Source organism: Myripristis murdjan, chromosome 16 (assembly GCF_902150065.1).
Source record: "Myripristis murdjan chromosome 16, fMyrMur1.1, whole genome shotgun sequence".
Taxonomy (NCBI): domain Eukaryota; kingdom Metazoa; phylum Chordata; class Actinopteri; order Holocentriformes; family Holocentridae; genus Myripristis; species Myripristis murdjan.
Window position 1 is genome coordinate 23,189,008 of NC_043995.1, and position 62,659 is coordinate 23,251,666.

At 44.8% G+C, this 62,659-nt stretch overlaps 1 protein-coding gene across 1 annotated transcript; it reads right to left on the reverse strand.

Moving 5' to 3' along the window:
* Positions 1–26,945: 26,945 nt before the first annotated feature.
* LOC115374498 (forkhead box protein O6-like) lies at positions 26,946–58,771 on the reverse strand. Its single transcript, XM_030073455.1, has 2 exons — positions 57,423–58,771; positions 26,946–30,604 (listed from the first exon to the last, which is right to left on the reverse strand). Exons 1-2 carry the CDS (start codon positions 57,915–57,917, stop codon positions 28,856–28,858), a joined length of 2,244 nt encoding a protein of 747 aa, XP_029929315.1. The 5' UTR covers positions 57,918–58,771; the 3' UTR covers positions 26,946–28,855.
* Positions 58,772–62,659: the final 3,888 nt, after the last annotated feature.

Consider the following 62,659-nt stretch of genomic DNA (forward strand, 5'->3'; position numbering starts at 1 on the left):
TTCAGCCTTAATTTCCTAGCAGGGGTGCTGAATGTGTGGCCTGAGGGAAAGGCAGTAATCAATTAAAATGCTTTTAAGATTCAACAGACTCAGTCACTTTGCCTTTCAAGGTAACAATTGGTGGTTAGTTTTTTTTGCCTTTGGTGGTTATGATGAAAGTGGAGTGGATTTTTGTGGGGAAATGAAGGGTTAAGAGCCTGTAGTGACTGTAGGTGCTCCTGTACTGTTAGTGTAATGTTAAACTGTCCACACTAAGTTGGGTGAATTTGAAAATTCATCTTTTTGTCTCCATTTTAGTCTGTCATGTACACTCAGTCAGCATATTCCACATGTTAAAACAAGGCATTTTGAAAACATTTTCCCAAGTGTATAAATTTGAAAACGCTGGTCTGGCGTTGCAGTGTGGACGGGGAAAACGAGGCTCATTTAAAATGCTGATGGATTGCCATGTGATGTAGGCTGTAGTCCAGTATGTTGAGTACGTACACAGGCCATGCACATAGGCTTGTGTATGCTCAGCATTGCCAGATGTACAATAATTATCATATTTGTCCTCTGCCTTCTACAAAAATGCCAAAATGTGGCCACATGTAGCCATTTTGCCATTTCTTGGGAACAAATGTATAAATTAACTTTATTTCCTGGCTGCTGATTTAGGATCCGTTTTTCATTTTAATGTTCACAAACTGTGTTTGGGAAATCCAATCCTAGATCTGTGGTTAGAGGAAAACTAATTCAACAACATTTCTCTCATGTGTCCAGCCAATCATTTGTCCTGTTTATGATGTCTCGCAATGAATATGTTTTTGATATTTATCTGTTTTTGGACATTAGTCCAAAATTGTGCTGACACTGGGTGTGAATTTAAAATCCATTGATCAGGGATAGGTTGACTTTTTTACTTAAACCTCACATAATTATTCTCTGGATTCATTTAGTATCAAACAGACCACAACTTCACCGACCTGTTCAGCACCAAGGAAGATATCACTGTGCTAAATCTTCCCACTTGCTTGAATACAGTCCACTGGGACAATCATTTAAGCCTTCAAAAACCATGACATATATGAAACTTCCAAGCCATGCAGAGTGAAGTACTGGAACTAATGCAAAATCCTTGCTCAAAAGATAGATAGAAAAGTGTTTTGTGTGACATTTGTGGGCCTATGACATTTTTGGAGGATTAGATTTTCCCTCAGGTGGTGACAAAAAAAAATCCTCACCACAGATGACTTGGTGACTCAGCCGCCCGAGGCACATACCACATACGTTACAATATTGGAGTTGAATCTTGCAAATGATCTTTGTTGCCGCTCTCCTGTCCTCACCATGAATGTCTGCTTTTTAATTACAAGGCAAGTACAACATCTCTAAAATGATTTTATAAAGAAGTGGGGAAAAAAAACACTTTGTAGTGGTTGCAGAAGAGAACATGTTGTTTTAGCCCTATATGTGTACACATACATATGTATCACTGAATTCACAGCCAAGTAAAGGTGGTAGGCCAAGTACTGGTAAAAGCAGAGCACATTCTAGGTCAATTTCTGTGTGTAACAGTTACTGAATCTTGCAGCAAATATCTGTGTGGTTTTACAGTGAGTTAGTGGGGAGGAGTGGAGTCCATTGGGAGATGTGTGTGTGTATGTGTGTGTGTGTGTGTGCGCGCACACAGTGGATTTGGAGCGGCGCACAGAGCAGGGAGCCGGCTGATGGGCGAAGGCATGCTGCCTGCAGGTTCAATCTGCCCGCGAGCCAGGCATCAAACTTTCACATCCACACATCAATTATTCACCGCCCTGCGCTGTCAGAGAGTTAGCATGCCACAGTGGCAGACGACAAACCTGGGAGAGGAGGAAGGCAAGAATTGGAGGACAGGAGAGGTAGACAGGAAGGGAGAGAGGGAGGGAGGGGTGGGGGTGAGGAGAGAGACTGATGGTCTGAGAGGAGAACGGAGAGACTGCAGCTAATAAAAGAGGAAACGAGAGTGGTGGGACGAAGAAGAGGGGTCAAGAGACAGATCCCGGGATTAGAGAAAAAGTGAGTGAGGGGAGTTATTGGGGCCAAGAGAAATGAGAAACAGGGAGCAACACAAAGACAAAGACACACTTCAGCTGTGTTAAGGGGAAGCCAGATCATCGAGGGCTGCACCACGCATGTCCATGACCATACAAGAGCCGCACTGCTTGTCGTACATATGATAATTCAAACCTCATCTTTGGGCCTTGTTGGTAGAGAAAGGTAGGCAAAGACACAGACTATCATACCTTTGATTCTGGACGGTGGGGACCTGGGAAGATTTACAATCACATGAATGATCCGACCCTGAAAATCCGATTGAACACAGTGACCGATCAGTGCTGAGACCGACTTAACCATTTTTCTGCCACATTAGGCAGAAACATATGCCTGCTTTTGATGGTAGGATGTGTCAGATTAATCTTACTCCAGTAGTAGCCATTTTGTCACACAGGGCTAGTCTTGTCCTATTCTAACTTAGAACGCACGTCATACAAATGTTGGAAATAAGGCGAACAAGGAGAAATCCTCGGACCATCTCAATTAGGGAGAGTTAATTAGCTCGATGGTTTAGCCCCCAGTCCTCCAAAGACCACACCTCTGTAGACTGTGTCCTTCCAAGGAGGCAGCTCCTGAATAGGAACACAGCTCATGTTATGTCAATTCAAAATGGCAGCCATGGGAATAAGGTCAGTAGGACATTTCCCTGAACAAGACTCAATGTCAGTCGCCTTGTCTCCATGGGACGGACTGTAATTAGCATTGTGAAATATTTCTTGGGTATTGTGAAAGACCCAAGGAATAAGTCTCGCATAAGCGCGTGAGAAGGGTGTGAAAAGTTCAGGGGAAAGAAAGAAAAAGAAAGAAAGAAAGAAAGAAAGACATGATGAAGAGAGTGGGTTTGATGAAGAGAAACAATGGTGAAGAAAGGATATTTGCGAGACTGAGGGAAAGAGGAGGAGAGCACACAAGGGGGGAAGGGGTGTATCGGAGTATAAAGTTACAGTAACCTACTGTGCAGATGTGTACATAAACAAAGCACTCACACTGCAGCAATCACTGAGTGAAAAAGGAGGAGAGCAAGAGAGAGGACAGGTGAAAGGGAGAAAGCAGGAGAGGGAGAGGACAAAGAGGAGGAACTAACGCAATCAGTTAACACTAAAACACATTTACAGTACCCGGGTTTCCTGACACAAACTCTCTTTTGTTCTCGTTCTCCTTTGTCCTGTTTTTTTTTTTTGTTTTTTACTCTCTTCACCCTCTTTCTCTCATGCCCTGACTTTTTCTTCGCTGCTCACTCCACTGATTTTCTCATGCTCACCTGTAAAGAACAGTGCGGCTGATTTGCACTCTCACAGATTATAACGTGACATTTGGCGGGAAATGCATTGCAGATGCCGATAAGACAGATAATGAGATTTAAAGGGGTTTAACACCACTGGAGTGGACCAGAATGGTTTTCCAGCGCTCTGCAATTGACTGCATGGCTGACCCCGATGTCAGCGCGTGTCACTTATCATCTCGAAAAAAGGGCAAAACTGAACACACAAGTTTTCCACTGAAACTGAGATCGCTTCGATTCCACGACAGAGTGAGTTCCTTCTCGGAGCTACGCCCAAGTGCTGTTCCACATTTACTGTGTCAAAATGATGCTAGGTTTTTCAGCTGATGATGCACAAACACACATGTACTCCTACACATGAGTGTGCATGCGAGCAGACACACATGCACGCACGCACACACACACACACACACACACACACACACACACACACATGCACATGCACGCTTGCACACAGACATGATTTCCCACTCGTGTGTGAGCCAGCCATCGGAGAGACCGGGGAGACGACTGACAGCCAAGGCAAAGTGCTGATGGTAAGCAACATTCTCCTGGAATTCTCAAAAGCCAGGACAGGGGGAATGTGTCTCTGTGTGTGTGTGTGTGTGTGTGTGTGTGTGTGTGTGTGTGTGTGTGTGTGTGTGTGGCTGTGTGGGTGTGTGTGTAGATTTGTGCGTATATATGGGTCTGTCTGCACCTCTCTCTCTCTCTCTTTCTCTCTCTCTCTCTCTCTCTAGCAAACACACACACACACTCACACACACACACACATGCAAATTTGCACTATTATGTATTTGTTTTTTGTATGATGAATTCCCATTGTCTGAGATTCCTTTTCAATAGCATTCAGGCAAGATCCATGTCAACAAAAACAATTTGAACTAAACTGAATTGATTTGAATTGAACTGAATTGAATTGAACTGAATTAATAAAGTAGAGAGAAATGAAAGAGAATGAAGGGGTGTTGAGATAAGGACGACGTGTGGAGAGAGAGAGAGAGAGTGAGAGAGAGAGTTCAGATAAAAGGTGAGAATTCCCCAGTGAATATGATCATGGTGTTTTCGCACAAGAAGGGATCCCCTAAAAATAACCAACGGCAACGGGCCTCCTCTACCCTTGGCCTTTAAATGTCTCCTCTGCAACTGGGAGGGGGCGATAGTGACCTCCCGGCCCATTCACATCTCCTAAAACACGCTTGCACAAGCACACACACATGCACACACACATGTACAACCACCCCATAACCATCTCTTCAACCTTAGCCCATGCTATTCCTCCTTTATTCTTATTCAGCTTTATTATGTTATCTTATGTTATTCCATAGGTTGCTGTATTTATGCCACTTCAGCTTTCTGCTGCTGTGTGTATAATGTCCGCTGACCTTTATTTCCCCTTGTAAATTGCAATAAATATGCACAAACACAAATACATAGTCAATCATACGCATGCATGCACAACTGCAAGGATTGCAGACATGTAGATGAGAGCTGAAAAGTACCTTCTTAAGTTTTCTAGTTTAATTCAGTTTTGACAAACCGACCTCAGTGTTTCGGTTTTGTTAAACTTTGCAATTTTACTGCACCAAATTTCGGAGAGAAATACTGTACTTTTCAGTGCACTACATTTATCTGAATGCTGTGGTTACTAGTTACTTTGCAGAATAAGACTGCAAAATATGATGCATCGTCAAAGAGTAAATTAGTCAACGGGGTATGCAGCGGTTAGAGCTACAACATTAATTCTTCTTACAGGTTAACGCATCAATAATTTAACTCTCCGATAGGAACCATTCTTCACAATGACTACTTTCACTTTTCACACATAAGCACATTTTTCTGTTAAGCTTACATACCTTTATTTAAGTAACATTTTGAATGCAGGACTTTAACTGGAGTATTTTTCCATCGTGATATTGAAACTTTTACTTAAGTAAGGCTTCAAGTATTTTTACCACCAGAATCGTACGTGCAGAGACATTTACACACACACACACACGCATACTCATACAGATATATAGTTTGCTCTCTTTTTCACTCTTGCACGCTTTATTTGTCTTTCTCACACACATACACTTGCAATTTTACACGTTTACTTTTTGCTCCCTCAGCCGCTCTTCTCTCACTTGCTCTCTCTCTCTCTCTCTCTCTCTCTCTCTCTCTCTCATTCACACACGCACACACACACTGAGGGCTGACCGACCGTATCCATCTGACCATCCCTGATATATCCAGTGTGCAGCGGGGCATGCGCATGCCAACAAGGCGTCTGCATGCAATCTTGATCTCGAGTCACTCAAGCAGGCAGACAAAAGACGTGAGCTACACTGTAAAGGAGAGAGAGAAAGAGAGGGGGAGAGAGAAAGGGAGAGAGAGAAGGAGGGAGGTCACCACAGAGATCATTTATATTTCATAGACCTCTCAATTAGTGTCGGTGTTCATGGGAGGGAGGTTGGGGAGCAGTCCCTGTCTACTTGGTCTGGTCGTCTGCTCATGCTTGGCCTGAACCATCGACCCTCTCACCTTTCCCTTCCCCCTCTCCCCTTGTGGCCTCAGTACATAATAGGAGTGCTGATTTAGGTTCACTTTGGACCTTTTAGATCATAATGAACAAGATGCCATCGGGGATTTTGACCGCAATATGATTTAATTTCAGTTCATTAATTCGCCGACTTTAAAAAGGCCTTGATATGTGACTTTCTGGTCAGAAAGTTATACATTTATGTTGGTCTTCCTGTAGTGGAGATGACATGGTAGGTTAGGCAAGACACATTCACTAGTAGCAATAATGTGTAAAATTGCATTAAAAATAACGATCCTAGATTAGCCCCCCCGCCTCTTAAAAGTCCCTTGTAAGTTTGGAGATGGTTGATGTTTTCAAATCTCATTATCCGTTTCAAATCTTATTATCTCAAGACTCTAAGTTCGGGGTGCTGTGTAAATTCATAGTCATAGGCAGGAGAGGTTCAATATTAAAAAGAAAAACAAATGGTTATGGTTATTCATCTGTATGTTCTAATGATGAGTCCCAAGACCAACAAACACACAGTGCAGTACACATGTCCTTCTATTGCCAATGTCAACTTCCCACTTAAAAGACTCTAAGGTTAAGCTCCTTTCACATGATCAGTGGTGAAATTGCTTCACTGCAACTGGACCACAAATCATCTATGGACAGAGTGGTTTCACCCAACCTAGTGGCAGTGCAGTTTGTGACTGAAATTTCAACTTTAAACTTTTTTAAACTTTCAGCCCCAATTTGCTGCTGACCTTTCAGAGCTGCAACAAATAATAATAATAAAAAAGCTTACACACGTATAAATGGGGGATAAATGTATAGTCGCATAGTATACTACTATAGTACTATAGTAGTTTTATAATATAAAATTGAAATCATATCATGATCTGAGATGAAAAAGCATGCCGTCACAGCAGCAGCCAGATACAGCTACCGTGTTTGTGAAGCGATAGATAGTTCACAGTCTTGTTTCAAAAAATAGCTCCGTCTGTGCTAATCAATAACCAGCGAGACAAACTGGAAAATGCAAACAACACAACAAATTTAGTATCTTGATTTCTTATAAAAAGACCAAAAACGTGTTGTTATTTACCTGACATGCTTTGGCAGCTGAAACATGTCAGGTAAGTGACAACACAATATTTGTGTTGCATGTAAGAAATCAAGAAACTAATTAAAAAAAAAAATCTCAGCCGTCAGTCTCATGCATGTAAGTAGCTCTTGCTGGAGTTGGTAACTCTTTGCAATCCCAAATCCAGTTAAATGCACATATCTTGAAAATGATTTCAGTGCAAAATTGCTGAGGGATGACTGAAGTGAGGAATAGTTAGATTCAGCTGACAAAACACATGAAATAAGCACATAATCTGATGGCCCAAGTTGTCGTTATCCATAGTTTAATGCCCTTATTCCATGTTTCTGTGTGTGTAAATGATCCTCACTTTAGTTGACCTTCCTCAGTTTTGTATCGTGAACCTTTAACACAGTTGTATGAAGTTAATATCAAACTCAAACCTGGACAATTAAATGACAACCTAGTCCAACTTTTCCCAAACTTGTCAAGTCAAGTCGGGCTGGGCTCCATCAGGTTTGGACATCTCCCTTTTGCAGCTGAAAGCTCAAACTGCTGGCCTGAGGAAGGAGAGACATGAAGAGGGGGGAGGAAGGACAGTAAGGAAAGACACTTACAGGACATACGGGAAAAGGATTAGGGCTAATGGATGGAGGGAAAGACAGACTGATTGAGATAAAAAAAAAGAAAGAATGACTGGAAGACAAGGTGAAATTTAAATAAAGCACTGAAAGGAGGAGGAATATAGATTTACAAGAGCCTATTGCAGATGTGCACACAGTGAAAGCACAACTCCAGTTTGGGGATAAACACCAAGCTTTATCCCTGTAAGCCCTCCTAGTGCCATCTCCATGAGGAGGCGCTATGCTCTTTCTCTCCGTCTCACCCTCTCTCTCTCGCCTTCTCTCTCTCTCCTTCCTCCTTTCCCAGCTGGAGGCTCCAGCTGCTGGGCTACGGTCTGCCTGATGCTCCCCTGGGGCTCATTTAACCAGAGAAGGGAAGAGAAGAGGAGAGGAGAGGAGAAGAGGAGAGGAGAAGGGAAGTGAGGAGAGCAGAGGAGAGGAGAGGAAGAAGTGTAGGTGGTAGGGGAGAGTAAATAGGAGAACATGGATTGTGAAAAACAGAGAGAAAAGCTGAAGGTGGAGGAATGGGAGAAAAAGCAAAACCGAGACAGTGAGGGAGAGAGACGACGTGAAAAAGTGAAAGAGAGAGAGAGAGAGAGAGATGGCAGGTGGTCTCCAAAGAAAAAGAAAAACATTCTAAGCAGAAACGCTTCGAGAATGGGAGAAATAGAGAGAGTTGTGCTGGACTGGGTTCAGCTGTTTACTCTGTGGTCCAATTGGTGGCCGTGGGGGTCAAAAGTCAAACCTAAAGGCCAACAGTGATTGGTTCCCCTGAGGAAGATCACAATACACATATGGCCTTAAGCTCCTCCATGCACTCTCTCTCTCTCTCTCTCTTTCTCTCTCTCTCTCTCTCTCTCTACACACACACACTGCACAGTGACCTTGAGTGTGGCTGCTGGATTTCTTACTTTTTCTTTTTTTTTCACCCTGCCATCCTCTCTTTCTCTCTTGCTCACTGACCAATTACTGCTGTAAGAATCTCACGAATAAAGGAATCTCAATTATTGCTAAGGGAAGAGACCAGGCACTCTAGGGGAAATACAGTAGGTGAGTGTATAAATGTGTATGTGGGTGTGTGTGTGGTTGTGTGTGTGTGTGTGGGTGGCAGTAACCTCAGGTCAGGGCCTCTTGCTGTATTCCTGATGCACTAGGTAGCTTGCTGAAATAGTTTCAGTGAAGACTGCAGGGCAAGCTCGGGGCGAGGATTACCATAGGCTGGGAGTTAGGGAGGAAGAAAAAGGTCAGAGAGCTAAGTGTGTGTATCTGTGTTTGTGGATTCGTCTCAAACATCACCCCAGTTCAGCAGGTAGTGAACTGGCCAGGGAGTCAGCAGTTTTCAAGGGTGCCCCAGTGCCAAATTCATCCCAGTTCACTGGAGAGTAAGCTCCTTATAAAATTCTCGCAATGCCCCATAAATACCAATTAAATAGTGAACATCGAAACTCACAATACTCACTTACCAGGAATAACCACCATGAACACTGGCTACATTTTTTATTTAATGGATATTTGGGGTGGGGTAAAAATCGATACAGCATAGTATTGCAATATTTCGCATGGAAATATTGTATAGATACACAGATGCCAAGTATTGATATTGTACTGCCAAGTACTGATGCAATATTTATGACAGGTTTTTAGGACAGAGTTGGTCAGTCTGTTTGGTTGACAATCGAATTTGGCTGCAATAAAAATTACTGAAGTGCTCATGAAGTGGGATGAACAGACTTTATCTTATTAGATATAACAGATGCTGACAAAGTTTCCCTTTGGGGACATAATTTGCAGTTGAAATAAAGGTGAAGAATTGCAATATACTGCAATATGTTATCGCAGAGCCCAGCAGACTGTTTAAAATCACAACATGAAGTTTCATGATAATATCGTATGGTTAAGATTTTGTGATTCCCAACCCTAACAGATATTGAGGGCAACACTTTGCCAACAACACTGCCAAGCATTATTTATGTTTTTGTCAGAGGACAACAACATACATTTGTAGTGTTAATTATTATTAATATCATTATTAATATTATTTTGTGTGTGTTTTTTTGTTTTTTTGTTTTTTTGAAAACAGGATTTTCAAAACATTTTTTTAGACATATAAGTTTGAACCTTTTGTACCTGCATTTGCATTATAGCTCTCAAAAATTATGGGTGTGAAAATAGTGAATATTGGTAGTGCCCTAAAAACATATTGTTCCAGCCCTATTTAAAACCTCGAAACACTGTAGATATGTAACAGGTTAGTTATCTTTAAAAAGTAACAGATTATTGACATGTTATCCCATCCTAATGCTTCTGTTAATCATCATCGTCATGTGCACCACCACTGTGAGCCAGGATGTAGTCTGAGACACACGCAGCGTATCTGTTAAAGTGCCGGGCTCAGGCCAGATGTGCCTTTGGCCTTGTGAAGGTATACAGGACATCCACGACCATTTTGGGTGGTTTCGTTTTTGACAAGGTCAATTTAAGAGCCATTTTCTAAAAGTTTTCTTCTTTCTGTCAGTTTTGTTTATTTAGGTTTCTCCAAGATAGGCAAGGGTAGCTTGTAAAAGTCATGCCGTGGTTTGAGGTTATGAAGGAAAAAGAATTCCGATTTGAGCACAGGCCATTTGACTTTGCCCCACAGTGAAAAGGATGTCAGCTGACCCCGGTGAAGCCTAATGGACTGACAGAGCAAAAGGCCTAACCGTGACTTATAAAAGTGAAACTGATCTAAGTGCTGGGCGATATGGGCACTATACCTTATGGCAATGTCACAGTGTACCTTCAGACCTGATTTGAGGCCAGACGTACCACTGGCAGAGATGAACCTCGGTGGCTGTAAGGCGATGGGAGCACTGATCTGAAAACAGTCTCAGAGGCCAGCTGAGGAGAGCTGCAGCTCTGGGCTCCAGTGAGTAGTGAGAAATTAATTAAGAGTGAAACAGCAGCGGGAGGGAAGATGGAAAGGAGGGAGGGAGGCAGAGGGAGTGAAGGAGAGAAGGAGCCAGTGAGCGAGTGAGAGGGAGCCTCCGGGAGTGGGCCTCCTGGAGGATCAAGACTATTATTGCTATTATCGTTGTCTAATTTTCCCTCCTTCTCTCCCTCTCTCTCTCTTTCTCTCTCTCTTTCTGCCCTACCTCTCTTTCTCATTTTGTTTCCATCTCCCTCCTCCTTTCCTCTCCTGTGTTTCCCTCCAGTCTTTCCAATCCCTCTCTCCCACCTTTCCTCTCCACCGACCCCCCACCCCCTCCCTCTCTCTCTCTCTCTCTCTCCCGGCCCTCAGTAGAAGTGAGGACAGGCTGCTAGCCGGCGGGTGCTGTAGAGGAGAGAGAGCGAGCCTAATGAGATGTCTATCGCCTCCGTCTAGACTGGACCGCTCCTCTCAGCAAAGACACACCACTACACCACACTGCACTGTACTACACACTGTACCCTGTCTGCCTGCCTACTACTGCTGCTGTTGCTGCTGCTGAGGGAATAGCGAGAGGCAAGATACAGCAGTTTGTGTGTGTTTGCGTGTGTGGAGAGAGGAGAGTGTGTGTGCATGTCTGAGGGGTGTGTGTGGGAGAAGTGTGTGAACAGTGTGTACGTCTAGAGGGTTTCTCACTGTGCATGTATGTGTATGTATGTATGTGTGTGTGTGTGTTTGTATGTATGTGTTTGTGTCTTGGGGGTGTACTGGCGGAGAGGTGTTTGGGGGGGAAAAGTGTGTGTGTGCGCTTTTGCACTGTGTATGCGTATGGGGGTGGTGTTTTCTATGTGTGTGTGTGTGTGTGTGTGCGTGCATGTGTGTTTGTGTTTGCGCGGGCACTCTTGTTTGTCTATACTGTGCACAAAAATTTCTGAGTGACAGTGTATACTACCGTCGGCGCTATCTCTATAATTCGAGTGTGTGAGAAACTGCCCCTTGGGCAGACAATATTATGATGGATGCCCTCACACACACCCTCCTCCACTGTGATTGCCTGTTAGGGTCCCACTCTCCCAGGCTGACAGAAAAATCTGCCCTCCAAATCCCACCACCATACTCTCTGCTTTCAAAAGCCCCTCACCCTTTATTCCCTGACAGGCAGGCCCATGGCGGAGCTCCACCACAGAGACCTCTCCCGCACCAGGGGGACCTCTGCCGAGCCAGAGAGACCTCTCCACTGGCAAAGTCACCAGACAAACTCAGTTACATGTGTTTCCCAGCTCCCATCTCCTCTTCTCCCTCCCTCAGCCCATTAGTCCTGTCTGAACATTGTTCCATAAACAGAAAACATACTGTCTCAAAGCCACTCGAAGAACCACCGTGTGCTACCTACAGATATTCTCACACGATGCTAGCTTTGTTGTTTGGCGCCCTAATAATGTCAAGAGTCCATTAAGCAACCATTCAAGAGGCAGGTGTTAGCGGTTAGCCCGGCTAGCTGCTGCGTAGGGTTGTACAAAGCAGCTGACTTCATTTCGCCTGTCAACTCGGTTCCCTGTCAGGGTGAGCTGTGATAAGCTGGAGATTGTCTCACCAGAGGCCAAGATGAACTCTCCCTCTTTCTCTTTCTCTCTCTCTCTCTCTTTCTCTCTCACTCTCTCCTTGGGGTTTTAATCAGAAGCTCTCTTGCAAGGCATCTCCTATGGTAATCTGGCTGATGTGCGCACACACTCTCTGGTGATTAAGGTGCTGGGATGCTCTGGAGAGAGAGAGGGAGGGAGGGAGGGGTGGATGGAGAGGAATGGGAGGAGGCAGGTAGGGTGAGAGACAGAGAGGGAGAGTGAGAGAGCTTGTTAGCAGCCATGCTGAAGGACTGCTCCAGTTATTCGGTTGAGTGAGAGACGCCGCCTTTTTTTTTTTTTTTTTTTTCACTTTCCCTCACTGTCTCTTTTTCATCCGCTTGCCCCTTCTCTTTCTCTTCCTCTCTCACTCTCCCTCTCTCTCTCTCTCTCTCTCTCTCTCTCTCTCCCTCTCTCTCACACTCTCCCTCTTTCTCTGAGGCCCATTGGTTCCAGGTGACAGGCTTACTGAGGGTCAAGCTAGACTGCACACTGGGTAACTCACCTCACTCGCACGCAAACACACACATGCGCGCAAGCACAGACACACACACACACACACACACACACACAGCGCTCACACACTGGGCTTTCGACTGCAGGCCTCATTAACTGCACTACAGCTGCCCTTGTTTTAGAGACACTCCACAGCACGCTCTCTCTCTTTCTCCCACGACCACACACACAGACACACACACACACACACACACACAAGCTTCTTCTCTCTCTGTCTCACACAGCCAAACACACAGAGTCACAAGCACACATATTGTCCTTCAAGCTTTGTTTTTCTCTTTGCCTGTCTCCCTCTCTCTCTCTATCATTGTGTCTCGTTCTCTGTCTCTCACACACAGACGCAGATCCTCCTCATGCAGCTGACCTGGGAAAAAAAAAAATAATATGCATGGCCAGGATAGAATTAATAATGATCCATTTCCAGAAGTGTTTTTATCCACCTTTTACCCAGTATGATTGCTTTTACACTTCAGAGGAGAGTCTGCAGGAATCAATATGCCCTTTCACACATGCAGCTTCACCACAATATCTTTTGGATATTTTTCCATGTCGGGGTCATGTGTAAACCGAGGCTGGGATTGATGTTTTGAAAACGTTGATCCGGCAGTTTCCCTCCCCAAGTGAAATTTCCCGGGAATCGTCTTTTGTGACGCCAGTGTGAACAAACGCCAATTCTTGCATCAAGCATGCAGAAGGTTACAACAGTCTCACATGATGTGCTTTCATGGAGGGCAGGTGAACCGGTCATTAGAGACTCCGAGGCGATGTGTGTCACTCTGCGACTTGGGGAGTGTTGCTCGCTGTGAAAGAGTAGAAAGCGCCAAAACAGCATTTTTTCATAAATATTTGGAAATTCAAGGGACTCCGAGACAAGGAAACTAGTCGACATCCAAGTGGATTACTATGCATATTAATAAATGCAGGTAAAACTCATCCGCTGTTTTTGCAAAATGCTAACAAGTGGCATTGTCAGGGCTCACCTCTCTTATCCCTGGCTACTGACATATCATGCGTGAGTGCATGCCACACAGAAATTTCACAGATAGTCGCTAATAGTGTGAACAGGGAAAACCACTTGTGTGGCAGTCAAATCAATTTGCTTTTTTGGCATGAATCCTGTAAGGAATGCTGCCAAAGCATTCAGCAGCACAAAACAGTACAGATACAGAAGATAGCGTCTTAAAATAATGTTTAAAAATTACATTAAAGGTAAAGAAAATTTAAAAAGTGACTAATGGAAGTGATGTGAGGGAAGCATGCTCACACAAATAAACATATATTAAATTACTGAGTTGATACCTAATGAGGAAGCAGGGACTTTGAACCTTTTTAAGTTTTCTAGGTAGCTTGTCCAAGATTTTCCAAGGAGAATGCACCTCTTTTCTGTTGGATCTGAATCTTGAAACTTGCCTATTTTTTGAGTTACTGTTTTCAAAATATATGCGATTTCCTTACGCCTTCATATGTAGAGCAGTTGAGAAAGAAGTGCCTCTCATTCTCTTTTTCTCCTGAGTCACAGCGCTTGCATTGTCTCTCCTCTCTGGCAAGCGAATTCTTTTTCTATGGGCACTGAGCGTGTATTTTATGAATAGCTTCCTTTTTCAGAGTCTAATTGTGCCTGGATATTGTCCCAATTTGTAATCTTTTTTTTAAGGTTTTCGAACTATTTCATTTTGTTTATTAATTTGATTTTTCTTCGTGCCAATAGTTCTTTGTGTTTCATTTTTGCTGCTTGCAGGGATTCTGCGATTGAGGTTTGTATGGTTGTAAGATCAGTCGATGTTTTTGTCTCAGGTATTGACCCAGGCTTGTTCTCCGGATGCTGCTGCCTGTGTGTTACCATTTTTTTTTTTTTTTTTTTTTTTTTTTTTGTACAGTTGGTTACAAGCATTTCTGAATTCACTTTTTCAAAACTCTTCTTACAGCTCTTACAACTCTCTGCACAAACATGCAGCTTGGCACAACAATTAATTTCATGAGTTCCAAAATGCACCAAAACTTGACAAGCCTAACTCAAAACCATATCATCCCACCAAAACATAAGCCCTAGTTTTATCCCAAGAGCACATTCTCAGTCATTATATTATACCTAAAAAACACTAACAACAGATAGAGTTCCAGTAGATGCACCATTATATGCCAGTAGAAGTAGCTAAAGAAAGTTTTTGTATTGAATATTCTTTTTTTTTTTTTTTTTTGGCTATCATTTTTTGATCACCATTTTTTTTGGCTTCATTCTGTGGCTGACTTTGGCAAGTGCATAGATTAGATAGATGGATAGATGGAGTTGGTCCCACCTTTGCAGCTGTAACAGCTTTTACTCTTCTGGGAAGGGTTTCTCAAGATTTTGGAGTGTGTCTGGGAATTTTCACCCATTCATCCAGAAGAACATTTGTGAGGTCAGACACTGATGTTGGATGAGAAGGCCTGGCTCGCAATCTCTGTTCTAGTTCATCCCAAAGGTGTTGGATGGGGGTTGAGGTCAGGGCTCTGTGTGGGCCAGTCAGGTTTTTCCACACCAAATTCACCCAACCATGGCTTTATGGAGCTTGCTTTGTGCACTGGGCCACAGTTATGCTGGAACAGAAAAGGGCCTTCCCAAAACTGTTCCCACAAAGTTGGAAGCATAGAATTAAGATTTCCCCTCACTGGAACTAAGGGTCCTTGGCCGAACCCAGAAAAACAAGTCCATGGCATTATCCCTCCTCCACGAAACTGGTACAATGCAGTCAGGCGGGGAATGTTCTCCTGACAATTACCAAACCTAGACTCACCAGATAGAGAAGTGTAATTCGTCACTCCACAGAACATGTTTCCACCACTCCTGAGTCCAGTGGCAGCGTGCTTTACACCACTCCATTCAATGCCTGGCATTATGCTTGGTGATATAAGGCTTGTGTGCAGCTGCTCGGCCATGGAAACCCATGCCTTGAAGCTCCCGGCACAGTTTTTGTGCTGATGTTAATGCCAGAGGAGGTTTGGAGCTCTGCAGTTATTGAATCAACAGAGCGTTGGCCACTTTTACGCACTATGAGCCTCAGCACTTGGCGACCCCGCTCTGTAACTTTACGTGGTCTAACACTTGGTGGCTGAGACGCTGTGGTTCTTAAACGCTTCCACTTTGCAATAACACCACTTACAGTTGATGGTGGAATATCTTGGAGGGAAGAAATTTCAAAAACAGACTTGTTGCAATGGCACCATCATTACAGTACCATGCTCAAATTTAGTGAGCTCTTTAGAATGAGCCATTCTTTCACAAATGTTTGAAAAGGCTGACAGCATTGCTAGGTGCTTGATTGTATACATCTGTGGCAGTGGGACTGAATGAAACACCTGAATTCAGTGATTAAGAGGTGTGGCCCAATACTTTTGTCTAAATAGTGTACATATAAGAAATATGCTAAATGAAAAGTAATCAAAGCAAAACTTCCAGTACTATAAAGTAGTTTCCAGTACAGTTTATTTTTTTGGATAACATGATACTACTACAAATACCACTGCCACTACTACGACTGCTATTACGACAGATAATAATAATCTTAAGTCATACTGGTTTTAGTTTACCTGTCCTTCTTCATCTGATCTCCAGGCACGGAGGATCTTGTGGCCAGACTCACTTTGAAAAGGTCAATCAACAGTTTGTCACCATTTGTTTCTATAACCATTATATCTATTTTTTAGAGGTTTGATCCATTATTGGTGATTTAGGTTGCTGGTAGCTTGAATTTTGTCTGTCAGTTTTTGAAATTGAATTCATCAGTTTTGAAAAGAGTGTATGCACATGTGCAAAATGTGCTGTAAAAAGATAACGTTTTATTGGTGACACATTAATTGAAGAAAATTTGAAAACTGCAGTCACTGGATCAATTTTGTGTCAAAGCAATGAAAAATCATTCACATTTAGCAATAACTATGAAATGAAAAGACTATAATGCAATACTCCAGTGGTAATCTGGTGCAGGTTATTCCAGTTTATTTGCTGTTCGTTGTTTGATGTGGAGCAGTGGAAGGAATCTCCCCGGCTCTGCCTCATGAGCCAGGTTCACGATATTCCTGTGCACACCCAGTATGTTCTTACCAAATTCCCAATGCAAATTTTTGGTGGAGCTTTTTCCCAGACTTTCTAGTTGTATTTGGAGCAAGAGTCCATACACACAGAGTCCCAAGCACACTGCTAGATGTCAAGATCCTAACAGAAAAGTTAAATTTTGTGTTTCTTTTTAGTCTTTACTGCAAGATGGTAGTCGGTCTCTTTCAATAGTTATTCCACCCAGCGTGAAAATGAATGGAAATATGTCTTTTTTTTTTTTTCTTTGAAAGATCATAATTGTGTTTTTCTCCATATTAAGGTTAAGGTTTTGAAGCATTCTTCATTCAGTTTGTGATCGGATGAGTAGCCTTAGTCCAAGAGATGCTGATTGTTCCAGCGCTGTGGCCAATTTATAACATAATCTAAATATTAAATAGTGTAGCGCTGAGAGTCTAACCCTGTTGCTCTCACTTGGCTTGATGGAAATATTGTGTCCCGTTGTTATTCATATTGACACATTTGTTTTCCATTTACACCCCCTTGATGATGTCATCCACTTCTCCTCCTACTCCACGCTCTGAATGAGTTTCACAAAGAGGCTTTCATGCCACACTGAATCCAAGGATTTCTAAAAATAACAATGAACAACACATTATTTAACTTTTGTTGTTTGGTTGGTTGATCTCTGTGGACATATTTTGGGTGGGCAGTGTATAAATATGGCCACTTGTTCGAGGTTTTGGATGGAATACATTTGGCTATCACATAATATTTTTGTTTCTTTTAGGAGTGTAATTATCCAAACAGTGATGATGCTGCAAAACGCTTATTGCTCACTGTGATGCCTCTATAATTACTGGGATTAAATTTGCCACTGTTTTGAAAGATGACCTTCACTCCACATTACAGGAAAGTGTCCTGCTTTTTTTTTTTTTTTTTTTTTTTTTTTTTTGATTATTCATTGTTTGAATCCTCCTTCACTGATTTTTGGGGAGTGAGTTTATTCTCCTGGCTTTTCAAACTGTTTTCCTCTGAAGTTTCAATCAGGCTGAACTATCAGTCTTACAGGTTGCATGAGTGGAAAGAGGATAGTGTTTTGTTTTTTTTTTTTATCATGGATGGATGTTCTGTGAGCATGTTAAAGATTGTCTACACCTCCATTTGGTTTGTGATACGTCCTTGAATATTCCCTGGGTATCCTGTTTACTGTAAGATTGAATTTAAATCAACAAATATGGTGAAGAAAAGGCACACATGAGGAAAAGCTGAAGATCGCTGCTGCAGTGTGTACTGCTGCTTTGGAGGCAGCTGATTGTCTAACTTCCTTGGTTACCGGGTATTTCAATTATATTTCTCTGGCTTTTCAAGACACAGAGCAAATACTGCTCCAGGGCTTTTCTCCTGCTGTTCTCTCAGGTCGTGAGGTGCATCAGCGCCTTTTAGGGAAGCAACTAATGATTATTTTCATTGTTGATTAATCTACCGATATTTTTTTTTTTTTTTTTTTTTTTTTTTTGATCAATCAGATAATCAAATAGTCTGCAGAATATGAAAATAGAATGGTCCAGTCCAGGTTAGGTCTTTTTTATGACACAAGGTAACTGACTTATAATGAAATCTGCAGTGGCACTGTTATTTTAGCTGCCTCTTTTTGACATGCGTTTTGTTTTTCATATCTTAAATTGCATTTGTTTTTGGGTTTCAGGATTGTACTGTATAATTTTTTATGCTGAATGTCTTGTGCTTCTTTACGTGACTGATAGTCCATAATATCAATCAATTAGTCAATAAATCTGAGATGATGTTGTAAAATTGCTCACTTAGTCTGACAGTTCTCCAAAAAGTATGCTATTCCCTTCATTATAATATGAAATGGAGAAGAACAGACAAATCTTAGCATTTGTAAGATGAATTCAGTAAATATTTGCTATTTTTTACTTGATGAATAACTAAAATGATTAATCAGTTATCAGAACTGGAACTGATGAATTTTCTGTTGATTGACTAAATGATTAACCAATTAATCAACTAAATGCCGCAGCACTAGTTGTTTCAGACCCTTTTGTCTCTTTGATTGGATATCTTTACAAGGAATCAGACACACACAACACGATGGCCCACTCCACATAGAGCTATCACCACCAGCTCGGTTTTGATGATAATGCCTCACAGTAGCCCTGCTGGCCCGCACCTGACCTCTCCCTGGATGTCCAGTCTATATATGGGCTCACACTGATCCCTGCCCGCTCAGCTCTGCACAGCCTACAGCCTAAAGCCTCAGATTTACGCTCTAGCACTGTACATATCGCTCGCTTTCATAAGCTTCGGTGTGTGTTTGCGCGTTCATGTTTGTGCATCTGTGCGCCCATGCGTGGCCGAGCGCATACATGGGTTAACGTCTGAGTGTTTTGGTAAATGCTGTACATGCATGTGATTGTGGCTGCTTACAGTCCGTATGTTTTTTTGCATGTGTCTGTATCTGCGTCTATGTGATGGTGAGGAGCGTGCACGAGCCGAGATCTGCAAATGTCGACCATTTGAGGAAAGACTGATCAACATGAATGAGTGAATTCATGAAATAAAAACACATTGGTCGACAAAATGATGGCACTTATCCAAACTGAATTCTGAATTACTGGTATTGAATGATGGAGTGCTTCAAGTAACACATGTCTTTGAAAAACAACTACTGCCTACTATACAACAGCTATATTGGCCTTGCTTTTTGGGAATTAAATCTTCATTTGGTGCATGTATATATATATAATGTCTATGTGCCTAAATGTGTGCCTGCCCCGTGGGATACCGTGTGGTGTTAGAACAGACAGCTTTTATCTCCTGCTATCAAGTCTGACGTTCCAAAGCTGCTGCCATCAGCCACAAACTCATTAATTACTCTTTAGTATCAAGCCGTAATTAGAGACACCAATCAGGCCCCCGCCCAGCTACCCCCCTCTTCCCAGCCCCAGCCCCTATTAGCGCTCCACACTGTACACTGTGCGCTAGTGAGCTAAGCTAGTTGCTTCACACTAGCACAACACTGAGATGAGCTCCCCCATGTGTGAGATTAGGCGGCGTGCGGTTAGATAGGCAAGGGGGGAGGAGGGGGCGAGGGAGAGGAGGAGTGGTGAAAGGCAGGGTTGTTGGATTGTGAAGATAGATTTGAGTGTGTGCATGTGTGTGCGTGCGTGCATGCGTGTGTGTGTGTGTGTGTGTGTGTGTGTATGTCCACAGGGAGGAAGTATGGGTGGAAAAGAGAGGAGTGAGATGAGGGAATGGGGAGAGAGATGACGGAGGGAGGCGAGGTGGTACGGGCGCTAAGGAGCATTAATTTGACATTAATTGTGTCATCACCACTTTAGATTCATCCCCCTCCTCCCCTCCCTCCCCACCTCTCCTCCTCCCACGCTCTTGATGAGTGGATCAGCGGCGGAGGAGAGGAGAGAAGATCTGATTACATCTGTCTTGTCTGTCTGCACCTAAAGAGGGTGAAACCGGGACATGGGGGGAGGTGAGGCGGGCAGGAGGAGTCATTAAGGACAGTGATTGGTTTAATAATGCCGCGAGGAGAGTGATTGATAGAAAGATTTCCTGGTCAGGTCAATTTTTTTAATCAGGAAGAACTCGGCGGCCCTGGACGGATGCTTGGGTCGATTATATAATCTTTTTTTTTTTTTTTTTAAGCCTCATGATATGAGATGATTTTGTGATTTTGGGAAATAGTTTTCAAGAAAGAAATAACTAATGGTGGCTTTTAGAGAGCTTTCAGTCAAATGTTACAGTTGCACTTGTTATTACATCGTGATTTCCGACATCTGACACAGAGCAACAGATTTTATGCCCACACTTGGCCTGAAAATAACTTTATCTCATAGGAAACTTCTTTGATTGATTTTTACTGAACTGACCCCCTGTAGGATTTTTTTTTTTTTCCAGAATACCAGGTGAGCCATAGTAGCCCCTGGAGCTGGTAGGGATTCATTATCTTGCTCAAGGGCACTTCGTAACAGTGGAAAACATCAAACACAAGGGATTGAAGCTCTGCTGAAGGACAGAGTCCCTGCTCACAAGGCCACACTTTGTGTAAATCTGTGTCTGTTTTCCATTTTTCCACTCTCCGTGTTTGTTTGTATGTGCATTGTGCCTGGATTGGACCCAAACTCCACAGAATTCCAGTCACAGTTTAGACCTTAATACTCTGATATCTGCCTCTGAAGAATAGCAACGTGACAAAATTCAGAGCCACCAGAGCTATAATTTCTGTTAGACTCTCAAAGCTGAAATCCGTAAATTTCAGCACTTTGTCGCTCCATAGCAGAGATTTAGAGCAAAGTTGGGGGACCGTTTCCTGTCTTGCCGAGTGGAAATATCAGCAACCGAGCGGGTAACACAAATGCAAATATATTATTTTCTCGAGTGTTGAAACTTGAAAGTAAAATAGCATGAGACGATGGAAGTAGGTTCATGTGACGGTTCACAGTTACTTATGCGTGCACGTCGCTGGCACTGTTTTTTTTTTTCACTCAGGTTGTCCAAAGATTATTTTCCCTGTAGCACTAGCTAATGAATGCATCTGTGGTTGATTAATCTTGTTTATAGCATACTTTATTGGCACCGTCAACCGGGACCGATGTGACCTGACCAGTTCTCATCATATACATGAATATCCCAATAATATATTAATTAAAAGACATGGATTTAAGCTTTAAGTAATTTAAGACCCCTCTGCTGTGTCCTAGTGTTTGTACCCCTATCACTAAATGATGCATTCATTCTTAAATTGACAGAATTACTGGCTTTGACTATGCCAAAACTTATTTGTATTTTGACACTTGGGTGTTTTTGCCTTTCAAGAAGTTTTGCATTTGATTTTATTTAGTATTTTAATGTTCACTGTGCTAGACAAGTGCATCATTTAAAGGGACATATCCTTGACTTAATCTTCGTATTCAGATCCAGGCCTATTAATGTTGCCCTCAGAGAACTGTGTGTGTCTGACCACGAGGTCATTGTTTTTGATGTCCCTTTGCTTTACCATTCTCCTAGTCCCTGTGAACCTATCCGCCCCCACATCTTCAACTCTGCTTCTTCAATCAAACTCTCAGAGGCTTTTAAAAACATCCTCCTCTAACACTAACCAAGTGCCCCCGGTCAGCCCCAGAGAGCTCCATGACCATTTTAACAGCGTTTGTTGAAGCATTCTTGTTGCTGTTGCTCCTTTCAAGAGAAACACATATCAGGGATTTCTCCATATCTGCCATGGGTAGATTAAAAAAAAAAAAAATCAAAAATCAAAAAGCCAAATGCAAATGCAGATGGAAAGCTGAGAATCTTTAAGTGTCCTTCAATTAAATGAATGACTTAATGATGACATATCAGAAATTGGTTAAAGAGGGGCTTATTTCTGTTAACTTCTTGCCCTCTCAGAACTCATAACTCACAGCTCTAGGATGCTTGTTGATTCGCTGTCAACCCCTCACCTAGCCACTCTATAAACTGGGACCTTTCAATATATATTCTTTACTAAAACCGTAGATTATAGAAGACCTCATATTTCACCTCATGAACCTATCACCTGTTAGTGATTCTGCTGTTATGGGCTATTTTGTAAACATTTCAGCCCTGGTCTTGGAAGGGATGCTGTTTAGACGAAGGCCTTCACCTGTTCCTGCCACATTTCTTAAAGAAGTATTCAATTCATTCAGCTCATTGTGTCTATTGCCAACAACCCTATTTTCCTCCCAGTATACATGTAGTTAGTTGTTTAAAACCTTATTATTAAGTCTTGGTGTCTTGAGACCTTGACGGCAGCTAACTGCAGGGACATATTTCTAAACTGGCCTTTTTAACCGCGGCTAAAGTTGTTTCAGCCAAGCTTATACCTTTTATTGCTCAAAATAATGTCTTTGAGAAATTCCAGTCATTGCACAGACTGCTTTCTTCAGCTTGACCTTCTTTAGTAGCAAATGCTAGGGATTGTTCCATTTTAATAGTTGGCCTTCAGTACCAAAGACCATTTTTTCAGATTGCTTGAGAAACTGAGATTGTCTCAGGCTCTTCTCTTGTTCAACTCTTACCTTTCCAGAGGGAACATTTTCAGACCACAAAGACAGTTTGTCCCCAGCCTCAGCAGACATTTCTTGTGGAGTCTTGTCGGGTCCCTCTTGGGCCCCTCTATATTCTCCATTTGCATGGTTCCAGTTTGACATATTATTTGCAAGTAAGGCATACATCCCATCAGTTTTCACTGTTATACCAATGGCACACACCAGTGTTCATTTCATTGATGAAGACTATGAAAAATATTCGTCAACGAACCTTTTTCACAGACGAAAACTAAATAAAAAGTCGGATATGATGACGAAGACAGGGACAAAATATAACTGACACTTAAATCAATGAATAAAAACGAAAGGAAAATGTTAGGGAGGGACAAATGGAGAAGAGATCCAGTCAGACCTACCCTTTTTGTGGGACAAGTTGGGAATAAATCCAGTCAGAGCGAATCTTTTGAGGGTAGGTTGATCTATGCAGAGCGACAGCCGCGGCAAGTGCAGGCGCAACAGTTAAATGCAGCAGCAGATACACAGTCACAGGAGGAGGATAAAGACGAGTTTGCAGAACTTAGCATAGTTTTGAGGACGTTTTCACGACAGCCAGGTTGTTTACCTACTTTATATTTAGTTGTGTTTAGTTGCACAGTCTTAGTTACACAGCTTTGGTTGATTTCAGTTGACTTCACTTGTTAGCAACACGTTCAAGTTCAGAGTTAGGTGGTTATCTATTTCAGTAATATTGTACTTCATCTTGAAAGAATACATTGCATATCATTCAGGGAGAATGCATATCTTTTTCAGGGAGCATGTATATTTTTTTCAGGGAGAACAGGCCTTATGTTTATTTTATGTGAGATTATCTTTTGTGAAAAAGCCACGGTCATGTTTTTGACATTAAGAATAAAATAAAATACATGTTTTGTATTACAACCATTAAATCTGTGTCTGTACTGCATATTTAAACCTTAATACCATTTCATAACAGACTGATGGATACTTCCAATGACTGGAAATGACTCTCACAGAATTTGTTACAGTATAATAAATCCAAATCAGAAACTAGAGGAGTGCATTGAGTAGAGTGCAGATCTCCCCCAGGTGTATCTTCCCTTCTCTGGTGCTCAGACTTAGGCAACAAACCACCACTTTTTCTTTTTCTTTTTTTTTTTTTTTCGCCTACTGGCAGCAGGGGACAGAAAACAGCTGAGGAGTTGGCACTCAACAGTGGCATAAAATAGGTTATTCAAAGGTTTTGAAGCACCACAACCGTGAGAGGTCTTTGATCATACAGTTATAACTGCACAAAAAAATATTAGACTGATAGGCCCAGTAGTATGCAAAATTATCTGTGGACAGGTACGTGGATGGACACACACACGGACAGGCACACAATCAAATGCAAGATCTCCTCCAGGCTGCCGCCTGGCCGAGATAATAATCCATTTCAGTCCAGCCAACTCCATTAAACTGATTTACTAATTAGGTACTTGCCAACCCAGCTAGGATTTGTCAGACGTCAAGAGCAAGAAGAGGCCAAGTTGAATGTGAACACAAAGGAAAATAAGATTTTCAAAACATATTATGGCAAAGAAAAAAATCATATGGTACACAGCTTGGGAGACTGCTTTGAACTTGTAACAAAACGATATTTAGGTCAGGATTGCACAAAATATTGTAGGTTGCAGCTATGGATGATTTCGTCTGTCATCTCAAATCATGTTATCTTTCAAATTACAGCTTAAGAGTCGCATTAACAGACTTGCTTTTATGACATGATCTTGGATAAATTGTCTTTGACTACGCTTTTATGGTGTACTTTTATGTTCTTGCCTTGCTTCTATATTTAATGTTGGCATTTTTACTCTTTTGTTGTTTGTATTATCATTTTAATAGTCCGATAAAATCCTGACCTAACCGAGACATCACCTTTAATCTTAACCTCACCGGCGACTCCAAACCAAACTCCTGCCTCCCATAGCCTATAGATGACATTAATCATTTCACTGATCAATTGAATTTTGGAGATGTAGCAGTTTTCACACTTTGCAGCCTGGCCAGAAAAGTGAAAAGTGCTGATTCCTCATAAGCACTCAAGGACATCGCCTGGAACATTGCCTGAGCGGGTCTGTCTGTTAGCGGCTAGCTGTTAGCAGTTAGCAGGGTCCCCAGCCAGCCTTTAGCTCCAAGGGCGGTCTCTATAACGTTATCGCCCGGCCGAGCGAGGCAGGACGTGCTCCCAGATGCTTGAGTGGGTGAATAATGACACCTTAACACAGTTTTTTCTCTGTCTCTCTTTTACTCTGATAATGAGGAGCAGAAGAGCAGACCCTCCCCAAGGCATAGCACCTGGACTGAACCCCCTGCCTGTCTGTCTGAATCTCTCTCTCTTTCTTTCTCTCTCTCTCTCTCTCTACCTCTCTCTCAGGAGAAAAGCCTGAAGGAGTGAGACTTTGGCCCTGTGCCAGACTCTCCGTCTCACTTCCACTCAGTCATGCCCAGTTTGTTGGATTAGTGAAATTATGAATCATGACATGAAACTAACATTAGCAGGACCATGGTCAAGCTAAATCACCTCTTTGGACTCAGAAAAAAAACATTTTTGAAAAAGTCTTTTTCACCTCCTGTTTTTCTGTTGGGCCTCTTTGCCATAAATATACTCTTTGTGGCTCCCTCCCTTCCCACCTATATCTTTCTGTTTCCCTCTTGTTCTCACTTTTTTCCCTGCGGAGAGGCTTTGCCAAGTGGAGTCAATTAAAAGTGTACATCTCAGCAAGAAATGTCTGCGTGTGTGTGTGTCTTTGTGTATGGTTTTATAACTGCGCTGTGTGCCTCTTTGTGTAAATGTGTGAGTTTGTGATATTTTCAAATGTATGTGGGTGTCTGTGTGTACGTGCGTCTGTATATGTGTATGTAATATGTGTGTGTACATGTCTGAGTGAGCATAGAGGCGGAGGCTCCCCTGGGGTCTGGCAGTATGGCGCTGTAGCACTGCACACTCCTCCTGTGAAAACGCCTCCAATGGGACTGAGACAGCTGTGGCCAACCTATACTGCTTCACGGGCCATAACAAGCCTTATTACACACACACAGACACACAAACAGACACACACACACACACTGACACACACAAACACACCTATCACTCCAATCCTGCCAACTCTATGTCTGGCTGTCTGGCTGTCTGGGTGCCGGCCTGTTTTGTCTGTCTGTCAGTGTCTCTCTCTCTCTCTATCTGTCTCTATCTTTCTCTCTCTCTCTCTCACACACACACACACACACACACACACACACACAAACATTCACCTATTTCTCTCTCTCTCCCGTATCCAGCCTGCAACACAACTGATGCTCCCCAACATATGTGAGGACACTGTTTTTCCATTTTTCATTTATACAACCCACCCTCTGCCTCCCACTCAACTATTTGGTATCCTGGTTAAGCAAAACTGCCAAGAGGGGGTGTCTGCCTGTACGTGCGAGTGGTGCGGTCTCAGAAAATTAAAATAAAATAGGGAGTGAGGAGATAAATTCATTAATATGCAACACACATTCATTCATCTTGTCAGTCATACAGGCATGTGAGAGAACAAGCAGTCGACAAGCACACGTAAGCACAGGAAAATCCACCCCGGCATCTCAGATTTATGAGGAAAATGTCACTTCAGTACGGAGACAGACAGTCTTTCTTTTGATTTCATTTATTTAACAGTCACCAGATGATGAGATACATTCTCTTAGAAAAGAAATAGACAACAAAACTGATATTCTTTTGAGTTTTTAAAAACTATTATACAGTATTCTCAATATATAGATTTTGTACAAAATAAAAGTCAGTAAAAGGGCAAAGGGGAGCGTGACATCTTAAAAAACAGAAAAAAGAGGAAGGGATAGGACTCGACTCACACAACTACCACACTCAGGAATGACAAAGACCAATCTCTTTTATAAATAAATATAGTAAAATCATATATAGCTCTGTTTCCAACAGCAGGGCATTGTTAAACCTCTGTAGCATAGGCTATAACATATCCGCTTTGTGAGGCCCTTTTGCTTACGAAATTCCACGCATTTTCCAAATGGAGATTAACTGTATCCAGCGCGGCTAAAAGCCCTGAAATAAAGGTATTTACCTCAATAATGGGTCTGATAGTCTGTGCCGTGCTTGACCTTTGGCTGTAACAATAACCCACACCCCACCCTCACCCCTCACCCTTGTCTCCTTTGTCTGCTGTACTTGGTGTAGACCAAAGCGCAGCGAGTCTCCTTTACGGGAACCACAGAATAGGGGTGTCCTCTTTTTTTTTTTCTCCCAAGGCTAGCGAGAAACAAGCTTTGGACTCCCCCCCACTCACAAACAATAGACAATTGGACAGAGCGCATGTGTGGGAGGGGTACACAGTATTAGAGCATAGGAAGGTAATACTGGACTTCCAATTTCGTTTCGCCATCGAATCCCACCCTTACGATATTATAACGCTGTCCTCGTTGGTCCTTAGAATTTCAACAATACAACAACAACTACAAGAGAGAACGACAACAGAATAAACACACGAAAAGTGGATGCGGATGGCCGTGGGGCATAGCAACCCTGTTTGACATAGACTCACACCACTCAGATTGGCTGATTGTTTTCTCCATCTTCTCTCTCTCTCTCTCTCTCTTTGCACCTCTTAAGTGTTTTAGGCTCAGGGAACGAGCACTAAAAACTTGTTCAAGGGAACACAAAATACAGATAATGGAGATGATTTACAATACAAGTACACTACCTGTTTAATTAAGACACATGCCCAAACAGCATGGAAAGTGGCGCTGGCGGTCCCACTGTTAGCACAGACTTTTGTTTTTTCCTTGTCTCCATCTTTTCCATTTGTGCCCTCTGTGAGCAGGCAAGCAGACAGTGACATTGGCCTCCTCAGAGCAGGACAGCAGGCAGAGTGACTTGGCGTTAATCACAGCTTTGTCTCGCTCTCTTGGCACATTAAGTTGGAGAGGCGAGCGGCTGCTGGCCGGCCGGGGTGAGAGATGGAAGGACGACACGTTAGATTCTCAATAATGACGCATTGCCACCGCATCACTTTGGAGATTAAAAGCAAGATGCTGAATTTCAATCAAGCCACATTAATGGCTCGGTGTGAGGAATAGCCACTTTGTCTCCACTGGCAGGCAGAGAGAGAGAGAGAAAGAGAAAGAGAGAGAACGAGAGAGAGAGAGAAAAAAAAAACTGGCACCAGAGACCCAGGTGAGACAAGGTGATATGCCATTTTAATTCACCAAATTGCTTGCTAGCCAGTATTGATAGAATCCACTTAACGATGTAGTGATAATATTCTCTAAACATGGCAAAAGGGCATTAACAAAAAGCTACACCCAAGAGTAAAGTCAACGGACATCGCCAAGGTCTGAACCCATGAAGCTGTAAATAGTAGCACTGCTGATGTAAGACTATTGATTAGATCTCATGACCATGTCAGCTTCATTATCACTTAAAAAGAAAACAGGTCTCAGATTGCAACTGTAGATGTTCTGATCTTCGTTTAAGTCAATGATGAGGCACAGGTCACTGCAAAATTTTTTAGCTACCGCTGAATTTAACTGACACAAAAAGATAAGATCACAAAGCTACACAAGGGATATTTGCTGAAACAAAATTATCCCTCTACTACTGACAGTGAAGGCATATGAGAATAAGAACCCCATTATAATTCAATGCCAAGATCTGACACCTTATCTACGGAGCCTGCGATTTCTTCATTTGTTCCCGTCAAATAATGCAGCCACCTTACAAAACATGCCAAGCTCTGCCTGAGCTGCTCTGCGAACGCTTTGTACTGCAAGATGTGACCCACTTGCATTAAAGTGCATTGAGAGTTCAGTTCTCATGGTAGATGAGAAGCGATGTTGGGCAAGCACAGCTGAGAGATTGTCATCACAGTATAGCTGATGAGAGGAAAAACCTAATGTGACATGAACTAGATCTCTGGGGGGGGGGGGTCAAAAGAGGGGGATGAGGGAGGAATTGTCAAGACAACAAAGAGAGGCGGGAGTGACTGAGTGTTGGTCCTATAGTCTCTGTGTCAAGTCCAGGAATGTCACAGTCAAGCACAGTGCTTCATGGGTAGTGTAGTTTTTCTGGGGGGCAGGATGTTCCATTCAAGACCTCATCCTGGCACCCAGCTCTGGTTGTTGTGGGCCTGCTGTGGGCCGGCCAGTCCACCCATCCCCATTCCCATTCCCATGCCCACACCCACCCCCACACCCATGCCCATACCCATCCCGATTCCTACCCCCTGAGCTAGGGAGCAGTCAAAGTTGAAGTCCATCTCCTCCCCAGAGTCCATAATGTCATGGAGTAGAATGGACTCCACATCGCAGTCCAAGCTGCCATGGAACATGTCAATGTCCAGGTCAGCTGGTAGTCTATCATGAGGGTGAGGCTGGTGATAGCCATGGTAGCTGCCACCACCACTGCCTCCTCCCATCCCCTGGCTGTGGTGGTACGGTCCATCAGCCATGCCTTGGTGTTGCGGTCCAGGGTAATGATTGTGGCGGGGATGTGGGGCGGTGGCCAGGTGGCACGAGTCCTGGGGCATGCCCAGCATACCGGCTGGGTTTGGAGGGAGGGTGGTGGAGGCAGGGAGGTGGGCATGTGACGGGGGGCTGTACAGGTAGGGAGTTTTGTGGTTGTAGGGCTGCAGCTGGCTGCCACTGCCACGTGGGGCAAGGGCTTGTGCCCGGGGCGGCGTGTGACTGTGGTTATGGCTCTGGCTGAGGTTGTGACCATTGTGGCCAAGGCTGTGGCTATGAGGTGAGCTGTGGTTGTGGTTGGATACATTGTTGTGATTATGACTAGGGGTATGGCTGTGAGTTCCATTATGGCTATGAGCTGAGCTGTGACTATGAGGTCCATTGTGGCTGTGGCCGTTGTGGTGCCCAGGGTGGTGGCTGTGGCGGGTAGAGCCCATGCCGTTACTTGTTGGGCCCATCATGGGGTGGCTTTCCCGCTCCTGCCCCAGCATCATGTCCTTGGCACAGTATTGCTGCCCAGCCAAGCCCCCTGTTAGCAGACTCTGCAGGGCGTTGGTGCTGGAGTACGCCCTCATGGTTCCAGAGAAACTCGCTGGCTTGTTCTCCTGGATGGTCTGCATGGGTGAGTGGTGGCGCAGCATGCCCATGCTCGTCGGTCCGTAGACGTTGCCACCATAAGAGCTCTGGCCCTTCACCCCAGAGTTGTAGTGGTAGACCGGGGCTTGGTGCTTGTGTCTGCCCACAGTGGGATGCTGCTGATGTTGCTGTGGCTGCTGCTGGTGATGGTGGTGGTAACCATCCTCCATCAGACGCTCTTCTAGGCTGATGGCACCAGTCAAGTTAGCCAGCTGGGGTAGCTGCTCCAGGGGAGGACAGTGGTTCCCAGCACCCATGGATGGAGAACGGGCACTAGAGGGTGAGGGGTAGAGGTGGGGGGAAGTGGAACAGGACAGGCCTCCCTCCTCTGGTTCCTCTAGTTCTCCTTCAGCAAGGATGGGTGACAGACGCCCACTTAGGGTGGAAGCTGAAGAACTAGCCCTGGAGTGGAGATCTGTCCAGGCATCAAACTCCGCCTCTGTCCCAGATGGACCTCCAGCCCCTGGGAGCACTTTCCGTGGGGGGCTACTACGGTCGGGGGAGCCCTGAAGCCCCACCACTGCAGAGCCAGCTCCGATCACTGGACGGCCAACCCTCTTTCCCCTGATGCGGCCTTTGCTCTTCAGGTACTTCGTGCTGTTGTCCATGGAGACCGCTCTTCGACGAGGGGCCTTACCCATCTTACCTCCCTCTGGATTCAGCATCCACCAGGAGCTCTTCCCCGTGCCCTCATTCTGCACCCGGATGAACCGCGTGTGGAGGGACAGGTTGTGTCGAATCGAGTTCTGCAGAGACACGAGAGAAAGAGGGAGAGAAAAGGAGGCAGAGTGAGAGAGAGAAATCAAATTGAATTGTGCTGTTTATCGCATTGCTCATTATTTGCACACCAACTGCTTTCCATGACAAACACTGATGGTGCATATACTGATGCTCTGAAACAAAAACAATAATCTTCAGACAGCAAATATAAAAATCAACAAGACAGTCTAACCTAATCACAATCACAATCGCTATTTGTGGTTATAAATCATTCAAAGAGCTGTCTGAAACAGGAGTATGCATGGGGACGTGGATTAACTCAGATGATCAATACATATCCAGCAGTCTAGGCTGAGTCATTGAGCTACAGTGCAAAGCTGCTGTCAGGTCACTTCATTGTCTATTACTAGACATACTGTACAAAACGTATAGAAATAGATTCTCAGCTCTATACAGTCAGTGAGGCAGAGTGAAGAGAGATAGAAAACTGAGAGCACACTCAAATACATGAGCACATTCGAAGGACAGCTACAGTTGGCGCGGAGCAAGACCTTGTCAGCCTGAATGAATCTGAAATGACCTGAAACTCAATCTTTAGACACGCTGTCCATGTATGTCAATCCTTCCACTTTCTTTTCCATCAATCCATCTGTCCTCCTCTACTTCTCCTTTCTCTGGGGCTGATGTAAGCTAGTTTGTGGTAGGGCGTATGTTTGAAGTCGGTGCCAGTCCGGCTCAGCGCCAGCCCCTATCTCTCTCACTCTCTCTCTCTCCGAGCATGAATGGGGGGGGTGTATTGCAAGATTGAGCCAGGAGCAAGAAAGGCTAATGGATGTATCCCACCCTCCTACATCTACCTTCATTGCCTATCTCCTTTTCCCTCCCTCGTTCTGTCTATTGCAATCCCTCTTTCCCTTTCATCACTGAGCACTACAGATTTCTGACTTGTCTTGATTTTCCTTTCTCCCTTTTTCACACAGTTCTTCACACACAACAGTCATTTTCCACTTCTGTTTGCAGTCTCTCTGTCTTCAATTATACAGTATGTCACCAATTATTTTCCTATTATCCTCCACGCCAGCATGTACAGTCACTGATTTACTTATTCATTCTTCACAAGCTAGTCCTTTCAGCCTTTCACTCAGTAATTCATAGGATATGTAGCTTTTAGTTCTTTGTTCTCATTTACATCTCAAGGGTTGGTGAATACTGAAGGTTCCTGATGTGCAACAGAGTCTGTCGCTGCAATTCTGCTCTTTGTTGTGTGAGGCATTTTGACGCTCAAGCAGGAAAATATCAAATCAAAAGCACCACCCATGGCTTAGGAATACTCTGGTACAATAGATTGTTTCAGATTGAAGGGTACTCACACTTTCACCATCTCCATTATGTTGCGGATTATTTGTATTCACACTGAATTGCACGGCAGGGAAACAAATAAATCAAATTGCGGCGGAGAACACATAAATGGGAGGCAAAGTGAATTCAGGTGATCTGTGAATGCCTCCTTGGGTTGTCTCGCTGTGACACCTCCAGCATTGTGTAACCATGGCAACCAGATAAACGTGCAACGGCAGAACTATATCATATTGTGGTGAGAGTCAAGAGAGTGAGAGAGAGAGTGAGAGATGGAGGGAGAGTGGGGGATGGGGGAAAGGATGCAAGAAGAGGCGGCTGTTTGATGCTGCTGCTCCAACACTAAACAGCCTTTCATCTCGGCGGTGCCGGTCTGCAGGGGATGCCCGCTCCCTGCTTCTGACGGCCTCTCTACGTGCCGCGCCAACTCCCCGTCTCACCCCTGTTGGATCATCCACCTATCATATCACTCCAAATCATCTCCATCAAGTCCTGTGCCTGCGAATGCCAGAATTAAAACACATATAAGCTTTCATGCCATTCCGCTATGGCCAAGGCGATTGTAAATGGGGCATCTACCGTAAAGCTGGACCACTTCATGCTGCAACTCTATGTGACCTGGCTGATTCAAATCTCGATTTAGCCCCGTATGAGGGAAGAGCAACCCCATTCGACTTGGAGGGATTTGTCATCATCCCAAACCCTCTTTATCTGATGAATCCACCTGCTAGAGAGATTTGAGAGATTTCTGATGGTGGCCAGCCATGGCATCATCCTTGCTAGCTGCTGGCTTCCTGTTTTACACGTTTTTCCTCTGTCATCCTGTTTGTGTGTGTGTGTGTGTGAGAGTTGGTTAAGAATCTAAGAATAGCTCAGGTTGCAGGTGGCCTCAGTGTGGGTGTAATTCTGCCCGCCTCCCATTCCCTGAGCCTGAGTCAGGGACAATTTGGACAGACTATGGCCCTCACGCCCCCGAAACAGGCAGTCACTACTAATCCTCCTCCATCCCCGAGTAATCCCAGACAATCCTGGGCTAATCCCAAGTTGATTCGGGGGCACTCCCAGCTGGGTGTCTCTCACAGAGCCATGCCAGGTCACCATGGGCACAGCGGGCAGTCCAGATATGCTATGATCAAATAGACATACAGGATAAGACAAGAGGGGGCTTGACATGTGGGAAATAGTGACGCTGGGCAAATCATTACATGATGTGGTGTTAAAATAGCACAGTGTAATGTTGTATTTTTACTGTAAGTAGAAGATTTTCCGATGAGCTAATGTTAACAATATTTTTGATGCCTCCATCCAGTCCACTGAGAGATGTACCTTGACTCTGTGTTCTGTCCTTGAGGGGTGGCTTTGCCACATTTTTACCCCTACGGGTTGAATAGTATAAAATTGAAAACTTTATTATGTATTAAATATTCATAAGATGGAAATTCTCTTTCAGCCCCCTGGCTTGCCGAGGCAGACGGATGAAGCCCACAGAAACATACAATGACAGAAAGGAACACACACATCACAAGCCTGGGTGCAGGAAGCTACTTCCTATTCAAATCATACCCCTTTAATACAATGGGCACAGTGGAGAGCAGTCTAAATAATGAATGAACCAATGGCTGGGCTTACACAGAGAGATGCACTGCCTGGTCCCATAATACTGAAAAGAACAGACAGAGTCATAAGTAGTCGTGTGAGAGTCTTGTTGTGTTGTCAGGTACATCTAACCACATCAGCCAATAAACACAACTAAATCAGAATGAAAGGGGTTAATTTGTCCATGGAGTAAAAGAATTAAAGCAGGAGTTCGTTTATAAAACCATCAAAGCCAGTGAAGAGGTGCAAGCCTTCCTTGGGTTTAACTCTCATTAAGGCCTACAGTCCTGATACCTGATTTAGAAACTGAGATGAACAATATAAAGCCATGCCACAAACCTCTTTGTCCTCACATTAAAATGATATTTTCTCCCACACTTGACAATGGAATACTTTTTCTACAATACACAAGTGGCCTTAGAGCTTTGAGGGCTTTCTGTCACGTGGAGGTAGGTGAGTAGACCCAAATGCAAGAGCAGAGGCAGGCCGCAGAGGAACAAAATAATTTATTAAAAAGCCCAGGGAACTAAAGATCACTAAAGAACACAAAGATCAACACATAACAACTACAACAATGATCGGACAAAGGCTCAACTGGAAACAAGACTTATATACACTAGAAACTAACAAAGAAACAAGACACACCTGGGGAAGGGGCTGCAACACAAGTCTGGAGAACACAGAGGATTGGCTGAGGGAAACACTGGGGAGGGAACAGATTAATCATGGCTAATACACAGACTCGGGACAGGTGTGGAAAGGGCAAACAAACTGACACAGAGAGCACAGGAAAGTACACCAAAACACAAGGAAAACACTGGGAGAAACAAAGGCAGAGTCCAAACCAAACAGAAAAACTCAGAACCACGACACGTTCCCTAATTTAAAAGGATATCATAATTGCACAGATATACACAATGCCAAGTGTTGAATCTAGCTCAGTTTGTTCTGCATTTGCTGATGAACAGAACCAGTTGCCTGATTGCTGCCAATAATCACTTCTCTCAGAGCCATTCATTTAACTTTTTGTCATTTTTACAATACAAATCCATTCCTCTCCCATCTTCCACTCAGTCTCAGTTTGACTTTGATTCTGGAGCTGAAGAGTACTATTCAATTCTGGGATTAAATGAAATGTAATGGCTATAAGTGCTGAGACACACACCAAGTTCTGACTAACTACACAATCCACTACCACTGTAAAGCCTATAATGACACTTAATATCCCCTGTTCTTGCTGTTCACACAACAGTGGTCACGCTGCGCTCTCTCTGCACCATGGGCATTGACTATGAGTTAAGTGACTGTGCCCGCTTGCCCAGATTGGCTTTGTGCCCGATACGTTTCTCTGTTGCCACTCCCAGTATGTCAGTCAGCCGTTAGCATTGAGGGTAAACGTGATATGGGGGTAGGGGATCTTACAGGGGGCCCCATGGTCCATCTGGGTTAACTTTACTGGCTGGCATGGGGGCAGCTGGGCTAGGGGGTACACAAGGAGGAGGGGGATGGACGTAAGGGGTGGGAATACGGGGGCCCAGTGTGAGAACTCTCCAAGCCACACAATGGGGTGCCCTCAAAATGCCCCCCATCCCCTTTTCCTAAGGCCCCCCATCAGAACCCACTCAAGGTTTCCTGCTCTCTCTCTCTCACACACACACACACACAGACACACACACATGCACACATGCTCACACACAGAGGGGCGAGGAAACAGGTCAAATGGTTTATAGGGCCCATCTTGTGTCGAATGTGCACTCATTCAAACAGAACTGAGTGAGGAACTAAGGACAGAGAGTGGGGTCTGGGAACCGGGAAAAAGAAACCACTCACCCGATTCAAACAACCTCAAGGGTGAACCAGCGTGGCGCGCTTGCCCAGCTAAGAACACAGCAGCTGTTCTTGTAGTGGCACCGGGTAAAGCCGTTTGCCACACTCGACTGGTATTACCAAACCATTTCATGCAGAATGGAGCCATTATGTATTGTCAAAGGGTATCCCTCTATGGTGCACATTCATTTGATAAGCCCAAATCAAGGGGGAGTAACAGAGGCGCTAACTGTGTTTATTGTGATGCTGTTTCTGCCTGTGCAGAAGGCAGGAGGGTGCAGGGGGAGGGGAGGTTTCAACACAAGCAGTTTTGTTCAGTGCAGGAATGAGTTTTGTCAGCTAAGCCTGTCTCCAGGCTATTGGTGGAAATTAGCGCCGGCTAAATATTCGCTTTCCGTGATTGATGTCACGGCTTGCGTTGTCCCTTTGAAGGGAAATAAAGAATTTAGAGGCATGTGGATTAATAGGGACGGGGGTAGGTACATTCTCTGTGTCTGAGGGGGACTTGAAGAGAGACTGGAGGGCCTAATGGCTGCACAGATATGGCACAGCGGGATTGGGAGAATGTGGTATATGAGGGAGAGAAAGAGAGAGAGAGATACAGAGATGGAGACAGAGAGACAAGAATGAGACAGAGAGCAACAAAATAAGTGAGTAAAAGAGAGTGAGTAAAAGAGAGAAAATTGGACAGTGAGAGAGAGAGCGAGAGCGAGAGAGAGAGAGAGAGAGAGAGAGAGAGAGAGAGAGAGAGAGAGAGAGAGAGATGTTGCTATTTGCCTGAGAAGCACAGAGTCAGATGATTAAAATCCCTTTAGGAGGCTTCTTTAAGAGAGACAGATGGGCAGACAGGCCTGTTTTTGGAATGCAATCAAATTGAAAAGATTAAAAAGGAGTCTCTTTTATTAGGAGGTGAGAAACAGTTACTTCTCTGCCACATGCCATCATCGCCTCCACAGCAGTGGTCACGACCGCATTGGCATGCAAGGCACATTAGAACCCTTGTTGGGCAAGAAATAAACCTGGGATTAGGAATTGTATCTCTCTCAGTGTATCAGAGTAGGGTCTCTGGGGATTGGCAGCAATTATCCTTTCTTACTGAAGAAACACCCTCTACAGGGAAAGTCAAAGCCTTTCACTTCTTGTAGAATCACCACAGAAAAGGCTAAAGTGAGCCTCGGTAACTCAAGGACTTTTTGCCAATAGGAGTCACATTACTGACAGAACTTCAACTCAATGCCAAGCCTGAGCAGGTACATTTCAAATGTACCTTCTCCAGACTGCTACTGTACATGAATAGACTGAGTTTGCACAGTAGAGTGATTCAAGCACTGTGAAAGGTGCTCTATATCCGACCCCATTATTCCACAACACCGCAGGAGAGCCATTTATAAAAAGGCTTAAAATGGAAAGCAAGTGTGTGGTGCCATGTCTGGTAGCCTCAGATCAGGAAGTGGCTGTGGAGAGGGGTGTAATGGAGTTGGTGGGGGATTCCTGCCTGACTGTGCACTAATTGCAGCCAATGGTTGGCGAATCATCGCCCGTGCCCACCCTGGCGCCAAGGGAAGGGTTGGCATTAGGGTGGCTCGGTGTGGGATACAGCCAGGCTGCTGCAGATTTGGAGGATAAAAATAGATGCTGACAGATTAGTAGAGCATCTGAGACCCGGATAGGGGATCGGAAAATCCGCCTGTCTGATGCCAGGGGCAGCCGAGTGTTTCCGGTGGGCGCAAGGGGGACACAATCTGGGCATCATGTCTGACGCCCACACAAGAAGGAGGACCTCTGCCTGTGGAACCTGTGGAAAGAGTGTTGGTGTGGGCACGTGCCACAGGACAGGGTGGGTGTGGTTTTTCCACTGGCGTGCAAGGTAGGCAGAGCTCACGCTCTCCCAGTGAGGATTCACACAACAGGTGTTGGGGCTGGGCCACCTGTGGGGCCGGCCGCCTGCTCACACTTCACACCTCGTCGAGGGAGCAAACTAACATTTTCCACTGGGCTTGCCATGCTTTTGTTAAAGACCAACACGTTTCTGGAGAGGCTTTTACAGCTCTTTTTACAAGATGGGCGAGATATGTGTGTGTGTGCTTGTGTGTGTGCGTGTGTGTGTGTGTGTGCATATTTGTGCAAGTCAATCTGCATTTGTGTAAGTGCCTGTGTGTGTCTATATCTGTGTATCAGTCCGTTTAATAGCCAACAGGCCCAGTGTGGATTTGATTATATTGAAACCTCCCTCTGCCACATACAAAGAAACAGTCGGCCAACAATGGAATCAATGTGGGGCCTAGGCTTTTTTCACACTCGGCCTCCGCATAATCTCATTCATAACAATGAGAATCTCATTTCCCACATTCTAAAGGTCAGTGCACACCTCTGATCACACTTTAATAAACATCATTCTCAGCGTTTAATTTAATTTCAGCAGAGCAGGAAACTCATAGGCAGCCATGCACATGGCATGCAAAATTCATCGGATCGTCCCTTTAATTGCTTCAATTTCACAGTGCAGGGAAGAATGACCGCAATCACACTGGAGAAAAAAAAATGCGGAAATGCACTCAGTCACACAAAAGCAAAACATACACACAAACACATACTCAGATAGACACAACCAGACTTAGAAGAAGATAATTCCCGTAAATAAAGTGTCCATTTTTGTGTCTCAGTTCCAGTTAAGAAAAAAAAAAAGGCTATCCTTTCAGAAAAGGCTAACCTCACCAATTTTTGGATCAACACCAAGTAGTGCCTCCACATCTTTTTGTCTTCACACATTTTAACTCTCACCTAAATTGGCAAACCCTGTATCACACAAACTCACAAACACACACACACACATCCACACTCATACTCCTTCTCTCTCATGCGCACACACACACACACACACACACACGCACGCAATCATGCACATACCAACATGACACAAAGCCTGGCACATCGGGCATACTCATTACCGCAATGCCAAGCTACCAGTTGCTAAGGAGACCTGTGGGAGAGGGAGGGTTCCTTGTTGTTGCCATAGCAGCCGGCTCACTCCCTGCCAACTCTCTCCCTCAGGGAGAAACAAGGCGAGAGGTGGGGGGTGAAGTGGGCAGAGGTAGGGGGCAGCGGTTTAATAGGGCTATGAGGTGCAGAGGAACTTCATTAGCCATCAGTGTGTGTACCGCGCCAACCGATGCTCCTCATGAATGCCTACCCACACGCAGCACTTCAGCCTGCAGACTTCCACTTACTCACGCACAGCCCATAGACTCCCACTTATTCACACACCTATATGGAGAAGTAGAAAATGGCATGCTTAGCATGAAAAACAGGGTGCGGTGGGGATTCGAGTGGATCTATGGGGGAGGGACGGGATATGGGGGGGCCAAAAGAGGATGGGACAACAAAGAGAGTCAAAGAAGGTCTTGAATGCAGGGGCCCTCCACGATTCAAGATCTGAATTGTGGAGGCTGAGGTATGAAGCTGTATAGAGATAATTCCCTCTGCAACTGTGCTGCTGTACCTCCTAACCAACAAACCTTTGCCCTTCAGCTTCGGTCTATATCCTGTGCCTGTAGAGAGTTGAACAATGGGAAAGCTCTGTGTAGCCAAAGTAAATTCCCCCACAAACAACAATGTGCCACTTTATACATTGAGCACAAACTGGCAGTTTTTTTGTTTTTTTTTATATTTCTGTATAGAGTGCAATGCAGCTGCTGGATCAGATGCATAACTGCACACATTCCTCTGTGAAGCCTGTGCACTTCTTTTAAACCCTATTGCAGGCGGTTTGAACATCTAGATTGCATTCATCTCTCAATGTTGCACCTTCGCTCACGTCTCCAGCTCGCTTCAGACACACTCAGGCATAGGGACGGCACTGAATTGAAGGGGAGTAATGCCAAATTCCTGCACAGGGTCAAGGTGCTTTCTGTATTCAGGAGCAGTGCTTCGTATATCGACTGACTGATAACCCATGATAACCCTGACTGCTTCAAATTCTCATATTTCAAGTGCCAGTGTATGAACGAGGAGTAGTATTGATTTGGACTGAATTACCTCTGTGTGTGTGTGTGTGTGTGTGTGTGTGTGTGTGTTTGTTGGGATGAAAGAGAGGGGTGCAGAGGCACAGCTCCCCCTTTTTTTTTGCAGGGTAACTTGACCAACTCCATACAAACTAATGAGAGGAGGAGAAAAAGAGAGAGAGAGAGAGAGAGAGAGAGAGAGAGGGAGAGAGAGAGAGATACTCCTGTCCAATTGAGAGGAATGGAGGGATGGGGGACAAGAAAAGACAGGATTTAACCCCCCTCCTCGCTCTCTTCGCTTTCTGAAACAAAAAGAGCCCAATTAAGTCAGTTTGAGTTAGGGTCTGGTGTGTGTGTGTGTGTGCGCGCGCGCGAGTGTATAAATGTGTATCCAAATCGTGTGTGTGTGTGTGTGTGTGTGTGTGCGAGAAAGGGAAAGGGGAGGGGGAAGAGGGGTACTGTAAGTTGTGGAGACGCTGTCTGAGAAGGGAGGGAGAAGGAGGGGTGAAGCTCTCTCTCTCTCTCTCTCTCTCTCTCTCTCTCTCTCTCTCTCTCTCTCTCTCTCTCTCTCTCCGTTTTCTGTCTCTCTCTCCCCAGCATAAGCGGGCCAAACTTGCTCTCAGCTCCTCGACGGGAGACGCTGAAATATTAATCGCCACGCTCCAGCCGCAGACTAGCGAACACAATCGCTTCAAACTCCCACCCTAATGAGTGTGTTCATGAATGGCTAATGGGCACAGATGGGGGGCTGATGGCTGGATAGATCGCGATGGGGTGGTGAGGAAAGGGGAGGCTGGGGTGCGTGGGGGGGGTAAGTGAAGTTTTGGTGGGGTATGGTTATGGAGAGGCAAGGGGGGTCTGAGGGGGGCTGCAGAGGCATGCCATGACCTTTTAAGAGCCTCCTGAAAACTTAATTAAGACTAGCCCCGCACTACTCTTTCTTTCTTCCTTTCACTCTCTCTCTCCCTCTCTCTCTCTCTCTGTCCCACACATCCACTTTACTTCATGCCTCCATGCCTGTATGCACACACACACACACACACAAATATATAATAATAATAATAAAAAAAAAAATCTTCCCCTTATTCTCATTCTCGCCCCTTCTGCTGGCTGATTACCCTCTTGTCCATTACACACACACACACACACACACACACACACACACACACACATCTCAGCTAAATGTACAATAAATTTCTCGGGCTGCTTAAGGAGTCAACATCACAACGACACACTTAGGCTTTGATGAATACACATCCGTTTACCGTGAATGTTAACAAACTTACAGAGTCTCAAAAAAAAAAAAAAAAAAAACATGAATAGCACACATCAATACTGCAGCAGCCCGTATGTCTCTCCAAACCCCCTACATGGATACATCTCAGAGCAAACCTTCAAGGCTCCAAAGAGAGAGAGGAAAAGAAAAAAAAAAGAAAAAAAAAAAAAACAAGAGGGCAGACGGTTTGAGGACCTCAGATGTATTTTTTAGTCGTTTCACCTCAAATGCCGTTTACTTTCACAGAACCGTTTGGTTTCCATCGCACCGCTGGGCCACATCTTAACCTTAGGCCCGCAGGTGATGTAGAACTTCCAGGCCCAAAAGTGACTATTTCACACAGCCTCTTTTAAAACGGGCTCGTGCGCTTAAAGATGTCACAAACGCTGGGATAACACCGAAAAGTGGGTTACCGCGTCTTCCCAGGACCCTCCATTACCATAGAGGCCGCCTATGGATTAAGAGCACCCGGCATGTGGACGCATACACAAGATGCACAGGGGCACACACACACGCAGACACACACACATACATTCACAGCATCTAATTAGAGGAATGGGATACTATGACCTAATTCCTAACCTCTCCTCAGCGGTCGGGATCTGGGATGGGATGGATTAGGGCGGGAAAATGGAAGCTGGTGCAGAGTGGGAAGTATGGGAATGTAAAGGAATAGGCCGTGATGGATAGGGACACACAAGGGATGGATAGGTATGTGTGGAGAAAAAAAAAAAAAAAAGATGATATATGGGGGACACAGAATTAATAGGATTACACGAAGAGACTTGGCAACTGGCAGCATCACAAACTGCTTTCCCTGAGCCTTCAGTCCTGTTCTGCAGCACAAGAGCACCACAGTGCCGGCCAGATAGAACGGATCAAGTGGAGGCGCCGAAAAGGGAATCTTACGTTTTTCGAACAGATATCATAATTTCTACAACTAAAATTTTCACGCCGAGCCTGAAGAGTCGGATGCATAAAACTTAATGACTAAAACGGTGCGTACACACAAACCCGGAGCTATGCGTACACATTCTTCTCATCACATTCATAAAGCCGTGCGTACACATGCTTCTGTTTTATAAATCTCCGTCGTTGTGTAATTGTTTGCACTTGCACCAGCCTAATGCCCACTCCCACAATCAGCCATAAATGGAGGTTGACACACCCCTAATTAGCTCATTTCCATAGAAATACCCGTTGCAGCTCATTCATTTTTTTTTTTTTGTTTTTACACATGGCACCTAAAGAGGACAGCGAGGTCCTTAAACAGCGCCAGAGCCGCCATTGCTGCTTGTCATCGCGCACAGCAATTCCGCACGGCTCAGCATATTTTTAGCGCTCAACGTAATGACTATTAATTGATCACACATGTGCCTCTAAAAAAGTCCACCCACCAGTCCCTCTGTATTATGTGTACGCATGGTGTGAAATATGCGGGAAGGTATGCACACGTTCTTTTTTTTTTTTTTTTATAAATACCAATTTCTGTGTAGAAAATAGCGCATGCATGTTCCTGTGTGTACGCTGTGTTTATACATGTAGCCCCTGGTCGGGTCACATGAGCACCTTAAGAACCGCAGATGATAATTTGGCAAAGCCCCTTTTTGGTAAAATGCAGTGTCACTGAAGTTTGGATTGAAGACGCGAAGCAAATTTGGAAACATGCTGAGTGCTTATTTGACAAAAAAAAAATGTTTCACAAAAATCACTTTATTCACTAATGTGCAGAGTACCTTGGCATGTCATCGTAAAAGAGACGTGTGTGGTCAACATAGAGCATAAAAGAATATGAGCAAAACATTAAACACACAAAAATGTAAAAGCATGTGTAGGCACACAACAGTGAAAAAGAAAAAGCTTTGCGTCTCTTAAAGATGCACCCATATATTTTTGCAAATGTATCACTGCTATACTGTATGTGCAGAGACAGAGAGCTGTGCCACTTTTGCTGTCATTTATCTTTTTATTTACAATTTTGCCTTACCTTTTTTCATCTTTTGATGTCTATGAAGCTGAGCTCCCTCTGCCTTGCATTTTCTGCCATGTTGCTGTGCTGTCATGGCTGGTGTAGCATATGAGTGCTAATTTCCATCCTCGACCGTACACAGTAGCGGCGAAATACTTGCATAACCACAAATATTGGTGCATCTTTGTCAGGAACAATTACATTTCCTTTTGCAAAACAAATAGCACTTCAGAATTATTTGGCTCATTTGAATGGAGACACTCAAATAAGCTCTCAGTTGGCTTTCAAATCACCAGGTTCGCATCTTAGATCCAAATTTCCATTTAAATTGCACTGTCCTGAAAACAGGCTGTGACAAATTAGCATCCGAGGCATGAATGCCGCTCTTGTGACCTGACCCAGCCGCGCCTGGCCACTCTGGCTCCAGACCTTTTTTACCGATGATCACCAGGTAGAGAAAAGATAGTTTACCAGTGAAAAAGGGTGCTGCTACCCTTTAAAGGGTTAAGTTCACACAAAAAGTGTGTCTACTGTGTCTGCCAAGCTGCAAAAACTGTGTGGTGCATTTCATTGATAAATGAATGGCAGATGAATGACACCTGAAACTTTCCATGTCGTACGTATGGAAACAGAAAAAAAAAGGTGATCCCAGTTTTTCCAACATCATCGGTGAACTCTCCATCTGAAATCGATTTCGTATATGCATTATCCTCCCATTATCTCAGTCAAGTCCCCTTTTACATTTGCATTTCTTGGCTGCCTAGTAGTAATTAAAAAACTTTGTCATGCTCACAAAATTGCATAGATCCCTACAGACAGATAGACAGATGGAAATATATGTGCGTGACTATGAGCACCGCTGAGGAGTCTTGTGCTTCTATAGAAGGTGATGGTCACACATTATCTCTCTCTCTCTGTCTCTCTCTCTCTTTCTCTCTCTCTCTCACACACACACACATACATACACATCTGTCAGCAGCTTTGCATGAGCTGATACATGTATGTGAGAAAGCGCTACACCTCAGTGTGCTCTGTGTGTGTGTGTGTGTGTGTGTGTGTGTGTGCGTGTGTGTCACAGCACTCCTGGAAGGGGGCTGCTGCGTTTCCGCCTGAGTGCGACTGTCAGTGGGCATCACTCACCCCGGCAGTGTGGCAGGACGCGAGGATCATTAGTGGAGATGGAGGGAGCGAGAGAGGGAGCAGAATGGAGGGGAGAGTAAAGGAGTAAAGGGGAGAGAGAGAGACAGAGAGAGAGGAAGACAGAGAGAGAGGGAGACGGGGCAGTGACTGGGTGAGTCGGGCAGCTCGTACGTCTTGAGAGCATTACACACACGGCATTGCACTTTCCTTTCAGTCACGCAATCATCCCACCGCGAAGACCCCAGCAAAAAAAAAAACCACCCCTCGTTTCTCCCCTCTGTCACTCTCTGTACCTCCATCCATCTTCCCCCCTTCCACGCTGCATTTCTTATTGACCCTCTCTGTCCCTCCCCATATCTCTCAAGCCGTGCCCTCACTTTAGCACGATGCGCTTCCAGCTCTTTATTCCCCCTCAGCTCCAGATTTATCCCTCCTAACCTCTCTCCATCTCGGCGCATCCCTCCCATTTTCACCCGCTCTCAATCCCGAAGCTTCGGCGTCTCCTCCTCGCACTAAACATCATTGCTACTTGACCTGCTCCAAAACCACGGCAAGGTGAAACAACTGCTCTGCATCGAGTGCATATGGGGCACGGGCGCTTTCCCACTCTGTCCCCGAGTCGCACTCCATTTTCAGTCCGCAGCGTCCCTCGGCACACTGCAGTTGTTTATGTCAGCACTTCACTCTTTCACCCATCGTCTTATTCATTTGTACATCTACCTATCTATCTATCCGTCCGTCTGACACGTTTTGTCAGTATGCTTCATTTACACAGTCACACCGTCTGCCTCTCCCTCTATATCTTCCCTTTCAGTCACTCTCTCTCTCCTGCTAGTCGGACCAATCCCTCTGATCTCCCTCTATCCCTCGGGGTCTTTGACCTGTGCCGAGATGCTCTGTGCTGAATATCAGAATCAACATGGCTGACATTTAACAAGCATAATGGTAAACACCGGCGTGTATCCCTGCACAAAGCTAGCCGTGTTAGCATGAGTGCTAATTCTCCCCTGTGCAGCGGCGCGCTTACTCAGTAGCTTCCCTGGCTTGAATAATTTCTCAGGATCCATCTGTTTGCTTTATCGTTGTTGCGTTTAACACAAACAGATTATTCTGTACCACATTTGTCCCGATGAAACATTTGTGAGAGAGCTCGGTTTTGGCACCTGCTGTTCGTGTAGCTTAGCACAGATCTAGCCCCGCTGATGACTAATAGTGCAGCGGCTATTGTGAGGTTAAGTGATGCAATCTGGCCGCATGCCAGCCGCGCTTGCAATGAGATTGAGGGTTTTGGATAACGCGGAGTCAGAAATGAGACTGGCATTTCAACATCTGCACCGCCAGCACGTGACTGACCAGGTGCAACAGAGACTAAGCTAAAAGCTACAAGGCAAGAGGGCCGCCGAGGACTTTTGGCTTTTGGAGATGTTTGCAAATGACTCACAGGGCCCATTTGACTTTAAAATGGGCCTTTAAATTTGACGCTTTTACCTTGCAGAGAGGGAGATTTGGCAATTTCAGTGTAATTGCCCGTCTCTGTGGTCATATAGGATAATTCTTCCAGCCCCCTAAATCCTTCTCTCTGCTGCACATCCCCACCCATCCTCCTCTCCTGCACTTTCCATTCCCTCGTCGAAGGCAGGTAAGCGTCCCAGCTGGTGCTCACTCTGCCCTCCACCATATCCTCTATCACTTGGTTGGTGCATGCACACACACATGCGCACACACCAATCTCTCTGGACACTTATCTCTTTATCTTTCTCTCTCACACACACATACACAACCTCCCCTGCACTGATAGGCCCTCACACATGACCTTTCCCTAATCACCATTTGAGACAGACACAATTACACACACACACACACACACACAGCCACAGAGACACACAAACACCAGAAGCACACACATGTGCCTTGACCCTAGCAGCATCCCCGCAGCGCTCTCCTTGCAGCTCCTCGCCACTCATCTAGATCTCTCCCCAGCCAGTCTTGGGGCACGGATCACTTGTAAGGATTTGAGAAAAGACTTAGCTAAGCTGATTGCTAAGGGGGGGAAACAAATTACCGTTGCACAACTGCGTAAAACCTTCTTGGGTCATGGTCTGCCTTATGTAATAGATTGTGTGTGTTTGTGTGTGCATGCCTGTGTGTATGTGTGTGTGTGTGTGTGTGTGTTCTCGAAATATAACCCCACCCCCCCCCCTCGCTACCCCACCCCATTTACCCATTTTGCACTAATTGAGGGATCTTTTTTCAGAAGCTGTTATTGCACGCATTTAATTATTTATTTTGACAGGAAGCAATCTGGTGGCTAGTGAAGAGACTGTGTGTGTGTGTGCACGCGTGTGAGGGTGTGTGCGTGCATGCGTGTGTGTGAAAGAGAGAGAGAGAGCAAGAGAGAGAAAGAGAGGGATGGAGAGCCAGAACGAGACGAGGTCAGTTTAGCTTTTGGGTAAATGTGTGTGAGAGCACAGCACTATACTGTAGGCTGCTCTACTGTATGTCTGGGGGTCTTTGCGTGTGCGACCAGTATAGAAGTTTTCTCTGTCTGCGTGAGTGTGTGTGTGTGTGTGTTTGTGCGTGTGTTGTATCTCAGAGTGTATGGCTTTCTGAGTGCAGTGGGAGTGCACTAATGGACGCACACTTGAGCTGAAGTGCGCAGAGTGTAGCTGAAGTGCAGCCAAGTCTGGCTTCCAGTCCTGCTTGGAAGCCCTAATCTACTCTGTACTATTCTAGCTCTCTTACTCTCTTCTCTCTCCATTTTCCTCATTCTCCTCTTCTTGCCTCTCTATCATTTAATATTTTCTCACTCCATCCCCTGTTCATTGACTCTGCCTCCCTCTCTCCCGGTTGTCTCCCTATTAATCATTTTCTCCCGGTGCTTCCGAGAGCGAAGATGCAGATCAGTGCTGCCACCATCACCACGCAGCCATGGACTTGCCTTTTTTCTTTGTCCCCCCCCCCACTGTGCAGTGAAGAGAGTGAAATAAGGAAAGACGACACACCACCACCAGTAGTCTTGACCTTTATCAAGCTTCCAGCGCCTGAGGCAGGGTGAATGAGACATTAAGAAAATGACTGAGCATTATTAACCCCTACACGCGCCCACATGCACACTGTCTGGTTGGAACAGTGGGCCTGTTGCCTCGCTTCTTGGCCGGCACAGCTCTGACAGCTGAAGATAAGTCAAAGCCAGATGATAAAACAGGGATTTACACTTATTCATTCAGGCTCACGCCACTTCAGATGAAAGAAAAGAATCGGGGTACTGCCCTGCCAGCGAACGCTGTGCAACTGTGATTGAACCATTGTCATGTTGCAGCTTCCCGACCCTACTGCAGATGCCAAGTCCTGTTGAGAATTGATGCTTCATCATAAACCGACCACTGAAGTTCTCCAGATGATGCATCAGCCTGTGAGGAAAAGGCTAAACCTGTGAGGGCCAGATGTTAACCCTGGCTACTGCAGTCCCAGCCAAGCTGCACTTGCAGTGACAGATTCTGTCTCATCTCTCTCTTTCATTCTCCCTCCCTTTTTTGCCTGCGTGCACGTGTGTGTGCCTGGTGCATGTGCATGTGTGGCCATCAGTCTGCTCCAGTCAATCAATGAGCAGAGACAATTCCCCGAGTGACATTTACAGAGAAGAAAGGGAGCCATTTATCACTTTAGTTTGGGATAATAAAAGAATGACTGAATGAGCCAGTGAGAGAAAGACAGAGAGAAAGAGAGGGAGAAAAAAAAGATGAAAAGTGGATTTCAAAAGCACATGAAAGGGGCAGGAGAAATGAGCGAGGGAAGAGGGAAATGAGTGATAAAAAGGCTACTTTGTGGGCAAGACTGAGAGTGTGAAATAGAACAAGTGAGGAGAGAAGAGATGGCAGAGAGTGACTGACAGTGAAAAGAGAGAGAGAGAGAGAGAGAGCACGAGAAAGGAGAATAAAAAAGCCCGGGGTACAGAGAGAAAAAACACAGAGACAGAAGAGAGGGGATAGAGAAAGGCTCTCAGCACCGAGACAACGAGAGAGAGAGAGAGAGGGGGGAAAAGAGATAGGGAGAGGAAAAAAACGAGGCTCTGAGAGAAAGAGAAAAGGGGAGAGACAGTCAGAGACAGAGAGGCAGACGTGCTGGGTTCATTCAGGGCTATGTGCCGACTCGGAGTTCAGACCTCACACGGTCAGCATACTAAACACTGGACCCAGTGTCCTGACCCAGATTCATGCCACTGACATACAAATCCATTTGGGAAAGGAAGGCTTTCACTCCTCTTCTCCACACTGTACCTCGACAGCCAAAACCTCCCAACCCCCCGGCCCCAAAAGGCCAGCTGGTCTCGCAGTCACCTCATAACCCCGCAACCTCACCACAGCCCTGTAGCCTCCCCATACATATGTTGGCTCCCACACAGATTTGCTCACACATGGGTTGCCTTACACATACAAATGTACACACCTGGGCGGACACAGGCACACCCACTCATGCAGCACAGGAGTTATTTCATCCAAGGTCAGTTTTCCTCTTTTCAGCTCAGGTGGGGTTGACATTACGACTCAGCAGGGCGTCGTGCCGGTTCCTGACCAGCCGCTACCTGAGGTGACCTCCCCAGCTCCATCCATCAACCACGGGCGCTCGGTTCAGGCGGGGCATATCCACCGGCCATTAGCATAACAAGCATCTCTCTCGAACATAACTCTCACTCCTCCTCCTCTCCTTTTTCTATCCACCTGCTCCAATCTGTCAACGTTAACTACATTTCCCTGTATGAGGTGGCTCCCTCCATCACCCTCCGGGACCGCCAAGCCAAGGGGAGCTCAGGTAAACTGATAGACAGCCCTTACACACCCTTCTTCCCCCCGCCCTCAATCCTTTGCCGATCCTGACAGGAGCTTGATGGACAGGCAGGGAAGAGCGAGAGACCTGGCACGTGGCTGCCAGAGACGGTCCGGAGATGGAGCATTGTGAAATACACCGTTTAGCCTGGCATACATCATCTCGTTCTCTGGGACACACACCCACGGCAGTATCTGTGCGCGCCAACACACACGCCAATGCACACATGCATTTGCACACATGCACGCGCCCGCGGCCATCAATCCCCTGCATACAGGAAGAGATATCCGAAGAAGAGAAAAATTGAATTAGGAAATACGGGCACCATGATTTGTGGGAAAGGAGTTTTTGTGGCCGGGAGAGAAATACAGCTTTGAGCGCACTTCATCTTAGCATGACCAAAGAGCAAGAAGTGTCTGCGTTGTTTATCTAAGACCCCCGTCTTGTAACAATGGCTTGGTTTGAAATATTCATATACATGTATGACAAGATCAGGCCCATTATGTTGCTTTCTCAGTGGGGCTTCAATGAATGGACTGAATGGAGAGCCATCAGTCAATGTAAATTATGAAGACACGATGCATTACATAAGCCTATAGATGGGCATAAAGAGGAGTATTATCATAGTGGCGATATCAATCATGGCAACACACATTCTATAGTGTCATCTCTATGATAATACGCTATAGGCTATTCCAAGGATAAAACCACCATTATAATATTTCACAAAGCATACAACCAAAGGGAAATGCTGTACACGATGTGCAGTGTACGCCATAAAACAGTACGACCCTTTTGTTTTAGATGGATCGTTACGCATGGCATACAATCACAATTAAATGTAAATCACATACAGTATGTGTTCATGCAACCCGCCATACCATATCATATAACCTGTACTGTATATCACATCTTTGTGTTGGCCTACAAAAGAAAACAACACATTCCATAGTGATGCGTCAACAGCGTACGCTCTGTATCAAATCAGAAATATATGAGGTGCATCTTCAAGTACAAATAAAAATAGCGTGTTTGTCGTATGCTGTGGCTGTTAAGGTATGCGCTAATATGGCGTAGGCTAGCCCGGGGCCGTTGTGCTGTGGTAGGGGTGAGTACTGGAGACGGAGCAGAACAGAGTGGGGAAGAGGAGGCCCTGTAGTGGCAGAGAAAGAGACAGAGTCGACCCAGCGTGACTACCGCCTGCCTGAGTGGAGCAGCCTGCCTGCAATTAAGGTGGAATCAGGGAGAAATCTGCGCTGCCTTGATAATGAGCCTCGTCTGAATTATTAACGAGAGCTGTTCCCCCGGGACCCAGGCTCCCACTGAGCCCATCAACCCCCCCAACACACACACACACTCACACACTCAAACACACACACACACACATACTCAAACACACACACATACAGGGAAAAGGGAGAGAAATACACATACTATACTCAGAAATACCCGTGCACACACACACACACACACACGCACATGTGCACACACACAATTACAATCACGTATTACACACACCGGCATAGATGAGCAACAAGCATGGCACTTCGCACACACACACACAGACAGACATTTCTAGCACCACAAAGGCTCACTCAGACACACATTTTATTCATGCGCTGAAGTGCGTACACCAAACCATTTACAACACCGGTAACATGCACAACATTTCTCTAGGACAAAATAACTTCATCCTCTGCCGCCAGAAAAGAGCAGAAACGGAGGCATTTCTCTGTATTAGAATAAGCTACTTCAGCGTAGCACTTGACTGAATTTGCCAATGCCAAATATGTCACTCAGAGAATCCTCTTGATATTTGAATCATGTCCATTCAGCCTGTTACACTGATCAAGTATGTATAACAACAATGGGCATTTGCTGAACCATAATGCATTATCAAAACATTAAAAGGTAGACGTGGCATCTCTCAGATATTAGCCATTTACTGGATGACGAGTCATTAATTGGATATGATTCATTTGTAAAATATTTTCTATTTTCTGTTACTGTTCTCTGTATTTTGTCTTATTTCCCAAAATAACTCTTTTTTTTTTTAATGAAGAGTTTTGGGATAACAATATGAAATCATGAAATGTCCTTACAAATGCAAAAGTCTACTTAGACTATTTAAAACAAACAAAAATACTTGTAGTTTTTTCATTAATTCCTCAGCTAAGTGTGTGGTTAGATGGCTCTCTCACAGTGGATATATTTGTAACACTGCACTTTATAGGGTGTATTGTGTATTGTTGTTGTTTGTTTTTTTACAGTTCTGTTTTACACCCCTATATAAATCTTTCTATCTATCTATCTATCTATCTATCTATCTATCTATGTAGATAGATAGATAGATAGATAGATAGGCATTTCAATATATGGTAAGTAGCTGAAATGCAGTGACTCCAACTCCAGCTTCACTACAATCTGGGTATTGTGGACGTATGCCTATAAGTCATTGTTTGTAAAGCAACACTGGCAGCATGAATATCCTCCCAGAAAAGAAGACCTCTTTCTGCCCTCCTGTCCTCTCCTCTCCCCTCCCCCATGTCACAACCTCCTTCCTGAAAATAAAAAGAGATGTGTTCTAATGATCCAGCAGTGTTGTAACACTGCAAGCCGTCCCATTTCCATCCCATCTCTATGACACCAAACTTATAAGCCTCAGAGAAACACACCAAAGGCTGTCCGGGCAGCTGTAAAGGCTTCTGCCAAAAATCCGCAGACACTTACCAAACTGAGCCACACCTCCCAAGTAAGCCAATCCCCGAAAGTCAGACAGGTTTCAAAACAAATCAGACAGCAAAACAGCACCACAGAAAGTCACTTCCGCCCTCAGTAGGCCCCCCTCCTCTTCCAAAAATGGCTCACCCCACCCAGAACAGAGTGTTCCTCCATGGGTGGTTTGGGGAGGCACAAGTGTTGTGTGTATATGAGTGTGTGTCTGTGTGTGTGTTTGTGCCAGAGGGAATAGTGGAAACCATCACCCTAAATAGTGCAATGGGAAAAAATGAGAATTTCACTACGCTTCACTATGCTTCTTCATTTTAGGAAAAACTGAACTGCGAAGAGTATTTAATATTCTGAAGAATGTCACCAAACGGCTGTAAAAGGCAGAGCCATGGGTAATAGGCTTGGTAAGAAATGCTTCAACAGCTGAAGTACAGTTCAGCTGAGAAGAACATCCAAATTAGTTCAACCCTGTCGAATTGGGAACTTGACGTTCTCATCCCCTTGTATTCTGCTCCAAAAGACCCAGTAGCCGAGAGGAATCGAGCTGGGGAAAATCCGGCATTGTTATCCTATTATCTCTGAGATAATGTGAGATATGAGATTTCTTTTAGATAAGGGGAGGCATGCTGCTTAAGGCGGTCTAGATTACTGACAGGAGACTGCTAAAGCTCAAAATCCTGACGCCAAAGCTCCCTTGAGAAAGACTCCTCACCTCAATTGGCCCCTGCACCAAAAACCACTGAGACAGAAAGAATGTATAGAATGTCTAATGTATATGAGACAGAGAGAGAAAAAGAGGGAGTAAAAAAAAAGAGAGAACACAACGTGGTTGTCTGTGAGATGGAGTGATAAGAGAGAGCGAAGTAATATCAAAGGCAAAATTATATTGTTTTTCATATTACTGTCTCCTGATCACTGTCTCCCATATTTGAATGCGTGCCAGTGCTTTGGTAATTTGCATGTACATTAATCATTTTCAGTGAGAAATGAACTGCCACGGCTCCCTGAAGGCTGCTGGGGAAAGGCGGTGAGAACAGGCTTCTTGGCATCAGATACCCGGCTCAACCTGAATATACTGCCTGAACCCAACCTGGCTCTGGCTGCAAGAGCCAAGGGGAGATGTAAGGTGCTCATAATCCCACACCATAAATCTGTCCGGCGTGCATCATATGCTCTCATTTTGGGAGTGTGTGAGCATGTGCGTGTATGTGTGTCTGTCTCACTCTCAAATTACTCTGCTCCCAGGAGCCAAGAGAGAGGATAAAATATGAATCAGCTGAAGTCTAGGATAGTTTCCAGTCTCTCCAGACTCCTCACCCATCATCGAGCGACACTAGCAGGCACGCATGCACGCACGCACACACACACACACAGAACCACAAAGAGGCAACCACACAACAGACACATGCACGCATTCCTACACACTCTGAAAGTTTCAAGTCTCGCCACTCATGCTAAGCTTCTGTCAAACACACTCTCTACTGCACATTTGACATTCATATCCCTCATATTTGCCAAGTGTCTCTCTACTGCAGCTGCCGAAGCCCTCGCATAGTGACAAGATTACGAGAGTCTGTCTGTCTCTTTACCTATAAATCAATTAGATAAAGTGATATGATCCAGGCGTGTTATAAATTTGGCTGCCTGTGGAGCCAGGGGTTATGTTGCTTTACTAAAGATAACACTATAAACCCACACCTTCTGAAACATCTGTCTTTGTCTCCTCTTCATTTTCTCTCTCTTATACTTTTGTCTCTCCTCTTCACTGGCTCCCTCACCTACTTTTCCTCTGCCCTAAAGTCACTCTCCCTTCCTTGCCGTCTCTATCTCGGCACCCCTTCTCATATTTTTCTCTCTCCCTCTCTCTCTTTTGTGCACCATCTTTCTGATTTGGCTGATTTCTGTCAAGAGGGGAGCCTCCTGACCCTTTGCCCTGCTGGCCCTGCACAGACCGCTACCTAAAGACACGTTATAAATAACAGCCTAGTCACTTTGGATTAGAGCATCTGAGTGACTGCCTGGCACCCACGCCGACCTGACGCGCAATCCCCTGGCATCTGACTGCCCTGAGCCCCAGCAGAGGCCTTGCACACAACAAACACACAGCCAGAAATACACGCAGGCGTACACAGAAACAGTGTTGTACATGCAGGCAAGCAAAAATACACAACTCCCAACGAGATGCACTGTACTTCCCATCATATGCAGTGACACAGAAATCTGACAACATCCTAGAGACACACAAACTCGACAACATATATCACACGCACATATGTATAGAGATACACGTACAAAACACACAAAAGGCATCACAAATACCCTTTGTCACCCATTGATGAATCTCTAAATTATTTATGTATGCAACCCATAACTACCCATGCTGACAGTCACATAATATAGCAGCCCCTCGCCTATAACAAAGGCATTATCCAACCTCCTTGAAGTAAATGAAGTTCTGAGCACCTACAGGGCGATCCCCACACCAAGGCCCCTTTAAACCCCACCATTAGAAGCATTAGGGAGTCAAGAGCTAGACTGTGCACCATTCTCTGCAGTGACATGCTGTCAGACCAATCAGTGGGCCCAAACACACACGCCTATAGAAGTAGACAGCCCCTCCCCCCTGCACTAGCCCCGACAAAGACACACACACCACTACCCACCCTGATGCTTTGTTGCAATTGACATGTGCTTCTCCCACGCACGCAGGCCTGTATTATCTCTCTCTCACATACACACATACACACACGAATATACATGCACATGCACCCTCAGATGCTTGCAGTCAAGTAAAATTGCCTGTGCGTTATATAAACACACGCAGGGTTTCACAATCAATTGATAACTTTAATTCCACATCATGCTCATTTCTAGTTTGTATCAACTAGCTTACAGAGCATTAGAAAATGAGGGCCAGTGAAGTTAGTGCTAATCCGCGGTGTAGTAACTGGAAAAACTAGTTAGTGTACGTGGCAGAAAGTGTGAGAGGATTCACAAGCACCATTCCAGGTAACATCCCTCCAGTAAGGAAGTGATTAAGAAGCCATGACCTCAAAATAGTGCAGCCTTCCTAGAAGTCAGAAGCTATCGTGTATTTGTAGGAGCTTATTGGTACTGTCTGTGGGTTCTGGCTGTGTAGCACCCATCATCAAGCTAGAATTATGTCTTTGCCAACAGGAGCGCTGGCAGCTTAATTTACAATACACTGTCTGCTTTTAGAGATTACTATCCTAGAACCATCACATACAGGCCAGTTTTGATAAACCGTCTCTAGCTGGTCCTTTGCTTTTAGTTGTCCTTCCCCCCACCCCCAGCCCTCCTACGCAAACTGCCAAGCCATACCATTTCATTTCATTTCATTTCATCAGCAGCTTACCAACAATTTTGCGTCTTTTATCTTTTTTCTTTTTTTCCCCCCTCCCGCAACAGAAAAAAAAAAACAGACTGTTTCACATCAAATGCATTGCCGGTGCATGATATTATTGATTGAGATGAAAATGTAGCGGGTGATGCAAGCAGTCTTTTCCAACTCGCAAATAATAACACTGTTATCAAATATAATTGCCTGGTATGATTGTAAAATTACATTTATGAGAGTGCATCTGTTCTGTATGCAAGTAAGGAGGGAGATAACATGATTTTAGTACACGGATGCGTGAAGTGACTTTAAATGTGTGGCTTGATAGTTCATGTTGACTGGTGGAACACAACTGACCTTGTCTAACTTGGTATTACAAGCTGACTGTGCCTCAGGCTCCCCATACATACAATCCTGCAATTAATCTCTCCTAAAACATATAATTTTCAGTGGCTTATTGTTGAACCCCTTTTATTTAATGCCTATCTTAATGAAATCATTTGCAAGCAAATTCCTTGTAATGGAGTGCAAAACATGGCCTTGCAACACTGTGGAAAAAGAAAGATTTATGGACCCTCTACCCATAATCTTGACAAAAATATTTGTGTATGTGCTAATAAACCTTCTACAGGGCTTCATTAACTATTCAAAATCTTTCTAATTTTAGTGCAAGTCTTATTTTTCCAGGCAGGTTCACTAAAAGGCAAGCTGAACACATTCTTATTTATTGCAACAGCCTAGGTGGGTAGTTGCATCAGGAGGGAGAGTTGCACACATACACCTATGCTGCGGTGTGCACTTATTTCCATCTACTGTATAGGTGGTTTCTGACTGTGAGATGAACATGTGACTTCTAAGTGTATGTTTACATTACAACTGTGTCTGACTGAAACCAGGTCAGCCCTGTTACTGACATTACGGCTGCCTGCTTTAAACGACTTACCTAATCCCCTGTCATTACCTGGAATGGGCCCCATGTCTCGCCTGTGGCCTGAAATAGCCCCGGACCTCAGACTTCCACCGTCAAACCCCCTAATTTGAAGTTTCGCAAATAGCAGACTGGGACATTGGTGCTAAAGATATACTGTAGTGGGCCTGTGGCTGAACTGTTAGCTTTAGGTGTTGGCACAAGTACAAGGATAATGAAACTAAGTCTACCTGCAGACACACCTTAACAGAGTTCAGTTTATTGGGACGGGCTTAAGGCGTCCATCAGGTGCTAGTGATTAAGGCTGGGGCTAACACAGGGGACTCAACCATAACCCGTGACAGGGTTTGCCTTATGCAACAGCAACACAACAAGTTTTGTCAAAAAAAAAAAAAAAAAAAAAAACATGTTCCACAGAAGGAAGTAAACATGAATGCGCAGTATGCTGTAATACAATCTCTCATGTCATAGCCTCCAGCTTACAGTAAGGACACACGCCACCTTTGAGGTCTCCGATTATGAAGAAAGAGTAATGTGGTGACATGAATGACACGCTTAGACAGGTCTGCTGCCATTTGGGTAAATGAGTGGGAATCGTGATACAGCTAAGTCAGGTTTGCATTAGAGATGCTTCAGAATTTCTTCCTGTAAATATTTAATGGGATAAAATGAGCAATAAGCATTTGAGCACTGGCCAATGTGAAAAGTTGCCTCCCTTTTTGGAATCAGCCCCGTTTAGTGGTTTTGCTTTATAGGAAACAGAGATCCTCCAATCCCACATATGATGTCATGTGTTATCCAGGAACTATGTGAAAAACTAGACAGTCTAGAGCAGAAATTTTGGAAAACTGACAAAGTGTTCACTAAGGCCTCTTACATAGCCTCTAACTCTCCAGTTTCCGTGCTGTAGAAGTGACAGGCTTTTCAGGTGTAAACTTAACATGTCTTGATTCTGTCTGACATTCAAGGTCTCATCTCCGAGAGATCAAGACAAGCACTGCTGCCTTGCTGATTTCCCTATCCCTTCTCCCTGTCCTGAGATGGTCATAATGAATAGGAACAAGATGAGGCGAGGAGAGGAGAGGAGAGGCTGATAACATGGGCAGACATCCAGGAGGTTACTCTAGGCTCACAGCCAGACAAGCAGCGGTGGTGGAGTGTGGTCAGTTGAGATCCCCCGTTTGAATATTTACATTGTGGACAGCTGACCTGTGACCAGCTACAAGTATCCCTCTGGTGATTCTTGCATTTGTTTGGGAGAGATAAGTGGAAGACAATAAGTAATGCCTCTGTGCATGAATACACATGGAACATCTCCCTGTATTTATCTGCCACCTGTAGTCGGAGCTGGCATGAAAAGAAATCATTACAACCATTGTGTCGCCATGCGCCCTCCTGGTCATGGGATTTCAGGTACTACTACAGCGGCTGCTGCCCATCATAATCTATAGAGCTCTGCAGCTGGGATGAGCAAAGCCTTGTCACTCACACACACACACACACACACACACACACACACACACACACACACACACACACACACACACACACACACACACAGCAAGAGCCACTACTCCAGTCTATTACATCCCGCCACCAATGATCTATTAGAGTGACTGACGGCAGTAATGAACTAAGACAAGATAACGCATGGCACCATTCATGCGTAACCAACGCGGGATCCCACGGTGACATGCGTATGGCATGAGGGGTGAAAGATTCATAATGGCTTACTGAGTAGAAATGATACTGAATGTTATCACAAGACACTGTGTGATTAATATGTCAAATTCCCTTCGTAGAGGCACGTGTGTTTTTCACAACTCGTATTCGCCTTACCTTCCATCCAGCTGAGCTATTACTGTCGCCCTTATCCTTGAAATAGGGCACATAGCGGACCATCCAGTCGTATATCTGTGACAGCGTGAGTCTCTTTTCTGGGGTGCTTTCAATGGCGCGGGTGATGAGATCCGCGTAGGACTGGTTGCCCCATGCGTTCCGCCGTGAAGATTTGGCTTTGCGCAACTGTCCAGTCACATCGAGCGCCGCGCCAGCCAGGCATGGGTGCGTCGCGCCTGTGGGTGCCGGGGCGCCGGCTGGATGCTTCAGCTCTCCCGGCGTTCCACCCACCAGCCCGGCTCTGCAAGCCGGGATGTCCTCCGGTTCCACCTTGATGTTGGCCAGTGGAAGACCCCCACTGACCTCATGTCCACCGGGGAAATCCTCCGGGCAAGGCATTGGCCAGGTGCATGAGCGAGGCCGGCTTTGCGGCTCGAAATCCGAATCAATATCAACCTGATGAGCCTCTAATTCGTCGTCCTCCATCATCAACATTTACCCTTCAGTTGATATGGAATAAATCGATAGTAGAGAGCGTGGGGGAAATACCTCCACGATTCCCGCACTGTGTTTGATACCACTTCACGCTTAAATCCGCCTCGTAACAGGGATATTAAGCCTACAGTCTGATTCAATAAGTAGCCCAACAATTCACCGGAGAAGATGGTTGTGGAGATGGATCATGTTGAATGCAAGCAAAATCACAGCCTCGCGTGTAAAGATAAGAGAAGTAATAACAATAATAATATTATTTCGTCCATTTTACCTGGAGTAATAGGTCCGACGCTGATTCAAATGTTGATTATTTGATAGTCTACATCACCTCAAGACAGTCAGCCCAAAATGCCTGTCAGAGTCAGTCATAGGGGCTTTTCAATCCGGTTGCAGCAACAGATGATATTTCAGATAAGGAGCATATTTGCAGGCAGTCGTCGATAAATTCCTCCAGAAGACAACAGGAAGAATGGAAAAGGGAAATATCACCAGGGCTGTGTAGGGAGCATCCACTGAAGCGATAATGCGTGATTACCGTGAATTATTAAATCTTCCAGTCTACACGGATTAAGCTGGCAGTGGCACATTCAAGTCCATTCAGGCTGAACAGCACCCAACTGTCTGCAATTATAATGAAGAGGCGTGCGCATGTGACGAATCGATAAAATCCCAGTCCGAAAAATAAGAAAAAAAAAATAGCCCGGCAATCAAATCTTTTATCCACTTTTCACGTTGGTAAAATTGGCTTTTATCACACCTCCTCCTGCTCCCTTATCCCCCCTGCCTTTTTCTCACTCTCAGATCCCACACATGTTCTCATTTGCTTACAACTCGTTCCGTCGATGTGAACCGAGGATGACGCGCCGGCGCTGTAGTGGAGATGCTGCCAATTGGAGTGCGCTCACGAAATCAATACTCTCCGAGCATGATTACAGCGAAATCCCTAACTCTCTCTCTCTCTCTCTCTCTCTCTCTCTCTCTCTCTCTCTCTCTCTCTCTCTCTCTACCTCCATTATGAAAGGGGGTAGCAAAATCCAAATTCTTAATCAAAACTCTGCATAATGATATTTCTGGCGGAGCACCACACACCGGTTCTTTGTGTGCCAGTCTCACCATCCAGTCGTGATAATACAGACATAATACAGACAACTGTAAGAGAGAATTCCTGCAGAATTTCGAGGGATGTATTTAATAAAATACTCAGACTAATATTCCCATTATAAATTGTCCGGCGCACGTTAGTTCATTATCCAAATGCCCTTCGGGGAAACCTCAGGGTGCGCAAGAGGCTTCACCTCTGCTGATACGTGCAACTCAGTTAGTGTAATTTCTATACCGATTAGACAGATTTAGTCCGGATTAAGTGAGATTAGATAGCCCCAGATTTTAATCCGAGAAGAGTGAAGGGAAATGGGACTTTTCAGGTGCCAGGGATGAAAAATCATCTCTGCTTCACTTCAATCAAAGTGAGGAATCGCACTTGAACATTATCTTAGGAAATCACATTTGCCAAGCCTCTGAACCACCAGAGAAGCTGCCGTGGAGGGATGCGGCGCTCTCTGACCCATGTGCGCAATTATGCAGACTGCTACTCTGACCGAGGGGATTCCACCCACTGTACCCCCCCACACTTCCGCCCACGCGCGAAAGATGACAGGAAGGCGGGCTCACAGACCCAGGTGCTCCAATGCCATTGGTTGCTATAAATCTGGGGCGATTTTCTGTGTTTTACCGTTGAAATGTGGGGTTGTTACTCTGGTACTGTGCCTTAACCACATTTCTCCGGGGAAGATGATGTGGTGAGATGATCTGATGAGATTGCTTGGTGCTCAATAGTTTTCTGTGTCACATTCATACGGTTACACCCATTTGCACCCAATACCCAGCGATGGATTACAGGGCAGGCCAGTGGGGTCAGTGCCAGTGGGGGCCTCAGGCCACAGCGCCTGGAGAAAATCTACTGCAATTGCAAGATCCCAGTCACAAGATATTTTTCTCCAATTTTTAACAACCCCACCCCCCATACCCCACCCAGTAGACACACACACATACACACATACACCACCACCACAAACAATTCTAATGTTTGTAGTCGGGACAGTCATTAAAGACTGGAAAACATTTTAATAGCCCATGAGTAATCAGTGTGACCTCTTCTGCGGGAATGCTGGGACGACTACATTGCAGTCAAAATATACAACAGCTGAATATTAAATTGTCCCTCAAAATCAGTGTCTGGAACTCTAAATTAAGTGATTTATCATAAGTGAGGATCTCAGTCACATATTGTATTCTGAGGAAACACACTTCAGTTATGGTTCAGATGGTGTAACTTACTCAAAAATAACACACCCTGGTATCGTTAGAGTGACAAATGACACAGTTCATAACCACACATACTCACCAAAACCTCCTGTGCACTGTGGTGGCTGAGACCGTCTGCAGGACCCCACCCTTTGTTCAGTGCATACACTGACTGATCCACTTAAAAGTTGCACAACATGGCCACTGAGTTCACTCAGACGTTGAGTGATGCTGAGAGCCGTGTTGAAAAAATTGTGTCAAAAATAGCACATGCATTTAAATGTGGGAAAATGTGTCATAGTGTGTCATGGAATGACTAAAGGCTCAACACCAGTGTAATCACATGGTTGAAATGCCATGTTGCTAATGGTCATTTGTTACAGTCAAAAGTTAGTAAAAATAAATGTTTCCAAAACTCAAGTCCCAGTTCATGGGAGTTGAATTCTTCTGTTTTCATATATCACTAGGCCACTTTGAGATGAGCTGAGTCAGAATTAAACCACATCGGTGGAGGGATTGAACCAAGATTTCAGCCAGCTCTTACAGGAAAACTCTAAAACTGGGTGATTTGATGGGTGCCTATAGTCTCTATATGCTCTTATTGCAACGAGGGTGAGTGCCTTGCCTCTCTACATAATGAGTAGAGAGCATACAAGAAGTCATAGTCCTGATTGCCTTAGTTTTGGCAGCCTTTACCATTGCATAACATGCTTTCAATGAACTCGCAGGGAGAAAGAAAAGGTAGTTGTAAACAATGACACAGCTAACCTAATTCATAGGCTCACTGCAGAATCTCATCCCAAGAGGAACTGGAGGTAGAGGAGCAGAAACAAACAGACAGGAGGAAGGCACAGGGAAGTTAAGAGTCAAGAGACTATGAATTCGGGCCTCTCCATGCCGGCTGCTACGCTGTCCCCATACCAGACATTCCAAAGGCAGCAGAGCTGGCTTCAGGCTCTCTGTGGCTGATCCCGGAGCAGCATGTTCTGCAGAGCTGCAATCACTTCAGCCAGCCACAAGCAAGGCAGAGCACCGCAGCAACAACAAGGCAGAGCTTTGTGCCTGTCAATTTGCACCCTGAAAAAGCACTCTGGAATTTCATTCACATAACGAAAGGAATGCAATTTTTCTGCCCACTCTTGCAAGGCCCACCCTCATGTCTTTTCTGTAGCCACTTGAGACATCCCCAGCAACCTCACAGTATTGCGCAAGTTCTCCCAGTACCCCGCTCTTCCCAAGTGGGACTGGGGTGAGGAAAAGCTGAAGGAGCCACAAGGACACCCTTGGGAGATCGATGCCTGTCTGGGAAAACACCTCCCCTCCAGTTCTCCTCCCCTCACAGCAAACAACCCACACTGCCTAACAAGCATATGGGCTCCCAATGACACCGGAAGGAGAGGGCTCCAATCCAAGTATCGGGAATGTTCCTGAGTAGGCGAGGCCGGATTTCACCCCTCCGTGGCATTGGCCCAATTTAGGCTGACTTAAAGACTTCCTGCCCCGGGCAAGAGCGAGCTTATTGTGGCAGAGATCTTGGCACCAGCTCTGCCAAGTATGAACATAATGTTCAGAGACAGCAAAGATCATTTGTGCCAAGACTTTTAATTAAGACTGTGTTGTGGAATGTAAAGTCAAGACACATACAGGTAATGGCTTCTCTGCACCATAAGAGGTATAACAAAGCATGTTTATCTAACACTATCTAACTCGGCCTATTAATTATATTTAACGGTTAAAGACCCACAACAATAAAAATGGACCAAGAGGGGAAATCAGCATGGTGCTGCTTTCACTGCCAGAAGTGCAGCAAATATAATTGTTCTCTAATGAGTTGAGATGTTCAGGAAATGATGACTGAAGGGGATGAGTGGACAGTGCAAGTGGATTGTTGCATTACAATAACACACTGTGGATGAAAGTGTGTATACCCTGCATATAGGTACATAAAACTGTACAGCTGCACAATCCTGTCATACAATGTAATCTACCTCAACAGGTGGCCTTACATTTGAAATTTCTAGTTGGCTTAAAAAAAAAAGAAAAAGAAAAAGAAAAAAAAAAGCATAACAGATGTATTATAAATTTGTTTGTAATGGGTCAGCTTGCAAGCATAAAACAAATATTGGTATAATTATGATTCCAGGCCCACCATAATTTGCTTAATGACTTCATGTTCCAACAAAACCACAGAAAATGAAGCCAGTCTCTTCAATGAATACTTTCTTACTGTGACCTCCCACAAGACACCACATTCATAGAAATATCAAGTTTTAGGGAGGCCCTCTTGTCTCCATTTCTTCAAATAAGCCAAACAGCATATCACTTGGCCTCCAGCAATGAGTTAAATCACTCACTTGCACAAGCCATTGGTTGGCTAGATCCACAATAGCTGAGTAGGCCTGATGCCAAGACACTGATTAGCCCAGCTCTGCCTCTGT

Bases quoted from the DNA above. Each gene is read 5' to 3' on its own strand.
- LOC115374498 (XM_030073455.1), bottom strand. From the start codon at position 57,917: ATGTTGATGATGGAGGACGACGAATTAGAGGCTCATCAGGTTGATATT. The intron at 30,605-57,422 runs GTAAGGCGAATA...GTGTCTCTGCAG, and splicing joins ATAGCTCAGCTGGATGGAAG to AACTCGATTCGACACAACCT.